The following is a 60,948-nucleotide window of genomic DNA, read 5'->3' as shown; positions in this document are numbered from 1 at the left end:
GTGTAATTTTCTCTGAAGTTGAAGAAGGAAAGAATCTTGATTTTTCAGATGATAATGAGGACTACAAAAAACTTCCTCTTTGAGGGCTGATATGCGCTAACATCTGGGGCGTGGAAGCTCGTGAACGGGCGCACAAATTTAACGTTTGTGCGCTCGTTCACACGGCATGGGCCTCAGTGCATATGCGCCGAGGTCACCATGCCGTCACCCGTTTACCCTCCCTCCGCCTCACAGGCTCATCTCTGCTCTCCTCCCCGCTTGTTCTTTGCAATAGGAGGAGGCGGAGCTAAGCGCAGACCTTCCATTCATGGCTATGGACAAGGCAGGAGCTTACCTCCACCCATGTCCCGCCTCTTGTCCGCAGCCAGCAATGGGAGGAGACCGGACAGGACGAAGCTTCGCCCCTGTCCCGCCCCCTCCCACTGCAAAGAAGGAGTGGGGAGGAGAGCAGAGGGAGGGAGTTTAGCAGCCACGCTGCTAAACTCCCTCGGGCCGCTGCCATGGGCTCCCATAGGAGCCCATGCAGTGGCCAACGTATTCCGCCCCAAAAGATAGTTCCAGGACTATCTTTTGGGCCCGACGTAAAAAACGCCCAGCACTATATTGGCCCGGCGCTTTTACGTCTCAGGAATACGGCCATGTGATCTGATGCTTGGAATCGATATACACTCGTGAGAAAGAGCCCCAAGGCTAATTTCACATGGGCCAGCGTGATATCGGGTCGTGAATCTCGCACCAATGTCGCACTTGGGAATGTGCAATTTTGCAGCAGATGCGAGGCGTTTTTGTGTCAAAAACGCCTTGCATTACTACAGGGAAACCTCACATCGCACTTGCATGCACCTCACATGCAGTTCAATGTTTTTGTCAACCCCATTAAAAATAATGGGCAAGGTGTTCCGAGGAAATGCCCAAAGATAGGACATGCCCCGATTTTTTTTTTCTCCCTGCAGCATGATGTTGTAAAAAAACGGTCATGTATATTGATGTATTCATATTTGTGCATCTCACAACACACACATTTTGCACGATTTTCTCGGACTTGTGAAAGCGGCCTAATCCAGATGATATTGCTGAGTTAATTAATTAGAGCCACTAATATGGATGAGCCAGAAAAGCCTAGGACTATTAAAGAGGAAATATTTGGTGGCCTAAGAGAAAAAGATAAACATTCCTTTCTAGTCCATGAAAATTTACATAAATTAATCAAAAAAGGAAAAGAATAAGCAAGAAATGGGTTCTTTCATTCCAAGGTGTGTTAAAAGATATTATCCTTTCTCAGAAGATGATTGTGCTGACTGGGAGGCCATTCCAAAGGTGGATGTCCCGATAGCTACGGTGAATGCGAACGACTACAAGAGTGAACGAATGAAGTGTAAAAGTTTTATCTTCCTACATAAACTGTTTGAACCGGCAAACTGCTCCTGCAAACAATATATTGCTACGTGTAGAAGGAGCGATATTACACCAGCTGCATTGCAGACAAAAATGCGACCGAGTCGTGGCTAAAATTCGTGTTTTCGTGTCCATTCACACAGCCGAGTGTGGTGTATATACGCAGGAAAATTGCTCATGTGTATGACCCCATTCAAGAGAATGGGGTTCATAATCTCCGCGGTGATCTAACAGGCTCACCGCAGAGAATCGCGGCAATTCGCGGCATGCTGCGATTTGCCACCCGCGAGCGAAGAATCACTATGATTCTCCGCTCGTAGACAGGGGGGCTGCCGGATTATCGCCGCGGGGAACGCAATGTAAAAGTGCCCGTGGACAGGCAGCCTAACTACGCATCAGTATGAAACCAATGATTTTCAATTGTTTCATTCCCATTTGCAATGTTTTCACTTACACGATGTTGCGTTGAAAGCAAATCGCCGCATGTCCTTTTTGTAATATCGCCCATTGTTTTCAACAGGGCTGGAGTAGTACTAGACTAGACTGGACAGGGGAGAGTCACTGGATCTTGTGTATCTGGAGTTTTATAACGTGTTTGATACTGTGCCGCATAAAAGGTTGGTATATAAAATGAGAATACTTGGTCTGGGTGAGAATGTGTGTAAGTAACTGGTCAGTGATAGAAAGCAGAGGGGGTTATTTATGGTACATACTCTGATAGGGCCACTTGTACTATAAGGCCTCATGTCCACGGGCAAAAGAAGAATTAAAATCCGCAGCTGATTTTAACTCTTCTCCCGCACGCGGATCCGCATCCCATAGGGATGCATTGACCACCCGCAGGTAGATAAATACCCGCGGATGGTCAATAAAAGTGATTTTAAAAAAAATGGAGCATGAAAAAATCTGGACCATGCTCCATTTTCGTGCGGGTCTTCTATTGGAGCCTATGGAAGCCGTCCGAATCCGCGGGAGACAAAAATCGGAATTTACTCACCCGCTCCGGTTCTTCCCTTCGCCGAGGCTCCATCTTCTCTCTGTCGCGGCCGGATCTTTTTTCTTCGGGCCGGTGCATGCGCGGGGCACGTCACCGACGTCATCCTGCGCATCCGCCGGGCCGAAGAAAGAAGATCCGGCTGCGACGCAGAGAAGATGACGCCGCGGCGAAGGGAAGATCCGGAGCGGGCGAGAGGTGAGTTTATTCTTATTTTTATGCCTCATGTCCGCGGGGCAGGAGGGACCCGCTACGGATTCTCCATGGAGAATCCGTAGCGGGCCTGATTTTCCCCGTGGATATGAGGCCTAAGGCCTCATGTCCACTAGCAAAATTGAATTGCAGAATCCGCATTCAATTTTGCCCATAGGGAATCATTGGCCATCCGCGGTCAATTAAATTGAATTTTGCACCCGCGAATGGCATTTTAATATATTTGTGTTTTTCACACGCGGGAAAAAAAAGCGGCATGCTCCATTTTACTGCGGATTCCGCTCGGATCGGCCACATTGCTATCAGATTGCTAGCAATGGGTGCGGATATCCGCATGAAGAAAAATACCATTTAAAGCATTTTTCTAGTGGACATGAGGCCTACGTCTAGCGGCACATGACGAGAACATTGTTCTTCCTCTTTACGAGTCACTGGTCAGACCACACATGGAATATTGTGGACAGTTTTGGGCACCGGTACTCAAGAAGGACATATATTTATTTATAATAATAAAAAAAAGAAAAAATCCTCAAACATATTAGATATCAAAGTTACGTATTATTGATCCTGCACAGTTAACATCATCAAAACAAAAACACAACATCAGAATTGTGCTTTTTTTGGTCACATTGTCTTCAAGAAAAAATGTGATAAAAAGTGATCAAAAAGTCATCTGAATTCTAAACTGGTAGCAATAGAAACCACAAGACGTTGCACAAAAAAAATAGCTGTTACACAACTCTGTTGACGGAAGTTATGGCTGTCAGAAGCTAGAATACTACTCATCCTGCAAAAAAACAAGCCCGCAAACATCTACATGGATGGAAAAATATGTTTTTGAGTTATGATTTCTTAAAAGCGGGAGGGAAAGCCAAAAACTGAAAAAAGGCTGCCTTATTAAGGGGTTAAGGTAATTTATGAAAAAGTAAAAATTTCTAGTGGCCAGAGCACTGGAAAAAAAATAAAATATATCAATGACCTTTTAAACGCTGAAAACTTTATTCTTTACAATAACTTCAAAAAAATAAAAAAAAAATAAAAGAATGCGACGAGGATGGGATTCGAACCCACGCGTGCAGAGCACAATGGATTAGCAGTCCATCGCCTTAACCACTCGGCCACCTCGTCATGTGCAGAGATGCACAGCGCAGCTCCCTACATACCCAACCTAGTAGTGTTCGGCCCTCCTCCATAGCAGGCATACTAGCGAGCGTGCAAAGGCTTTCCCGCATAGGCCCCTTGCAAACAGTGGCGCTATACAGAACACCATCCTGTCAGCACTGCGCAAATAGCGCTTTCCAACCCGCCCAAGATAAGACGGAACGTGTATGAGCAGACCTGTACAGGGGAGGGGCCGGCGCCTGCCAATCACTCGGGGTGGGCGTGTCTATTTGGAGACTCCAGTGGCGGTTAAATTTGAAAATGGCCGCCGCGGCTCCAGTTTGACCGTTTTGCAGAGCTGTGAGGGCGCCGCTGTCCGGTACCGGAGGAGGAGGGGCGGGCTTGTCGCCTTACATTATAGGAAGGTAGGGCCGCGGCAGTGAGGTAACATAATGGTGGCTCCGTGTATACCGTCCTCCTTGGACTCTGCACACACAGTGGCCGCCTAAATGCTGCTACTAGAAGTGTCTGCAGGGTGTTCTGCGACTTGTAGTGCTCGCCCACGGCCTGTACAGACTCTGCGGTCCTCAGCCAACAACATTGTAACACATTTGGAGAAGTGTATTTTTGCGCCATATTAGGGCGGCTTCACGCGAGCGTAATTCGCTGCGGCATTGCGTACTTGCTGACCGCTGCCGGTCGCCATCTTTGTGTGTATGCGCCAAGATAGACCCTGCTGCTGTCTGTATTGTACGCGGATGTCGTGTAATATCTGCGAACGGCAGATGGGTACAGCGGGTTACACACACACAAACCTACGCCCGCCGTCGCCACACGCTCGTGCTGAGGGGACCGTCATTTGGAGTGGATGTAACTCTAGAGGGTTAATCGCGTGACCGTATTTTTCATAGTTTTTTTTCACAAACGCAGCGTTTCTTGCAGATTTGCGTCCGTCTCTGCCGTTGTTACTCTTGGACGGGCGCGGATCCGTATTTGCGCAATACAAAATAATAATAAACTTGGAGGTAAATACAGATAAAAACGGACGCCCCACGGATGTGATGTCTTGTGAGACGTGTCTGTAATACGGCCAGCCTTGCACAAGCGGATGCGTATTTGCGCACACATGGGCGCAGTGTTTTTGCGGAAGGAACAATGCGGAAAATAGAGCATGGTACGTTTTTTTGTACAACCGACGTGAACAAACCTATTAAAACCGTTTCCGTTGGCTGCGTGTTGCGTGCACACATGCGCTCGTGCGAACCGTCCTTACAGACGTGGCGGCCTGACATCACTGGCTTTGTATCTGCTGGGGTCCTCACATTATACAAGTAGGAGGGCTCTGTAGGGCGTTCAGAGGACCTTTTTCTTGGCCGTGGGTTAGTCTGTCGCCATGTCCTGCTGCCCTCTCTGGGGGCACCATAAGGTAGTGCCCATCACTGATGTCTGCTCTAGATCTGTGCAGGAGTTTCGGAGGAGCTTGCATTTTAGTATTAGCAGCACCTGCATAGAGGACTACTTATAGTAGTCCTGGATATTCATGAGCTGCAGGCTGGCCACACCCACCCTACAGCCAATGATCAACAGCCCTCTGCTTATTAGAGTGCATAGCTGTCAATCATTGGCTGGAGGGCGGGGTGGGTGTGGCCAGCCTGCAGCACTTCTGTGTCTGGCTGCTAATAATCAAATACAGGTTTCTCCAAAACTCCTGCACAGATACACAGCAGATGTAATCCGTGTGACCGGCACTACCTTGTGGTGCTGCGGAACATGGTGACAGATCCCCTGAAGAGACGTTGTCACCTACTTCTAGCTCTACAAGCTAAACTTATAAGCTCAGTTCCTGCTCCTGGCTCTTCCATCCCCCCCCCCCCGCAGATGAGGACGACGTATATCGGCTCGGCGTGAAAACCGAGCCGATATACGCTCGTATGAATCCAGCCTAAGGCCTAATGTCCACGGGCGGATTTGATTTTCGGAATCCACGTGGGAGATCCACAATTCAGGCCGTCCATGGAGAAGTATGGGCTTCCACAAATGGAATAAAAGCATATGGATTTGATTTGTGGACCTTTTGGTCTGGGGAAAAAAAATTTGCAGCATGCTCCAATTTTAGGGTGACTACCCACTACAGTTTTTTTTTTCACTGCTAAATTCGCAGCGTTTTTTTTTTCTGCAGGGGTCTATGGGACTTGTAATTTTAAAATCGCGCAAAATCACAATTTACCGTGAAATCGCGATTTTGCGCGATCACGATTTTAACATTACAAGTCCCACAGACCCCTGCAGAAAGAAAAACGCTGCGAATTTCGCAGTGAAAAAAACCTGTAGTGGGTAGTCACCCTTATGCGGATCTTGCAAGGACTGCTTCCATTGAAGTCAATGCAAACCGTCCGATCTGCGGGAAAGCATGAGACTTAAAGAAATACCTGTACTGCACATGTCCAACAGTGAGTCATGAGGACCATGCGCAGTACAACAAACCTGAAGTGGAGGCATCTTCGCAGACGCCGCTGCTGGGGAAAACGGGTAAGCTAGGCACGGGCACGGGTGGATTCCTGGCAGGATTTCCTGCACAGAATCCGCATGTGCCGTGGACATGAGGCCTAAAGCCTGCACCTTGGCAGAGCATGTCACACAGGCACATTTCTCTGAAGTCCCTTCTAGGACACTGTTTGCCTCTTCTTCGGGGACTTCCAGCTCGGTTATAGGAGTGGGAGACCAGAATTCCCTAGCCAAACGGATCTGTTGTAGATGGAGCCAAATGGCACCCATTGATTGGCTTCCTTTTCGGTTTCAGTCTCCCTGTCTGGCACTTTGTCAGATGAGAAGACCTTGTATGCAGCACTTCATGCTGGATCCCCACCAGGGCTACTGCGCATGCGCGACGAACTGCCAGCCGGCACGTCCACAGTGCTTGCAGAAGACGTCAATATGCAAGGGTCACCAGCCGGGCATGGGGTCAAACTCCGCTGCGGGAATCCCGCATGCGGGGTCTGACCTGCCCGTTTGCAGGCGGCCTAACTCTAGATTCCTGGCCTGTTCTATACAGAGCACAGATCACAAATATGCAGTTGGAAATTGTAAATAATTATATATTTATTTTTTTTAAATCTATAAGTGTAGTTTTTTTTTTTTTCCCCCACAGGATACTGGCCAGCATACAACAACATGGACGACAAGTCTATCTCTCAGAGCAGGTGAGACCAGTGTCTGTATTGGGCCTCATTCACACGGCCTTATATATGCCCCGTTACACACGTGATACAGAGTGAATAGAACACATTGATTTCAATACTTCTATTCACACTTGGGTATTTTTCACACTATTGTCGGTCATGTGGAAAAAATCAGCGTGTCCTAACTGTCCATATTTGGACTGAAATAGGCTATTGAAGCAAATGGGAATGCACACATAATCAATGGGCTCTGCTTGTTGGTTTTGCATGCGCAAAAAATGTAGCCAGGGCTTACATATGCACGGAATACACTGTGTTTTGGTCTGTAAATACACAGCATATTCATGGACTGAAATGTGCATACATCCGTGTGAATGAGCCCTTACCTAGAATAAGAGCTTATATAGGACTTGGAGCTCTAATGGCTCCTCTCTGTGATCTTGTGTGGTGGGTTGCACTAAAAACACATTCATCCGTCACTCGGGTCCAAACCAATATTGTGGAAAACAAGCGTTACCGAACTCTGCATCTACATCTACTGTAGGTAGACAGACGGTGTGATGACTGCTCTTCTCTCATCTAGTTAGGCTATTTTCACATGGTGGTATTTTGGTTAATATTTTGTTTTAGTGTTTTAGTCAAATCCAGGAGTAGGGCAGATTTGATTTGCAGAATCCAGGGCCGCGATTGCCCCCGGATTCCGCAGCAAATACTGCCCATAGCCTCTTATAGAGAACTGCTGCTTCCTGCACACAAGCGGAAATTTTCACTCGCGGCAGAAAAATCGCAGCATGCTCCGTTCTCTGTGCGGTTTTCCACCTGAACGTCTTCCATTGAAGTCAGTGGAAGGCGTCCATCCCGTTGCCCTTCCACAGTGAGCACTGTAGAAGGGTTGCAGTATCTGCATCATTGCCTAGTGATGGTGCGGCATAATCTGTACTGCGTAAGCGCGACAGCCGGCGCTTCCGCAGTATAGATAAGGAAGAATCTGGACAGGTAAGCGGGGCCGCCGGCCGGGTACAGGGTCGGATGCCGCATGCCGGGTCCGACCTTGTCGTTTGCAGGAGGCCTAGATATTCCAATCAGGATGTGCTCTTTATTAAAACAATCCAAAACATTTTCTTCCTCAGTTGATTTTGTGGTTCTACATCAAACTTTAACACTAGTGTGTGTGTGTATGTATATATGTGTGTGTGTGTGTGTGTGTATATATATAGTTGTTTTTTTTTGCAAACCTATCATAGATCTGCTATTACATGTTCACATGCAATGTTTTACAGACTTGTAGGAACACACCCTGGCCTTACACAGTTAGTATTGACATCAATAGCTTGTTTTGTATTGAATGTATCAGAACCTCCTGATACAGATCTTACCAGCTGCTTTCTCATCTGGTTAATCAGTTGGGGTCCCCTTTCTATTAAATCAGAATTCCCTATTTCAATATTTGGGGTTTCTAACGGTGTTTTCCCACCGGCGCTGGGGATTCAGCCTTCTTGCTCTGTTTCTGGACATAACCGAACAGTGCCAGGCTTTTGAATGGAAGAAAGTGCTGCATGCAGCACTTGTTCCAGCATTTTCAGCCACATCTGTGAGGGAACCTCTGACTGGAGGTTCCGACGCAGATGTGACACCTCCCTAAAACAGACATTTTATTTACCTGACTTGTACTGTACCTCACAGATCAGGTGATGAAGGAATTCTCTTTTTGTCTTCTAGTGAGCTGACCGAACAAGTCCATCGGAGGAGACTTTCATCGGTATGTTTCTTCTATTAGTCACTTACCTCTAGAATGGCTGCATGTCTTTTAGGCTCTGTTCAGATTCGTTGTGGCATCTGGTAATAATGGAAGCCAGAGTGCTGTCCAAGGTTTGTCACCCGTGTAAATACATTGGATCGGTTTGGTATTGTTATATATTCAAGTATATGCAAGTGGCTCCTAATGTTTTAGGTATTTTGTACAAAAAGTATTTGAATGGTCAATACTAAGTTCAACCACTTATCTCCAAGTGTATTTCGATCTGCTAATTTTCCAGGTTTCTCAAGATCCCACCATTTTCTTTATATGGAATTTTAGAGAATACAGCAGGTTATCTTTGTAACATGGTTTTATGTGTCCGGTCACAAGGAGCACAATTAATTTTTTTGTGTTCTATTATGGTAAAAAAAAATCTATAAAAATATAATTTAAAAGAAACAAAACTTAGGCAAATGCTAATAACTATGTCTCTGAGATTTTGGGCTCAAGTCTGTTTAATGCTACTTCCGGAGTCCACTCCAAATACTCGAGCCCAGAATTGGTAACAGCTATTCAGATAACAATTGTCCAACAGCTACTAAACTTCATCTATTGGTGACTACAGCAGGCCTGCTGGCTATTTAGATCCTACTGATGTGCGCCCTCATGAACCCATGCCAACGAACTGATCAATGCCTTTTTATTTCTCTATCCATGCGCTCTAGCAGTCCTGCACGCTGTCCTACAGATGGCTCTTTGCTTTAAGTCCCCAGGACAAGCTGCATCAGGATATTTAGCCGATCACTGCATTCCTTTGGTCACGTGCAGACCCTCACTCCTTGGCTCTGCAGACTATTGCACTCCAACCTACAGGCCACCTCTGATATCCAGCACCAGCTTATCTCCTTTCACAGTCCCTGCTCTCTTCCCTTGTGGTGTAGTACAAACATATTTTGATAGGGCGCTTGTTGCACCAAGAGCATTTATTTATTTTATTTATTTTACCATTGGCTTTAGTGAAATGCTTTTGAATATAATTATACACCAAAGTACAAGTGTGTAATATTGCAGTATATCCTCTTCTGATTTGGATTTCTCTTCCATATCTTTGGGGGACACAGCGAAGACCGTTGGTATAGCTACTGCCACTAGGAGGCGAGACCAAGCAGAAAGTATTAACTCCTCCTATTAGCTATACCCATCCTGCAGGCACCACGCTGATCAGTTTTTAGCTTGGTGTCTGCAGGAGGCAGGCATGTTTAGTTTAGGCTCGTCCGGGCGTAATCTGATGGTGGGAATACAGGGAGGCAAGTCTCTCCCTGTCCTTCCACGAGGAGAGTGAACAGTACGATGACTTTGCCGTGCTGTTTCGCCCGACTCACATAAGTAAAGGTGGCACGATCAGGTCTTCGTACAATAGATTGTAGCCCGCCAGCAATATGGTTCCCCACTCTAAAGCAACTCCCATCCTTCTTGACGGCTAGTACGGTGGGAAACACTGCTGGAGACGGAAAGGAAGGGGGGGCTCAGCTTCTTCCTTTTTTGGCACCGCTGCCCTTGGAGAACCCGCTCTATGCAGCCGCGCTGGCTGCACCAGGATAGGTTCTATTTTTGGGGGGTGTTTCAGGCATGTATGGACAGGGGTCCCTGTTGCAGCCCTGTCCAGTGGCTTGCGCTGGTGCTGCGCCTGCCGATCGGACAGCTCAGCCATAAATTTAGGTCCCGGTTTTTCGGGTCCACCTGTGTTCTTTTTTTTTTTTTTGTTTGTTTGTTCTGTTGCAGTTGGAGCAATTGCTCTGTTGCTGCGGAACTTTGCCTGGGAACTCACAGGTTGGCCTGCTTGAATACAGGAGGACAACGCGACAGTAGCGTACATCAATCACCAAGGCGGAACCTGAATCGGGCAAACAATGGGCGAGGGGACAAGCATCCTCAGCTGTTTCAAGCTACAGCTACCAACAATCTCGGCAGTCTACATACCAGGAGTGGAAAACTGGATCGCAGATTTTCTCAGCCAGGAAACAGTCAACCTGGGAAATTTGGAGCTGCATCCCGCAGGGTTTCGGACGGTATGCCAGCGGTGGGGTCAGCCAGACGTGGACATGATGGTGTCCAGGCTCAACTGCAAGGTGCAGACCTTCGTGGCCAGATCTTGAGATTCTCTGGCCTTACAGTGGATGCGCTGGTGATCCTATAGACGGAATTCCGCTTCCCGTACATGTTTCCTCCGTTCCTGCTCATACAGAGAATACTCAAGATCAGGATGGGAGGGCTTTCTGGTAATTCTGATTGGCTGCGCAGAGCGTGGCATGCGAACCTCGTGGATCTGCTAGTCGACGCCCCATGGCGTCTTCCTGAGCAAGAAGATCTGCTCTGGCAGAGGTCACTCTTCCATCCGAATTTAGCATTGCTTCATTTGACAGCATTGCTGTTGAAGCCGTGGTTCTAAGGGCCCACGGGTTTATGGAGCCGGTCATTCAACCATGATAAAGGCCAGAAAACCCTAGTCTTCCAGGATTTACCATCAGGTCTCGAAACTGTTTTTCGTTTGGTGCGAACAACATAGTTTGCATCCAATGCGCTACTCCCTGACCCATGTCTTGTCCTTTCTGCGAGCGGGATTAGACATGGGGTTTAATTTGAGTTCTTTAAATGGTCCGGTATCGGTTCTGTCTATTCTCTTCCAGAGGCCGCTGGCCACCAAGTCAGCAATTCGCACTTCTTCTGCAGGGGGGCTCCCACTTGGCTTCCCTGTACTGTTTGCCAACCCCTCCTTGGGGGAATATCATCCTGGCTCTTCAGTCTCACACCTTTGAACCGCTGAGAGAGGTACAGTTACACCTTTTGTCCTGGAAGCTGGTCTTCCTGGTGGCGATCACATCTATAAGGCGGGTTTCGAAACTGGCGGCGCTGTCCAATCCCTGTTCCTTGCTTTCCATCAGGACATGGTGGTACTACGGCCGATCCCTTCTCTTCTGCCGAAGGTGGTGTCCTCGTTCCATTTAAATAAGCACATTACCCTTTCGTCATTCTGCCATTCGCCAGCCCATCCGAATGAACAGGCCTTGCACAGGGTAGACCTGGTGCAGGCATTAAGGACATACGTCTCAAGAACAAGCAATTTTCGGCAAGCTGATTCCGTCTGTGGTCCCTGAGGGACGGAGGTGGGGATCCATGGCATGCAAGGTGACAATCTCCAGATGGATCTTTTTGGCGGTGGTCGAAGCCTATTGTGCCAAGGGCAAGTTGCCCCCTTTCTGTGTAACTGTGCTCTTGACGTGGGCGGTGGGAGCTTCCTGGGTGATTCACCATGGGGCTTTGGTCCTTCAGGTGTGTAGGGCAGTGACTTGGTCCTCCCTGTATACTTTTTATTTATTTTTTTCTTCTCAAATTTTACAGGGTGCATACGTTTGCATCTGCGGACGCCTCCCTTGGTCAGAGGGTCTTGCAGGTGGCCGTTCACTGACTGCATGGGTTCCCCCCTCCTTTTGGGGGGGGTTCCTCCTCTGAAATGTCCCGTAGTTTTCGCTGTGTCCCCCAATGATGCGGATGAGAAAACAGGATTTTTGGTAGAACTTACCATAAAATTCCTTTTCTTGTCACATTCATTGGGGGACACAGCACCCACTCATATTGTGGTTACCATTTTTTTTTTCGTGTTGGAACTTTTGTTTTCTGTGGTCGCATATGGCGTTCATATACATACCATAGAGTTAAGGCTTGTTGGCATGTTTTTGATTTAATGTTATGTTTTATCCTACTGAACTGCTCCTGTTGCTTGCATACAAAACTGATCAGCGTGGTGCCTGCAGGAGGGGTATAGTAGGAGGAGTTAATACTCTCTGCTTAGTGTCGCCTCCTAGTGGCAGTAGATATACTCACGGTTTTTGCTGTGACCCCCAATGAACGTGACGAAAAAGTGATTTTATGGTAAGTTATACCAAAAATCCTGTTTTTTCTAATTTCAGATTTTAAAAGCTCCCCGTAGTCCTCTAAAAGATCTAGGAAGTGGAAATGAGCTCTGTCAGGTTAGTTTTTTGCCTAGTCAGTCAAGTAAGGTAAGACCAGAATCCTGATAATGGTTCTCTTGGTATTCTAACTTCCACACATTTTTAGCGGTTTTGTTAGACTTTTGTTCAAGCTAGAAAAAACGGTTGCTGGTTATCCTGAGCCAGTGCCACCTCTATCCATGGGCTGTGTGAGATATGATAGCTCATCACCATACAATTGAATAGAGTTTAACTGTAATATCAGGCATAGACCATAGCCAGACGTGGCACTGTTCCTGCAAACATAGTGACCAGTTTTTCTATACTTGGACAAACCCCTTAAGTGCCTTTACTGCACTTATATTTGTTTGGTAAAGCAGATTAGAGTGTGTGTAACAACAAACTGTCACCTCTTACTGATGTGCCTGTTTTGGGCCTTAAACAGGGGTGTCTCACAAAATAACTTCATGTATGAAGTACATGGTTATCTGATCGGGCAGTATTGGGATGGGTGTAGTGTTATCACTGGCCCCACAAGAACAGATCGATATGTGAGTGTGCCTGTATGAATGGAGTGGTGGTCACATGTGCACACTACCACTTCATTAATTTGCATGAGACTGCCAGAGAAAGCAGAGTATAAAAGCTTGACAATCTCCAGCAATCCCACATACATTTTGTTTCTCTACCTGCGTTTGGAAAGACATGACTTTTTTTTTAAAATTTTTCTTTTTCTTTTTTTTTGCGCAGATGTAGCTATATGTGGGTTTTTCTTCTGTACGAGTTGTAATTTTTAACTCACAATTTTGGGGTACATACTACTTTTGCTCTTTGTGAGGAATAGACAAACTGCAACTTCGCCACTTTTTTTCTTTTCTTCTTAACCTTTTAAATTATGTGATGTTCACTATGTAGCATAAATATCTTGCAACCTTTTATTCTGTGGGTCGGTGTGATTGTGGCAATACCAAAATTAAATTTTTCTATGTTCTACTACTTTTGTGCAAACTGAACAAACTAATTCTATTAATCACCCAGCCTTAACAGATGTTTTTTTGGTTTTTTTTTATGCCTATCCATGGGCGATGATCCGCTGGCGATAAATCGCCAACTGATCACGCTCTGTGACCCTTTCCAAAGGGTCGCTATGAAAAGCGAAGCCCCGGCGTCCACGAGCTGACAATCATATCGATTTTTTTTCTGCTCGCGAGATTTAAATCGCGGCATGCTGTGATCGCCGCTCACCTCGGAGACCTGTCAGCGCTCCCCCCTCCTCCACCGCGGCGGAATATCGCTAGCGATATTCCACATCGGCCGTGGACAGGGGGCCTTATTAACAGCAGTGTTTTGGAAAAAACTGGTGTAAAGTAAGCTAACCAATTGGTGACATGAAGAATAGAAATGTGTCTAATATACATGAAGATTAACTTAGAGCAGTCAATGCCTGTCCTTTTTTTTGTGTTTTGTGCTGCCTAAATTTTAAGATTGGTCTATTAATACTATCATGTTTTCATCTATAGGAACCCATTATTGAAAAACATCGGAAAAGCCTTCGCCGTGTGAGTTTTGCTGAGACAATAAGGTATTAAACAACACTGCATGTTTCTATAGTTTTCTTGTATGTTAACCTAACCTAAAATTCGGTTATATTTTTCTTTCTTTTCATTCCTTGTTGATCTTATCACAACAGCTTATTCATCACAAAAACACGCAAGTCTTATTGTGGATTTTGATGTGGTATTGCAGGCTGATTTAAGTGATTTCAATTCCACATCAGAATCCACAGGCAGACCTGCAGATTTTGATACAGAATAACTCCATCTTTTTGAAACAACCTAACAGAGACTGGACACCTTTTTACATTTTTTTTCACCGTGTAAGGCCGCCTGCAGACGGCCGGGTCGGATCCGGCTGCAAGAATCTTCACAGCGGGACCCGGCCTGAGCCCCTGCAGAGAGCAGCGCGGGCACTCACCTCTCCCGCGGCCCCAGCTCTATCATGTGCCGGCGCAGAGCGGAGCCGGTGGCCGGTGAGTGAAGTTTCTGTGCGGGGCTCGCAGAGCCCCGCACAGAAACAGAGCATGCCGCAGTTTGTTTGCGAGATTTCGCACGGCCAAACTGCGGCCGTCTGCATAGGATTGCGTTTGTTAACGCAATCATATGCAGGCTTCCAGGGGCGGAATTTCCGCCCGTCTGCAGGTGGCCTTAAAGGGGTTGTCCCGTGGCAGCAAGTGGGTCTATACACTTCTGTATGGCCATAATAATGCACTTTGTAATGTACATTGTGCATTAATTATGAGCCATACAGAAGTTATAAAAAGTTTTATACTTACCTGCTCCGTTGCTAGCGTCCTCGTCTCCATGGTGCCGACTAATTTTCAGCCTCCGATGGCCAAATTAGCCGCGCTTGTCCGGGTCTTCTCCTCCTGTCTTCAATGGGGCCGCTCGTGCAGAATGCCGGCTCCGTGTAGCTCCGCCCCGTCACGTGCCGATTCCAGCCAATCAGGAGGCTGGAATCGGCAATGGACCGCACAGAAGAGCTGCGGTCCACGGAGGAAGAGGATCCCGGCGGCCATCTTCAGCCGGTAAGTATAGAAGTCACCGGAGCGCGGGGATTAAGGTAAGCGCTGAGCGGTTTTTTTTTTTAAGTCCCTGCATCGGGGTTGTCTCGTGCCGAACGGGGGGGGGGGTTTGGAAAAAAAAAAACCCGTTTTGGCGCCGGACAACCCCTTTAAAGGGGTTGTCCCGCGAAAGCAAGTGGGTCTATACACTTCTGTATGGCCATATTAATGCACTTTGTAATGTACATTGTGCATTAATTATGAGCCATACAGAAGTTATCAAAAGTTATTCACTTACCTGTTCCGTTGCTGGCGTCCTCGTCTCCATGGTTGCCGTCTAATTTTCGCCGTCTAATGGCCAAATTAGACGCGCTTGCGCAGTCCGGGTCTTCTTCTCTTCTCAATGGGGCTCCGTGTAGCTCCGCCCCGTCACGTGCCGATTCCAGCCAATCAGGAGGCTGAAATCGGCAATGGACCGCACAGAAGAGCTGCGGTCCACGGAGGTAGAAGATCCCGGCGGCCATCTTCAACCGGTAAGTAAGAAGTCACCGGAGCGCGGGGATTCAGGTAAGCGCTGTGCGGTGTTCTTTTTTAACCCCTGCATCGGGGTTGTCTCGCGCCGAACGGGGGGGGGGGGGGGGGGGGGGTTGGAGAGAAAAAAAAACCGTTTCGGCGCAGGACAACCCCTTTAATGAATGGTCTAAATAAACTGTTCTTATAACACTAGACCTATTATTTATATACTACCTTTGATGGCACTGCACGTTCCTGTATGACACATACATGGTGTTGCATGCTGCTTCTGCATACAGATGTTTGCTAGGGAGCCTCATGAAGTCCCAGGAATATCCTTTTTAAAGGGACTATCTCTTTTGCATATATAGAGTACTGTATTTTTCAGACTATGAGATGCATGCCGGGTTCACACAACAAAAAATATTTTGTACTAACAGTTCCTCCTCCCAAAAAACTGTGGCAGATACTCTAAACTATCTAAATGACTTGACCTTCCCAACTCGTTCTGCAGAACAGGTCGAGCTCCTGGAAGCTCCAAACACTCTGGAAGAGATCCAGCAAACAATTCAAGACATGGCTCTTAACAAATCTCCTGGCCCGGACGGCTTCCCAATAGAGGCATATCGTAAATATAGCGAACTACTGGCCCCGCAACTACTAGAAACACTATGCCAGGCCCAAATAGATAAAGCACTCCCACCCTCATTTTATAAAGCCTCCATAGTAGTAATATTGAAACCTGGGAAAAACCCTATAGAATGCGACTCATATCGCCCCATTTCACTGCTGAACGCAGACTATAAGATTTTAACTAAAATCCTGGCCACCAGACTAAATCAGGTAATCTTATCCATAATACATCCCGACCAGACAGGTTTTATGCCAGGGAAATCCACAACAATAAATATTCGCAGAGTACAAACAGCCATTCAACTGGGAAAACAATACAACATGCCCTGGGCCCTGGTCTCGCTAGACATGACAAAAGCTTTCGACTCCTTGGAGTGGGTCTTTTTAGAGACCTGTCTGATCCGTTTCGGATTTGGCCCTCAATTTCGGCAATGGGTTAAAACAATATATAAATCCTCGAACGCAAACGTGATCGTAAATGGCATCCCATCAGCGGAGTTCCAACTGGCAAGGGGCACCCGACAAGGATGCCCTTTATCTCCAGCCCTATTCGCCATCGCTATTGAAGCACTGGCAATCCGTCTGAGAAACACCCCCAACGTAACCGGAATCAGATGGGCGGACCTTGAGAGTAAATTAGGATTATACGCAGATGACACAATTCTTTTCTTATCAGATCCATTAAACTCCTCCCAAGCTATGATCCACATAGACAGATTTTCTCAATTTTCAGGACTGCACGTTAATTGGTCCAAATCCACAATCCTATACACAGACCTCCACCCAAAAAATGATCCGTGTGTCACTAGATATGGACTAAAAGCGGTCTCAACATTTAAATACTTGGGGATGATTATGTCCTGCGACCATGGCAGAGCAATAGCGGATAATGTCAGCCCATTACTGGAGGATATAAAACATAAGCTCAAGAGGTGGTCCAAGCTGCCGCTCTCTGTGGCAGGGCGGATAAATCTTGTTAAAATGGTCATCCAACCAAAATGCTTATACATATTACAACACATGCCAGTAAGCGTGCCTAAGCGCTTTTTCCAGTCCCTAAACTCCCTCATAACTTCATTTATATGGAACTCTTCCCGCTCTAAACTAAGCTTATCAATACTACAAAGACCTAAAGAGCAAGCCGGAATGGCCCTCCCGGACCTCCGGCTCTATTACTTAGCAGGGCAACTGAGAAATATTCGAGCCTGGGTACTGGACAAGGAGTTGCCCATAGCAGACAAACAGCTTGCGAAACAAGTAAAAGGAAATAACTTTCTAAATTACCTAGAGTTTCCAGAATGCACAAACTCCTCCGATGTAATCCCGCTTCACAAACTAGCCCTTAGTGTGTGGAGGGAAGTTAAAACTCTTCAAAAATACCAAAACATAATACCTGATCTTCCCCTATGGAATAATCCTGGCTTCGCTGCACTACAATTGGTCCCAGACCCACAGTATTGGATGTCTCTGGGGATAAATACACTGGATGATATATATACGGACGAGATACTCCCTACATTCACTCAACTACGCGACAGGCTGCAATCCCCACATCTCCAATTATTCAGATTTTTCCAGCTGAGACATGCGCTGAATTCCCAATTTCCACCCACTTCAACCCGAATATCCAGATTTCCTACAATTGGCATCCTTAAATCACAAGGACCCAAAGGGCTAATCTCGGTTCTCTATACACATCTTCTCTCGGCCAAAATAGATCACAACCCACTTTCGGGATATGACAGGTGGAAACAAACCATTCCATCTCTCACACCTGAAGACTGGCAAGATATCTCCAAATCCCACCTATCGGTCTCCCCTGCCATAAATAACAAACTGATTCAGCTATACATAATACATCAGGCGTATCTCACCCCCAGCCGTCTTCATAAAATGGGCAACATATCCTCAAACTCCTGCCATAGATGCCGCCAGCCAGAGGCCAACTTTTGGCACTTGATGTGGGAATGCCCCCCTGTCAATGAATATTGGACCAAAACTATTGACCTCATAAATTCACTACTACCTCCCCCATTCACTGTTAACCTGGACCCCAAGATGGTGTTGTTTGGCTTACTGGAGGAGGAGGAGTGGCCATACTACACTCGTACATTTCTCGAGAAGGTACTATTTTTAGCACGCAAGGTGATAGCCATGAAATGGATGGCTACAGAACCCCCCTCAACTCTACACTGGATTCAAATAGTAAATACCGTAGTCTCCTATGAAAAAATTATTTTTCAGAACAGAGGCTGCCCGAGCAAATTTCAAAAACTGTGGGGTGCCTGGTTGGAATCCCACTCCACCTTGTCTACGGAATAAACCCTGAGCCCCAATTCCATTCCCCCTTCACTTCCCTCCCTCTCCTTCCTATACCAACAAGCGCTCCAAGACTTGTAATATTTCTCTCTCTTTCTCAGCACTAGACAGAACAGAACGATTCTATTTGTTTTTTGTTATGTTTTGGTTAAAAAAAAGTTAAAAAGTTGAAAGCTTACAGTAACAAATGTTCAAACAACCTATTCAAGGGGTACGGTAGCTATTACTGTATTCTATCATACACAGTTTAATAACCATGTATCTATTGATATGTACCTAACAAAGTTATTTTTTGATTCTGTACTCTGCAAATTTTTCAATAAACAAAACGAATTAAAAAAAAAAAAATATTTTGTACTAATTAAAACTTTCTTGGTGGTCCAAGAAAGTGCAGAGAACAAATGTTAAGTTTTAATGGTCTAGTGTATAGCCCTTCCTATCCTAGTATTCTTGGCTGGTAGGCAAAGACTTTCAATAGTGAACAGTCAACTGTTAGCAAATTTACCAAGTCCTTGTTTTTTGTTCCCCACTAATGGCTAGTAAAACCCTCCTCCTGCTGGCGTAGTCTTACTTTGCCCACTAGTCACATAATTGTGACATTAGAAAGGGCCTTCAACCTAGGACTTTTCAACTTCACTGCTGGCATAATGCATCACAGAGCTGCTTGATTGCAGTGCCACTGCCAATGTCAAGTGGATCTGCAGGACCTGAGGTCAGTTTTCCCTCATACAGGTCTATCTGGAACCTGAATGTGAAGCTTCAGTGTTTGCATTTGGATTCCTCTCCAGACCATTAGGTATAGGCACGTTCTTGAGAAAATAATTTTTTTTTTCTGACTAAAAATTACCACATCTAGTTAGATAAATGTATGTGTAGAATATTTATGTTTATGTATGGAATTTTCTGCAGTTTAGTGGGCAATAGTTATTAGTGATTAGTATACGGGTACAGCAGGGAGCACAAAGATCATGTGTTCCCTGTGAGCCTGTGCCATGATAGTAGAAATAATTATAAAATAAAATGAGAAAGCGTAATAAAGTAGAAAAACCACATTATTATAACCCCTCATTTCACTTCTTGCCTGGATGCGACAGTTGGTGGTTACCTCCAGGTGGGACACTAAAAAGCATTTTCACAGTGCAAAAAGATTTTGTAGTGATGTAAATAATAGTTTCTTGAATAAAATTATAAGTTCTTTATTTTGTCATCTTCAGAGTTTTCACTCCAGCGCTACAGTCAACTGGATCAGCTGATAAAGAGAATGAAGGTAAACCTGTGCACGCGGTCTTTTAGGCAGACCTAGCACCATTGTGCTTCAAAGGGGTTGTCCGAGATCATCCTATTTAGTTTTTTTTTTTTTTTTTTAAACTGCAGAGGGCTGAGTATATGCTTATTTGTTGTTTTTATGGCAGGGGGAGTTATGAATCATAGGAAAGAAAAAAAATCTTGGGCAGACCCTTTTAACTCTGTTTTAGTTCAATGTTTTTACGTACCAATCTATCTGGTAGACTTTTAATTTCCAATAGACAATATATTGTAGGTCAAAATTGTGCTTTTTTTTTATTTGAAAGACACACAGTATTTGGTATTGCTAGACTATTTAGTTTGAGATGGAAGTATAGCACTGCTAAAGATCAAGAAAGGACCCCAGGATTATTTATTTATTTTTTGCATTCCAATAACGGTCACATTGATGGTTTCGTAAGAATGTATAGAGACACTGACTGCCTGTTTACATGGCAGATGTTCTAAGATTCGACTAGTCAGTGTGGGGGCATGTAGCACAACAACTGCAAGAATTGGAAAATAAAAACAAAAGGCTAACAGTAAGAATTATCTGCACGTACCTTTTGCATGATTTACTTTATATACACACACATACACGTTACCCTGTTTGTGAATTATTGGAGAGTTTCGTTAAAATTTCTCAGTGCTCCCATTTTTTTAAATAATCATTTACTATATGACTTTTCCTGCCTCTCTAAATTCCAAAACAAAAAAAGATCATGTTGTAGGTGGGGCTGCTTGGTTTCTATACTTTGTTGTTTTCAGCAGTAAGCAGACAGCTCCGTTATCACTGCAGTGGCCAGACTCTCTATTACAGGCCATTCCCTTCAATAGGATTGTGGCCTGCAATACCAATTGAGGCCACTACAGAAATTAGTATAGTAACTGAGTGCATCGAGCAAGAGAACAGCTGATCAATTGAGGTCCCAAGCAGCAGACCCTAGTCTATCTACTATTGATGACTTATCCTGACGATTGGCCATGGATAATTTGCAGCTGGACAACATCTTTAAATGATTTGCTGTTGACTCTAGTACCAATAAACTGCTAATCGCAATGCGACAGGTCCTTGAAGGGCTATGGTGAAGATTCAAGATTATAGTTTCTGAAAATTCCAGGTCCTTGAGTAGCTTCCCTTAGATGGTGTTAAGAGAAAACAGCGTTGCTGGCTTTTCTTCGAACATTATTACATACCTTGTTACATTATAGTCCATTTTAAAGAAGGCTTACTGAGCTTTAATAGTTCTTGTTTTATGCCAAGTGCAACATATTTTCTTTGGAATATAGTGTAAATTTAATATGTTAGCAGTATAAGAAATTTCCAGTTATGTCATCATTTTTGTATTAGATTTCCCCAAGTATGCTGTGTTTCATATTCCTACTTTGTATACTTCTATAACAGGTTTTGGGACTAGTGAGTCAAGTACGAATGTGTAAGTATAGTTATATAAAAACTGGTTCACTGATTAGTTGTAACTCTACTGCTTTCTATAAAGAACATGGGTATCTTATATTCTATATGACTATAGAATTCAAAGGCTGCCTGTGCATGGTACAAAGATTGAAAGCTGTGAAGCAAATTGGATTTTATAGTACAAGGCAATTTGCAAGTTTTACAAAGTAATGAGACACACAGGAAAATGCACATTGAGGTATTCTCTTTTTGATTGCATTATCTACTAGATCACAAAAGTTAGAAGATTTAAAACGTGAATCAAATAAAGTTTGAGCTTAGATTAGCATTCAGGACAGCAGAGGGGCTTTGCAGAGTGAGCTGTCATACATCAGTTTTGCTGATTTGGCACAGACACAAGCTGGAGAAGACACATGAAGCAGAATTTTTAATAAAAACTTATTCCAAAAACGTGTTTATAGATATGTAGACCATGCAAAAAAAGACATTATGGTATATTGTTTTGATATGCCAGAAATGCTTGAAAGATGCAGGTCCCACCACTATTAGGGGGTCCCCTGATCTGCCTGTTGAGGCGACCTACAGAATGAATGGAAAAGCAGGCTGCGTACAGCTTTTTCCATCAAAATGCTAACGACCACCTGTCTGAGTGACTATGTGACACTGAGTTACATGTGGTGATGTCAGTCATGTGATCAGTCACCGGTGCTCTGAGCTCCACTCCTGATCACATGACTGACATTATCACAGGTCCTGTAAGCATACGGCTGCTGTCTGCTGGTTTAGTGACCAACTCCAATCCCTTTCGTTATATTTTAATAAGTGGGATAATTTTAACAAGCAGTGGGAAACGATTTATCCAACTTCTCTTTTTATTGTCAATTAAAACCAGCAGATACGCATTTCGGGGTATGCCACTTCATCAGTTAAGCTGGGTTAGACATAACTCTTGGGGCTGGGGAATAAACCCAAAAGTGCTGGTGTTGCCAGAAGCTGCTGTGAGCCTACCAGACGGTGGCTTTATCTAGTCTGCAGCATCTCCTAGTGAAATTAATTTTCACCCAAATCCACACTACATGCTGGGTTTTCTCCACCCCTTTTCTATCTCCTAAAACTGAATCTGTCACCATATTTGAGTCACTAAATGCAGCGCTGGCTTGTGTATGGTTTTTTTGTTTTTTCTTTTTGTTTTGTGCAGTACTTTTTATAAAATCAGGATGATCTCCAGCAGCTCAAACAAGTAGCCCTGTCAGTAATGTGCTTGCACTGGAGGCTATAATATTCATCTGATCTGAATTTTGTCCCAAACCTGGAGGACATAGGATTGTATTAAGGCAGCTACATGTTAAGATTTACAGAATGTTGTGGGTCTTATTTTTAACTATTTTCTATCCTCTTTATTTGCTAGCAATAAAGAAACCGCTAATAAATGTGGGATTGCAGGTACACAAGTCTTAAAGTTTTCTCTTTATTTTGCAGCGCATTATAAGATTAATTTACTGACTGTTTCTGTATTTATTGAAAAAAAATATACAGGAATGGACACACTGCTTCATGGAGCTATTCAAGCCCCCAGTTACAATGCAGATGAAGATGTAAGTGTGCTGTTATCCGTTCTAAACCACATGTATCACACTCAAGGCAAAGGGCCAAATGCAGCCTGCTGTATCATTTTATGTGGCCTGCGAGGTCTGGGTGCAGACCACCCCCACCTTCCTTTTTAATATATCCTTTAAAACAGTCCTACAATTACAAAAAGCCCTTTGAAGACAACCGTAATGCTGATGTGGCCCCAAATGAAATAAAAGGAGTTTGACGCATACGTTCTAAACAATGTGTTATTCTGTGACACAATAGTTACAAGCTAGGGCTGTAAAAAAAGGCAATAGAAATCCTATAACTTTGGCAAATATGCTGAATTAATAAGCGCTATTTAAGACTAGTGCTACATGGTGCTTGTAGATCGCAGTGTAGCCCGGTAATTTCCTTATCGAGTGGGTCACATCACACTGATAACATTGTGACGAATTGCCACAACCTGCGGATCTCTTAAAAATCCAGCAAAGTCTCAATGCAACCCACATTGACTTGTATTAGGAAATTGCAAGGCTACACTGATTTTTGTATGCACAACCTGTGTCTCGGGCATAATTGCGTTCTAGCCCTAGCTTTAGGCCTCAGACACTAGTGTTTTTTTTCCATCTGTGTGCTGTATGGGTTTTTTTTTTGTTGTGTTTTTTTTAAAAGACACATATACAGCGCATGGACTGATATTGAATGAGGCAGCACACACTACCAAGTTTTTTTGTTTGTGTTTTTTTTCATGCAGAAACTGACTGTGAAAAAAAAACTTGTGTGTCCATATCATGGACAAGAATTAGGACATGCAAATACATGGCCTTCCCTAATGTTCACATGCATCGGAAAGCACACCGTTGGGTGTCCGAAGAGAGTTGCGCCCTAATCTATTGGGCGCAACTTGTACACACAGCAAGTGTGTTTGTAGCCTAAATGTATGACTCGGTACGTCCTGTGATGCTTAAAAAGGGGGTACTTTATCACATTATTATGACCAGCATCACATTGCCATAATATGCCTGCACCAGTTAGATTAAACTAGATATACATTTTGATTTTAGTTGGTCCAGGTATTGTAGCTTTATGTAACGGCCCAAATGAGCTCTGCAACCTAGCTGCAATAAGAGTCTGCCATGGAGAGTTCTTGTTTCACACCACAAAACACTTTGCTACAGTATGACTGAAATAAGACTGTTAAAAAGCTAACTTCTGTTTACGTCATGTTATTTATGGCCTTTCCCTAACTGGAAATGGGTATTTTAAAGTCTTGGAAGTAGAGGCATGCATTGGTAGTTACATTTTCTTAGCTTTTTTTTGTAAACTTTCCTACACTATTAACCTATTTTAACATTATTTCACAGTGGAATAATGCTGACTGCACTGAAGACAGAACAATTTTCTTCTGTGCTGACAATGATATGGATATGACAGCAAGCAACACAATACCTATTCATGGACTGATTGAAAAGAAAATAGATACCAGTCAGTTTTTGGCCAGTTTAAAATTCCCAAACAATGAAATGACCCAAAATAAAGACTTTAAATTGTCAGTTGGTGTTGAAAAACATTCTGACTTTATACTTAAGAGAGATTCTTCCATGGAGAACAAAGTAAAGTTTAGTGATTTCTTGACAAGTTTGGCAAATGAGAAATCAAAAGCAACAAATTTTTTAGATGCTGAAAAAGAGAACATTTTTCCATTTGTTCCCACCCGTTTCCATGCCCTGGACAGTACAGAAAATGTTACACAAATGTTCAGGGAGCAAGATGACGGGCTAGACCTGACCAAATGCCACACAACCAACATTGATTCTTTTTTTCCAATGATTAATAGAGAAACAGCCAATCAGTTAACTTCTTCTCACAATGGTAACAGCCAACCTGAGCGGTTAGCTCTATCTGAGCTTTCTCACTTAAAGAATTTTGGTCTGAATAATAAGTTAAATAGATCTGCTTCGAATAACCAAACTGTGTTTATAGAAGATGACATGGATATAACTCGTAGCCATACTACTCGCATAAGGCAAGATGCTCTTGCCCAGGCTGTCCAACTGCATACATACCAAAATGAGACACAGTTCCCTTTTGATAAGAACATGATTTTTGATAAAGAAAATGAAATGGAAATGACCAGAAACAATTCAGTTTTAATCGACAAGAATCCAAGCGTGACATCTGTTCAAAGGAAGATTAGAGTATCTTGCGAGGATCATACAACTATTCTTCCTCAGGGAGAGGACATGGATATTACGAAAAGTCATACAGTTGCTATAGATGGTTTAACAGTGGAACAGGTGAGACCTCAAGCTATGCCTCATTCGGCAGTATGTAGTGGTGTAGCAAATGATCATGTTAGACGAAGTTCTGGGCTAGCTCTAAATCCTCAAATGGTACCAAGAAAATCTTTGGAGATGTCCAACACCAGGCCCATCGATAGTATTCAAAGTGGTTTTGAACACAACAGAACCTATGCTTCCAAACTAGAAGATCCTGAAGATCAAGTAAACCAAGCTGAACAAAACAAGACGGGGAGCACCTTTTCTAATCTTGAACCTAGCGAAAAAATGCTTGAAAACCATACAAAATCTGCTAATAATGAAAGACCAAAGTCCCACACCATTGCCGTTGATGGAAAACCTTTACAAGAGATGAGCAAGAAAGACAGTAAATCTAATTTTAATTGTTTAAAACTACCTTCTGTGTCTAATAATAAAACCAACTTGTTCTCAACCGACAGTGATGACATGGAGCTGACACAAAGCCACACAGTTTTTATTGACCAAAAAGCTTTGAATCGCGATAACAAAAATGACCTTTCTGTGAGATTTCAACAAAGGGACACTTCAGTATCTACAAGTGGACAGGTGGAAAAAACTGACAGGGATTTAAGAGTACAGGAAAATACATCACTAGTCAACAGGATACCTGGAAGTATTAGTTCTAAACATGAACCTATGATGAATGCTACTAATTATCTGACAGATGACATGGAGATAACGGTCTTTGGAAATGATGCCTTTGGAAAAAGCCCTCCATCAAGTGCATATGAAGGCAATAAAACTGCACTATTCACATGTAGCCAACAAGACATGGAGTTTACTCGGTCACAAACTGTTTTTATTGACCATGTTTTATGTGAAAGATTGCAATATGACACATGCAGTACCATCAGTAATGATCTTCATTTTAATTCCACTATCTCAAAATGCACTTCCACAAATATTAAGGAGCAAGTTGGCTACAGTGTTGCAAAGGAACAAGAAGCAGAAACTTTGTCAAAATCTTTGTTTGAATTACAGTCTGCCTGCGTGAATCCTGGTCATGCTATGCCATCTGAGTCCACAAGGGAAGTCTGTACAGCCTTGCAAAATAATAGTAATTTCCTCAGGCCTGATCAAGATGATATGGACATAACATTATCCAATACTGCTGCTATTAGGAATACATTTTTGTATGGTAATTCCAAACCTAACAAATCTGTTCCTTGCGTGCCATCCACACTAAATAGCTCTGCTACAGATAAAAGTGTATTTGAGGATGACATGGAACTTACAAAAAGCCATACAATGATCATTGATGAGCGAAATCTTGTAGGGTTACGTAACCCATCCACTTCCATAAAGAACATCACTCTTCCTACCTCTGCTCCAAAGATGGTAACAAACCCAATTGCAGTTTGGCATGAGATAGACCCCACACATAATGTCTCAAAGCAGCAACTTCATAATGAATCTGTCCCTCAAGAGGGTGACATGGAGATGACAAACATCAACACAGGTCTACTTATCGCGGCAAGAAAATCGCAATCCTGGAACAAAGTGAATCCATCATTTGAATCGCAGGATAAAACGGTGTATCTATGTGACCAAGATGATATGGATATGACCAGAGCGCATACTGTAGCTATTGAAAACAAGGTGATTGAGGTGAAGGACGCTAACTTAAAAAGCATGTCACAAGACAGCGCAACAGTTAGCTCTGCTAAGAGTCATCTTGGTGATGTGAAATACATGCCAAGGCCTTATTCAGCACATGATTTTGATGAGAAACACTACACTAGTAGGACACCTTTTGATCCAGAAATGGATATTACAGTATCAAATACAGTTACTATCAACACTGAAAAGCCTGGAAATGATTTGCAACTTCTCATTTCTAAATCTAAAGTTCTCCCTTCCGCAAAGAGCCACTATCTTGACCGTTTGGAAAGAGATGAAGGTAACAACACTGTATTTGACCAGGAAAGTAGAACTGATTTAAAGAAGAATTCTCCCGAATTGCAGGATAAGACTTTATTTTTGTATGAACAGAATGATATGGACATTACCAGGTCTCATACAACGGCAATTGAAAGCAAAATATTAAATGGCCTAAAGGATAAAAAGGTTGAACCAGAGTTTCAGAAACTAACTGAAAGAAATGCTGATCTAACAAATAATGGCATTAATATGGCAGGTAACATTACATCCGTGACTGGGGCATGCTCCGAGGATGAAGACATGGACATGACAAAGTCAAACACGGTCTTTATTGATCAGCTACATACTAAAGATGTTCACGTTTCAGATATTCATTCTAAGGGGAAAATTGTTTCTTCTCTCCAAAAGTCTTTAATTGCCAACAATGAAACTAGTCTACTAGTTTATAATATGGAGGAGACCAATAGAAACGTTCATCTCTCTGAGAGCCTTGTCAATGGGTCTTCTTTTGATAAACCTACATGTAATCAAAGTGATATTGAAATGACAAAATCTCATACAGTGGCAATTGAAAAACCGTTGGACTCTGCTCATATTACCTACCCTGTAAGCATCTGTTCTCAAGTATCTACAGCCATGACTTCATGTGACCAAGGCAATAATTACATGTGTGGTGAAAGGGATAGAGCTAGACCTCCAGCTGAAGCAAATGATGGCCCACGTGCTGAAAGTGTAGAGCCTTTAGTTTTTGAATGTATTTCATATAAAGAGTTGAGCATGCCTCCAGATCCAAAAGATACAACAACGACCTTTTCAGGGAACGTCAAAGGAAGTGATTTAACGAAGTTACAAGGAAACAGTGGCTTAGTTCAAACGAGTAAAGATTTTCTGGACGGTGATGAAACAATGTTTCCAAATGAGCAGAGTATGGATATTACTAAAGCACACACTGCTGCAGAGGCTTGTTCTTTAGACAATAATTCCCGTATGCCCAGCACTGGCATAGTTGTAATAGAAGGTGACACTGTAAATGTTTCTGGAGCATTAATAGATGTGCAGCAAAAATGTGATCTAAATGAGACCATGGAAAAACTAAAGTGTAGAAGGAAAAGTTATGCAAGGTCTGGAATCCTCCTGGCGGGTTTGGAAAACGAGGTCTCGCGCATCCACACAAATTCAATAGAGGCTTCTTTGTTAAAGACAAATACTGATTCTTGTGGCAGTGCTGAAAAGGACTTTATTTTAGATAAGGAATCGGATAATATTGATTTTGAAAGTAAACACACATACTTTGGAAACTGTATCTCACCTAATGCAGATCCAAATCAGAATCCCACTTTTCCTGAACAATCATGTGTTAGTTCAGCTTGTAAGGTAGTAGGTTTAGAGGAAGATAATGTTCCAGATGATAAAATCTGTTATGAAAAGGGATTAAAAAGCCAATTAGAAATAAAAGGCGAGAATCTAAAGACGACCAGTGAAGGCAGATCTGACATTTCCTTTAATTGTGATCCCTCATGTCTTGCCTCAGATCCTACTGCCAATATGAGACCTGAAAAACAGAAAACTTGTGTCCGTCCTCTAGAAACCTTAACTGTTGCACATCAAAAAGACTCAGAAGTGGCAGTAGAAAAAGAGATGAAAAAAGCCAAATTAAAGGGGAAGAGGGTGTCCTTTCATGTTCCAGAAATTGAGATGGTCTCGAAGGATCAAGTCATTCAACCTTTTGTGTCACACAGAGATAATTATGACGAAGTAGAACATCAAGACAGAATTGTCCACGCTGCTGATCAAATTGCTACTAAATCAGATTTTATGGACCAAGCCTCGGTTATAGGTATAAAGCAGGATACTGAAAACCTGGAAGACAACCCTCTGCACAAGGACTCTGATGTAACATCAGATATGGCAGTAGGTTTTCCTGAACGCATCTCCTCTAATGTTGCTTTTTCTACTTTATTCTGCAATAATTCAGCTGGTATAAATAAGCGCAGAAGCATTGCTGATATCCAGTTAAAGATAAAGCGTTTATCACAGCAGTCAAAAACGTCACACACTCACACTGCACCTCTTTTGGGTCTGATTGAACAGCTCCCCGCAACAGCCCAGATTTTGCATCCCTCAGGTTCAGAACGTGTCTTACTAAATGCAGAGCTGCCGAACACAGTCACCACTCAAGAAAAGGAACCTATTCATGAGAAAAATAAAATAACCAGGGGAAACTCTTTACCAAATAGGTTATCTGTCAAAATGATACAGCCCAAGTTGCCCAAAAAAAGGGCGTTGAGCACGAGTAACAATGTTGAAGAAGCTAGGTCTACCGTTTCTGAGGCTGAACACCAAAATGCTCAGTGCTCTAAGGCACTTCTCAAGACGTTCAAGGTTCTTGATGATGGACAATGTATAGATGAAGAGATGCTTCCTGCCTGTCCTGATGATCAGGATATCAATAGTGTATTTCACTACGAGGTGCCTGAAGGTGCTTGGGAGGAGTTGTGTCAAGAAGAAGCTGTACAGCAGAACTCTGACAGATCTACTATGCAATGTAAAGATTCTGTGAATGGTCAGAAGAGAGTTCGTGAGGCAGAGGGGGATTTTGAGAGTCAAAGAGAAAAGAGAGCCAGATGGAAAGATGACATTCTGGAAAAAGATGAAGCGCGGGTAGGTTCAACTATCTTTATAGCTATACTTTATTAATCTAGACTAGTAGTCTTGTGAACCATAGAGCTGTAACTATAACTGCATGGTACCTAAAGGGGTTGTCTGAGTGCAGGTGATTAAAAAAAAAAATCTGCTGCAGATGTGTTAAGACTGTAGAAGTCATACTCGCCCATTCGTTTCTGCAGTACCCACCCCACACACACGCACAATCTCACTCAACACCATCTCTTTTTATAAACCACCTGAGTGTTCATATGCCTTCCCTTGATATCACTGTTCAGGTACTGGAAGACATCATGCCAGGAGAATGGCATGTGACTGCTGCGGCCTCTGATTTGTCCACAGTCCTCAGGTGGTGGGAGTTCCCAAACGGCCCCCTGGGACCACAGCTTTTTAAAAGTGTCCACACCCGGACAAACTCTTGAAAATCAGAAGCTACTTTCACCATAAACGCTTGTCCTAGTTAAAGAGCTTGTCTACTTTGGACAATCTCTCTACTTGCTAGGAAGGTCAATGGATAGTAGGCTGATTGCGAAATTTAGCAGTAATATGTGGGGAGACTTGGCAGTGCTGGAGTATCTGTATGTGGTGCAAACTGAGCGGAAAATCCTCAACATATTTATGGCTGCAGCAAAGTACAGGAGATTTTATCTAATCTCAGTCCTGCACCATGGGGGAAAGGAAGTCCTCATGGAAATTGACCTGCGGTGCGGGTTTGAAATCTGCAGTATGTAAATTCATGCTGTGGGTCTCAATCCTTTTTAAGGGTGAATCCATGTTAAATCTATATGAAACACATGCCACAGATTCATTGTTGAGTTTGCCACAGAATCGTGATTAAATCTGCCTTGCGTTGGTCAAACCCTGCAGCACAAATGAAGTGCTAAAGGCCCCCGCACACATTGGATAAAATTCAACTGAGCATGCCATTTTTGGTGGCATAGGCCAACTACTTGAAGTGTATGGGGAGCCTCTTAACCTTCCGAGGAAAGATAGTGTTGAGGAAAAGAACGATTGGGCATGTTGAATTTCCACTCCCGAGCCTTTTGTTTCGGCTGGAGATAAGTGGTTGCCAGATCTACCTGGTGGCAGCACACTCTACATTAAAGACACCCGCAGGCTCAGCCGAGTGCGCTTGACTAGGGAGAAGTTAGGAGGAATGGGCATCGGCTGAACAATTGTTCGTCCTTTTGGGAAAGCTGAAATGGGCTTCAACCATAATCCTTGGTCTTAAATAATTGTGGCCTTAATCACTTATTTTATTTTTCTTTCTTGGCCTGTTTTTAATACACTGCTGACCCTTTCCTGTGATGTACTTTAAATAACTTTGTTTCAGAACTCTGTGGATTTTAAAGGTTCTGACAAATTGTACAGAAGTGATAGTTCAACTCATCATGCAAGTAAAACCATGGAGCAGACCTACTCCAGCAGCAGCAGCTCTCAAGATTCAAGGGCGGATGGGATGTCTGTTGATCTGAGCAGTAAGTTTTCGTTCTTGGCCTACATTATTTTCTCTTCTATATTAGCAATATATTTGTATTAATCAGTAGTTTAAAGGGGCTGTCCAGGAGTTTTAGCATCTATTTTTCTAATGAGGACCTATCGCGAAGGATAGGCCCTCAATAGATTGGTGGGTATCTGCCATCTTTGACGGGGTCTTGTTTCTATGGCATACACACTTTAGCAAAAATGACATGGCTTTAAAAAAGGGAAAAAAAGAACCTTGCTGGCAACTTTTGACCACCCACATAACTTTCTATTGAAGCTGCTGTGTGAAGGATTGCTGTTTGCGAGCTGACCTGTATTGGTACCGTTTTGGGTCACATAAAACCTTTTCGATTAGGGTGACAAAATAAAAGCAGTTCTGCTTTTGCATTTTATTTTTCGGACATGTTCACTGCAGAATCAGTGTAATTTTTTTATGCAATAACTGGGAAAATCTGTTTTTGGGATTTTTAAAACATTTTTTTTAAACTTACGATTTCCCCCTACCCCCAATAGCTGACTTCGGCTTGCAGGTGTTTCATCGCTCTTAGGCCGGCTTCCCACAGCCGTGATGGGCTCCGCCGCGAATTCCGCAGCGGAGCCCGTCACGGCGCCCCCCCCAGAGACCCCAATACTTACCTCTGGATCCGGCGTCTTCCGTCCCGCATGACGCTTCGGCGCGCATGCGCAATAGAGCGCGTGACTCGCCGGTCACGTCATAGGACACGCCCACAGCGTCATATGACGCGGTGGACGGGGAAGCGGTTTCACACTATCTTCCGCTGTGCTACAGCGGAAGATAGCGTGACGGACGGCTTCCATTGACTACAATGGAAGCCGTCCGCACGTACACCCGCGGCAAATAGAGCATGCCACGGGTGAGGTCGGGTGACTTCACTGTGCGGAATTCCGCGATGGAATTCCGCACCGTGAGCATTGCCCTATTAGGTTCAATAGAACCTAATAGCTGCGGGCAACGCGGCGGAAATCCGTCCGTGGGAAGGAGCCCTTACAGTATAATACGGTAATATAGTATTACACTGTATTCTGACAGGCTTTCTATTAAGACGTGCCACAGCCACGCCTTAATAGGCAATCGCTCATTGCAGGCTGCAATGACACCTGGACCACAATCTCATCGCTTGTGATTTTTGGTCAGTGTTTCCAAGAAAAAAAAAATGTAATGAGTGATCAAAAAGTCGTACTTTAAAAACCACACCGGTAGAAACCATGGGTCGTCCCTCAAGAAAAAAAGCCCTCCATCGATGGTTTTGTTAGAGATTTAAAAAAAAAACTAAATTTGCTCTCATTGTAATCATACGGACCTACAGAACGGTTATATTGTCATTTTACCGTGCTGTATGCCATAAAAACAAGACATCCCTTCCCATCATTACAAAGATGGTGCAGTTGTTTTGTTTTTTTGTTTTAAACTCCACTTAAAAATCTATAAAATATATATGAATGCATTGTACCGAGATCTTTCTAATCTTTTTATACCTAGGCCTGTAAACAATGGGAAAGGGGCATCAATTACAACTAGAATGAAGGTGGTTTCACTACCATAGGCAGGGGTTTACTAAACTTAGCGCGGTGAGACTATGAACTCTGTGCAACAGAATACTGTAATAGTTAATGTAGTTCAAAATGGTCCTGAATGCCTTATGAACATTACAGTATAATGTGACATGGTAGTATTACTAGATGTCTGGATGGGATGTTGATCCAGGGATTTCTTTTGATTGTCATATTTGTAGTCGGCAAGGAACTTTCCCATTAATATGGGCAACTGGCGGCTATATCTTAGAGGTTTTGGTCTTGGATCATCACAGGTTTGATTGGGACCTTTGTCAACATTCTAATTAGATATTAATGTTTGTGTGTTGCAGGTCAGCAGTACAGTCAGATGGACTCTCAGTTACCGTGGGATACTGGATGCGAGCAAAACCTCTGGAAAGTAAGTTTCTCTCCTTTCCTCAAGTTTCAACACCTGATCACTTGTAATACTTCCCCCAAGCTACGTGTTTTTTGGGGGTTTTTTTTGCGTTGCTGGAATGGGCCGGCTTGGCTGAGGTTTTGTCAGTGTATGGTTGCACAAGTATCTCAAATCATAAGAACTAATAGCATGGCTGTATGACCTGATCTACAAGGCTATATTTCCCCCATGGAGGTGAAATACCGTTTTCTGATTTACATCAGCGCATTCTCCAATGATCAGATAACTGTATGTGGAATCCTTATCACATGCTTCCAAAATGTGGTATATAGTTGCTAATGTGTGTCAATTGTTTAAAAAAATGTAATAAACATAGTTTATATTCAAAAAATAAGAAACATCATGGTGTGCTCCACTGCTTTATGTATAGCAGGCACAGTTGTCTTCTAGAAGCCTTAATGGGAAAGCTTGAGTTTTGACACATACACCGCATGTAAATATGTGGGCTAAAATGCACATGACTGTCTGAATTATGCCGCCTGTTCAGGTCCGCACACATTGTTATTTAATAAGTTTTAATTATACTTATAGGCAGTCTGTAATTAAAATTTATGATGCTCTGCATGTTGGATGTATGGGCTGTACAATGCAGATACACTATGTCCGTGTTATAGATCCTATTGCATCAGAATGCTCTTAGTATTACAGATACATATTACTTGTGGGCTGTTTTCTAGGGACAAAATTGAATTCTATAACCCAGCCTATTTGAAATATGGATGCAATATGTATTGATACAGTACAGAAAAATTAGGAATACCTCTGACTTCAGTAAGATTTCCATCTGCAAATTAGATCCATTGTATGTAGCACATACTACGTTTTCAAAATATGTGTATTTTTATACTCTTGTTTATAGACCCAGTGGGATGACAATAGGGGTAGATTATGGACAAAAGCGAAGTGCACCAGATTCTGATGAAAATGCCTTGTATGAAAGCATCCCATTTTTAATGTATATGTGAATAAAGTCTTGGAGGATGGGTATTCATGTGAAATTAAAAAGGACAATAAGGAAATTATGAATCTTTGTTAAAGTGTGTATTAAAAAAATAAGAACTTTTAAACAACTTTTGCATTATATTTCCTTAGAAATTTCAAGATGGCACCATTACAGTACAGGAATTTTTTGTACTACTAAGAATCCGCGTTCTTATCCAGAAGCCAAGATACAGTGAACTTCCATCCAAGGTGGGGTTTCTTTAAAGTTCCAGTTCTTGTTGATCTACATACCGTATACTCTAAGAATTGAAGTATTCCCATCTCGGCTACATTTTGTCAGAGATGGGAAATCCGCAGCCACTCCCGACCATCGCTCTTGGGTGTTACGGCGTCAGCATTGTGGTGTTTTTGTAACACCCGTTGAATTGAATAGGAATTACAGAAACCGCATAGCACAGAATGCTACACGGTTTAAATGACAGCCATTTACTTCAAAGGGGGTTATGGAAAATGGGTAAGGATGCTATCCCTGCTGTTTCTGTAACACCCAGCTATGAAATGCTGAGATGGGAATACCCCTTTTAGAGCAATGACAATTAAATTCTGTTTCTCTGCGTAAAAGATGGGGAACTTTTTCCTGGATTCCAAAACCCTGTTATGAGAGCATACTTGGGCCCACCTGGATTTAAGGGGGACTTTTTCATTGGGATTTCCACTACAAAGTCCCTCTCTTCTATACACATTGATTGTAAAACTGACTTCCACTCTGACCTTGATATTTGACCCCTGGAGTGCTGGGCCTTATTTTCTTTGTGGTTTTGCACATTAATGACCGAGGCATATTCTCCTTCAGATGTTCCGCTGACTCTGTTCGGATGTCCTGATTGACGAGAGGCCCAATTTGGCAGCTTGGTGGCTTTGTAGTTTGTAGCCAACTCCTGTTTTGGGTGTGGCAGCCTGCTTTTACGGGTAAACTGGTCTTACCAGAGGAGTCTCGTCCTTTTTGGATAATTTTGTATTTATATACGTTTATCTCAGAGTGCGGTCCTTTTAATTCTGATATCTGTTGTGGAATTCCCCTTATAAGAGTCTGGTTCATCTAGGTGCCGTAACCCAGTAAGAAGGGGGGGGGGTTCCTTTTGCAAAGGGGAATTTGTGTGAAATACAGGTCACAGACATGAACTGATATGCTAGAAGAACTATTCAGACATTACATGTCGCAACTGAATAATCATGGAATCTTCTCTTTTTACAGCGTGGCATGAAAGAAGACCTAACTGCAATAGAAATCCTACAAAATCAGTATATACACCAGCCTAAACTACAGATGTATGAGGAGGAGTGTCACACTTTGTACCAAACAATAGAGGAGTAAGTGCTGTTACAGGTTAAGTATCGCCAATTCCAGAAGGCCATAGCTAACAGGTTTATTTTGTATTTACCAGACTAAAGGGGTCTACAGAGCTGCAGCACAAGCCTTTAGTGCAAATTAACAGCTTCCTCTGGGAAGCACTCAGAATGTGTTCAGAAAATGAGGTAAAACGAAGTGTTTCATAGAGGCAGATTGAACTTTTTTTTTTTCTATAAGTTTGTGTACGTGACAAAACATTCTCTCTTTCCACTTTCCCTTCATTTAATCTAGTTGATGTACTTCGGAGTGACCCTGAAAAATATGAAGTCCTTGTATTCCAAGAAAAGTAAACTTATAGCTCATGAAGAGAAGGTTTCTACATACAGTAAACTGCTTCATACAGCTCAGGTATTACTTCCTATCAACCTCTTTGTCTCTGTTAACATTTGTGCATGTGCGTTTCGTAGCTGATGGGAAATGTGAATTTAGCAAACCAAGCATTGTTTTTGCATTTAGTTGTAATGGAACTTTGCTTTCTATGAAACAGACACAATGGGAGAATCTGCAAGCAAGGCTACATGAGACTGATGAGCTTCTCACAGAGCTTGATAATTGTATTTCCACTCTAGAACTTGGTATGTTTGTGTTTTGCGTATATCATAGTAGTTTTTCCATGTATGGTTATTAACTTTGTTATTGAATATCATATATTCAATCCATAGTAAAAGTAAATACTGTGGATAATATTGTAGCATTTATTCTTGTACTGGTCCTGATTTACAGATATATATTGGGTATAGGAGATCTATGTAGTCCAGTTTTTGCACTGTCATCTATGCTACAATACCCCTAAACGCTGCGGATCACCACTGATTTGCCAATTAGTGCCTCGACTTGTCACTTTAAACATTGACTAGTCCAGGAGCCACCCTGCAATCAGCAGAGATCCACAACATGTATGAGCACCCATAGATTTGGATCACCTAGACAGCATTTAGAGCAAGTACAAGTAAACTAATGTATCTGAGGGGTTTATTCTCACTTTGCAGTCATATCTAAACTGGTTGAGGCAAAGACTGTGGAATCAATCATAGTTCACATTGTAGTTAAATGTGGTTGCTATACTGCCCCTTTTCACCTGAGTAGTAATACTACATCAGGTACCCGAGACCACTTGAATACATTGTAGTATTGGGAGATATATAGATAGATTTTTTTTTTTTCAATTGGCAGTAGTATCAGTTTCCCACAACCGGACTTGAATTACGGATTCTATAATCGCAGTCTGCGCGGACAATATGCAGTAATACACTGGCATTGAAAGGCATGGACTTTCGCCCAGATGTGCTGGTAGAAATTATGGATTCCACGAGCAGAAGAAGCTTCATTGAACTCTATGCATGGTGCATATGCGGATTTGCTCACAACTTGCTAGGAGACAAGATTCAGAATCCATAATTTAGAGAGTGGGAGAGAATCTGACCCATTTTTGTGAGCCTTTACTAACAATTACAGTGGCTAAAGGGGAAATGATAATTGAGGAATCCAGACTGGTTATGAGGAGACAGTGCATAGTTTTGTTGCTGTTAGGAAGGTTAGGGCTTATTCGCATCGGCAAATAATCTGGCCGTGCTGTCCATGTATATCATGGACAACGCATAGCCCAATAATGGTCCATTAGGCTATTCAAATGTATAATCATGGTCCGCTTGAAAAAAATCAATGCTTGTCCTATTCTATTAAATTTTCGCTGAGAAGACTAAAGGTCACTAGATTTCTCTCACTCCCCCCCCCCCCCCCTCCATTCACATAACGCAGCGGCTGTTCACTACTGAACGGCCACTGTTTAAACTGAACGATCAGCTCATCTTTTAAATGAGCGATGAAGCTCATCGTTCAGTTTAAACAGCGGCCGTTCAGTAGTTAGCGGCCGTTGGTATCTCAATGGAGAAGGGCGGGGAAGGGGGGGTTGAGGAGAGAAATCTGTGCTGGCCGCTCCATTAGCATAGGCCTGCACAGGAACGCAGAGACACAGGGACGAGTGTAAGACATGCAATATGTATGATCTGTGCAGATGAGACAACAGGTGTCATGTGCTGTCCGATGCATGTTGTGCCCAAGATTCTTAGGTGCAACACACATACATCCATGTGAATAAGCCTCTGGAGAAATTAATTTGTCAGAAACTGCAATTAACATTTTGATTTTTCTTTCCTGTAAGAAACTACCAGACTGAATGAAGAATGTGGAAGTGAAAGCCTGGCCGGTAAAGGTTGTGTGCGAATACAGGCAGGTGAGTGCATAACATGCTTTAGTACATTGTGAGTAACATGATGCAAGTGTTGGTCCTTATGTCCATTTACAATGAGGCTACACACAGACATGTTTTCCGTTAGTTTTTTGGAGTAATTGTGCTTTTTTTTGCTTCGACGAATAGTCTAATTAAAATAAATTGTTTGGATTTTTTTTGTCCTGTTCTTGGAAGAAAGTAGTACATGTCAATGTGCTGTGTACTACACATCAAACAGCACACAGATGGTGTCTGATACATACACACAGACTGCTTATGTTCGGGTTTCTCTGGCTCAACTGTTTATCAGTCTGTGTATTTAGCCTAAGGATACTGTCCCGTGCTGCATTTGGTCTAAATCCTGCTGATTAAAGGGCAGTATTACTAGCATAATCTTTCGCATTTATGTGGTTTATGCAATTCTGGAATGTATTCTAAGGCTGGGTTCTCACTGGGCGGATTCCCAACGGAAATCCCGCGGTTTGGCCGCAGCGAAAAACCGCGAAACTTCTGCCGGGAGAACCGCTGCTTCAAAACCCGCGGCGGTTTTGAAGCAGCCCGGACGCTTGCTCTTCTGCTGTGGCCGGCGCTTCCATAGAGAAGAGTGCGGCCGCAGCGGAAGAAGAAAAAGAATGAGCATGCTGCGGCCGGCTAATCCACCAGGACTAATTCTGAGAAATCTCGTCCACATGGCTGGCTAATCCCGGGATTAGCGGCCGCATGCGGATTTGCCGCGGCGAAATTCTGCACTGAATTTCCGCGGCAAATCCGCCCCGTGTGAACCCAGCCTAATAAAGCAAAATGGTGTTTATTCTGAAAGTATAACTTCTCGGTCTGAATACACTACTTACTGTGGTTTTTTTTTTCTCTGATGTAATAAACAGAAATTGACTGCTTAAAGTCACAGGAGCAGCTTTCTATCAGGTAAGTTTCTTCAATGCACACTAACTATAGTATAGTTGTAGTCTTAATATATAGTTATGAGGTGCTTATGTACATGAAATGCCAAGATATGGTATTGCAAAAAAACTTGTGTTCTCAGCCATCAAATATCAAAAATGCACTAAAATTTTTTCTACAATTTTGGCCACTAGTGTAGAAAATACTCTTGCCTGTGGTGGCTGCATTTCCCTCTTTCCCCTGTGACCTCCTTCTTACAAACATAAGGCAGAATCAGCTTGGACTACACTTCTTTCTACATTCCTCTACCCAAAACACTAAATACTTATCTAACCATTTGATCACTACTAGTATAAAAATGGTATATAATTGTAACAAACCTTTTTCCCTGAATAGAAGACAATGTCTCTCATTAATTTTTACCCCAAAAGAGGCACAGGGTCTTATTTTCAGAGGGTGTTTTATACTTGCCGTCCAGGTCCCTCCCGCTGTGTCCAGCGCTCATGCAGGCTTCCATGCAGTCCTCAACGCAGACGGAGCATCCCTTGCTGGTAACTGGGCTTGAATACACCACCTCCAGCAATCGATTGGCTGAGGCGGCACTCGTGAACCAATCAAAGCCGGTGCTCAATTAACCAATCACAGCCATTCACTGAATGCCTGTGATTGGTTCATCGAGCGCCGGCTCTGATTGGATGAGGAGACGCTTGTAAAATCAGAGCAACTGCTTGCTGGAGGCGGGGTATTCAAGCCCTGTTACTAGCAAGAGATGCTTTGTCCGTGTTGAGGACTGTACTGAAGCCTGCAGAAGCACCAGAGACCAGCGGGAGGAACCTGGACGGCGTCTGCTAGGTGAATATTTTTTTTTTTTCCCTCATGTAGTGTTAGGGCTTATTTTTGGCATAGGGCTTTTATTTCAAGACCCCCCCCCCCCCCTCTCCCAAAAATCAGGGTAGGGCTTCTTGGGATAGGTCTTATTTTTAGGGAAACACTGTAAATATAAGGTCAAGGCTACTGAATAGCAGAACTGCATGTTTAAGCTCTCAAATATTTCACCAATGTTTTCTATGTAAAAAGAAAAATGTATATACTTTTACACTACAGAACATAAGATACGTAATCCATCATTGTGAATGTTTTGCACTCCACATTGGCCTTTGTAGGGAAAGCCTGGAACTAGAAGAAAGGAAACAGGTCTTGGGACAACTTGACTGCCTGCAAGAAGAAGAACGTGTTAATCGCAAACATTTACAAGAACTCAGGTAGCAAAGTCAAAGTAAACTTGTGTTAAAGATAACCAGCCTCATGCATAAAAAGTGAAGAAACAAATTGTTCCTTATACCAACCAGACAAAACTCTCCCTCAAATTGGGTATCAAAATTTTTGGTCAAAACTGATAGATCTTGCTACTGATCTGGCAAATGGTCAACGGCTGATTCTGTTATGGGACGTTATTGCCAGCCAGATAGTGTCATGGCTTTTCAGATTAAGGACTAGCTATATAATCCTTATAAGACACCACTGTCCCTGAATAATACACTTAGATGCTCTATGCTCCCCCTGATTCTTGGAAAATATGTTCACTTGCAGCAGATTTGCTGCAGAAATTTCTACAACTGAACATTTTTTTTTATTATTATACATATTTTATTTAGGTGCATGCCACTGAAAAGACGTCATGAGGAATGGAATAAAGATATATTCTATATGTATTTTGTGTATATTTTGCACCTTAATTATCTGCAGAGTGGAGAGAGTTTTCAAATCTGTTTTCATTCCAGTTACACAGAATGGGAACTAGTTGAATGGACGGACCAAGCAGCAACTTTTATTTTCTTGTATAATTCTCTTGAACTTTCTGTCACATTTGGAGATTCTATTGGTAGGTGATTTCATACTTTAACAGAGTGATGCTTCGTGAGATTGCTCCATTGCAATTACTGTGCTCGACTAGCATTTTCCATACTTTATGTACAGTGAAGCATGTTTATATGTGTAATATAGTTTGCAATTGTGCTCTTTTTATGCTTTATGGGGGGCCTCGCACGAACTGATTCCAGTTGTGGAATCCATGATCAGGGTCCGCGCGGAGGATCTGTGGCAAAATGCAGGCATTGAAAGGCATGAATGTTCGATTTTTTTTTTTCCTTCATACTCGCGGAAATGAATTGCGAAATCCGCGAGCATAAGAAAAACCACAGCTCGCTGTATTTTGCCGTAGACTGCCTCCATTGAAGTTGGAATAGGCCACCCGGCACGCAGCCCATATGTAATTAACATATAGCGTATGGGCTGCGGGTACCCAGGTCATCGCTTAGCGATGCCGCAGGAAATACAAACATTTGTGGGAAAGAAAACTGTACTCCGCATGACCACCACAGTCATCCTTAATACAGAAAACGTAGGTACACAGGGTGACCAGTCTTAATGTTTTTATTGCAGATTGAACCCTTTTAAGACCCAGGGTGTTTTGGTCCTAAAGGATCAAACCCTTTTTTTTAGGGATTTTACCCATGTGGTGCTTTTACTGCCCTATGTTTACTTTGTTTGTTTTTCCTTTAGCTAGTAAAATGTATCCTTGGTGTTTTTTTGTTTGTCCCCCCCCCTCCCCCTGTGATATATAATTTTCCCACTGCCTTTTTTTTTCTGAATTTTACAGTTTTCTCCCGTAGCTAGTGAGTCCATAGGGGCTGCATCTGTAGAGGAAACCGCTTCTCCCTCCTCCGGGTCCTTGGCTGTGTTTGACAGTCGAGGACCCAACCTGCTCCTGCTTGATTGCAGAAGCTTTAATACGTGCTGTACTCTTGCTATCGGCCGAAATTAAAGCCCAGGGCGAAGTATTGTAAATTTACCGTACCTGGTCCTTTAAAGGGGTTTTCCAGCTCTAGGGTGAAAAAAAAAATTATGATCAGTCCCCAGGAATAGGTGTTCTGTAGCTAATTGGCAGGAGTTCTCCACTCGCGACCCCCACCACTTTGAGGATACGTCATCAATTTTTTTTCTTCAAGAGCTGGAAAAACCCTAAAAGTCCCATTGTGCTGGGGTAACTGGGGTGCTTAAAGTGCAATTTGCTTCCTATCTCAGTCCTTGCTGCCAATTATGTGTTATGAACTGTAAAAACTATGCCATCCAAATGGTCTCTAGGTGGCTAATAATCCAGTCAGCATTAAGACCATATAGACATTCTCAAACCAAGAATAACTACCCTATTTATGAAAGCTGTATGCTCCTTATATCTTCTATGCAGCAGTCGGCTACCATGGAACACCAAGTATATTTAGTGCAGAAATGGCCTATGTTGTGCTATATAATCTGTGAAATGGCTTTTCTCTGATATAGAATATATTATCTCTTGTTTGTTCAGATGGTGAATGCTTCAATAAGAAACCTTGCAGAAAAATTTCAAGTGTGACCGTAGAGTCTCAGCTGGACGGTGAGTCCAATCATTCTTGAATTTTAAAAGTATCAGCAGGAAATTCAAGTTTAAATGCTGGTTTGTGAAGCAAAGTCATGAAACCCAAGTCATCACTTCAGGTTAAACGCTGCTGCTTCTGAAAAGTGCAGAGCAGCTTGACAAAATTCTACATATAATTCCTCTTAAAAACTAGAACTGAGTAAAAGAAAATTAGCAGCTGTATGGTGGTTATAAGGCTTTCCAACTATTTTCTGACAAATTAAGGCCTCACTCACACTTCGCAATTGGACCAGTACTTTTCTTCTTCTTAGCCAAAACCAGAAGTAGATCCTGAACAGAGGGCAATACGCTGGTCACTTTAAAAGGATGTTCTAGGCTTTTTTAAACTGACTTACCTTTGAATAAGTAATCAGTAGTTGGAAAGGAGTCCGCTGATTGGGATTCCCGTCCATCAGTTGATCGGTCACCCCACTGTCCAGTATATTGGGCCTGATGTCGCTGTCAATGGACAGGTAAAGAAGTGGGAGGGCCAGCTTCTCTCATTGAAATCATTGGGAGTGCCATGCTTCTATTCTAATCTCCTGCTCCTCGTTGGACAGGACAAGATGTCCAGTCCTGTCAGTAACAGAAGCAGAAATTGCAATCGCAGTGTTGCACTCCCATTGATTTCAATGGGAGTGAAGCCAGCACTCGCTCTCCCTGAGCTAATCTCTGATGGCCGCGTCTGGCCCGCTGTACTGACAATCAGCTGATGGATAAGGATCCTGAATGGAGGACCTCCATCCATAAATTACTGATGACCTACCCAGAGGATAGGTCACCAGTTGAAAGAAGTCCAGAATACCCCTTTTTAACATACAGTATTGGTTCCAGGACAATCACTGTATGTTAAAAATATTGACAATGTATAGACTAAAAATCTATGGAAAACTGGTTATTAGTTCTGAAGCCACAAAGGTAATACAAAGGCAGATGAAAGAAAATTGAGCAGGATAACTAAAGCAAGTCCTTACATATAAAAGTCAGAGCTGCAGGAAGCTGTAAATAACTTCTATATAGAGGACAGGAGCTTCTTCAGGGTCCTGTACAGTACACAGTGTAGCAGAAAATATCATGGAGCCCCCTCACCAGGGGTCCAAAGATCAGCTCTGGCACAGGTGTAAAGATAAGTGTGGAACATGTAGTACCGTACTGCGGAGAAGCATTACCAGACAGTAAACTAGTGCATGCATGTCAGTGATGCGGGTGTTTTAACAGTGAAACGCCCATGCTAATTGGCTGGATTGGCAGCTAAAGTGCGTGCGCTGCAGATGCGGGCTGACTGTTGCATTGTATGTTAAATCTGATTTCAAGTTACAATGGTCTATCCTCCATTACTGTATGTTGAAAATACTGTATCCTGAGGCCATTGTAACTTGAGGAAATGCTGTGTAATAGAAACGTGTATATTATCTATATAGTGCCAACAAATCCCTCAGCACGTTACAAATCAGAGGGTACGTCTACAAATCAAACCTTACAGAGTTAAACTAATAAACAACTGAAACAAGAGGAATAAGAGTCCTGCTCACAAGAGCTTCCAATCTGAGGAAATAGGAGTGACACAAGGTACAAAATTAAAGTAGGCTATATATTCTATACGCTTTCTTAAAGCTGATCAGGAGTGCATTCAGGAAAGAAATACTAATGGAGTACTGAATGCTAAATGAGGCCTTAAGGTCCATTTACAAGGGACGAATGTCGGCCAAACGATGCCCGACACTGGTCCCTGTGTTTCTTCGCTCCCGTGCTCTCCTGCAGTAGGGGGGCAGGGCAATGCAGGAGATTTCTTTCCTCTCGCTCCTCCGCCTCTTTCCATTGAGATACACAGCGGCCGTTCACTACTGAACTCTGCTATTTAAACTGAGCGATGAGCTCATCGTTTATGCGGCATTAAAGACCAGTAATGAGCTCATTGCTTAGTTTAAACAGCTGCCGTTTAGTAGTAAACGGCCACTGTGTTATCTCAGTGGAGCGGGCAGGGGAGCGAGAGGAGAGAAATCTCCTGCACTGCCCCGCCTTACTGCTGGCCGCTCCATGAACGAGACAGCTCTGCTAGCTCCCGTGCAGGAGCGTGGAAACGCAGGGACGAGTGTTGGGCATTGTCTGCCTGGCATTCATCCCGTGTAAATGGACCTTTACTCTTGTTGTCTTTGCATTCCTAACTTAAAATGGACCTCTGTCCATATGCTGTTGTCCCTGATCGTCGTCCCTCTTGTTTTCCTAGATGTTTACATATAAAGTTATGTAGCAAATCATTATTTTGCTTTTGCGCTTCCTTTGCAGACGAAGTTGCTCATCCTTCATCTGTTCTAGTCCATAGACTGATTTTACAGTATGTTGAAAAGGCAGCTTTCAATGAGTCCTATAAAAACCAGAATAACCTACCTCAGGTAATCTGTAATTGCCAACTACTGCATTTATAACATGTGCATGGTATTAGATAGGTGCATAATTTCATAGCTGCTATCTTGGATCATCCCACTTAATTTCCTGTCATTTGCTGATAACTTTACTGTTGATGCTCAAAATTAATATTTAGACTGTTGCATTATTTTAAATATGCACTTTTGTTTTACAGCTTCTTTCTAATTTGTCCCTTGTGGTGAGCCGATGTAAGTTACTTGGAGAAGAGCTGGAGTACCTAATAAAATGGGGGGCAAAGTATAACATTGTGAAGACCCAAGTACAGAGTCTACAGTAAGTAATTTTTCTGCAAACATTCAATTATTTCATTTTTGTGTGATACTGATTCAATGTTAACATAAAGCAAAACGCTTGTATTTTCACACTTTAAAAAATAGTCAGACAACCCGTTCAATGAGCAGCTAGTCATGCGATAAAATTAAAAAAAACAAAACATATTCTCCTCTCTTCTTCCTCCAGGAAACTAAAGGGCTTTTGCAGTACTGCATCTGTACAGACAGCGGAAGTCAGGTGACCACTGCAGCCTGGGATGAATATTTTTTTCCCCCCCAATGGGCTAAATTTGCTTCTGCCTCCATTGGGTTTTTTGCCTTCCTCCTGTATGAACAATGCTGGTGGAAATAGGCTGAACTAGATGGACATTGTCTCCCTTCAGCCTAACATACTATGTTATTATGTAAACTGAGGCGGCATAGTTCTTCTGGCACCAGTGCTCACATCCTAGATGCCAGTTCATAATGGTGAGGCTGCAACTTCTGGCTTAGTGGCTAGAGATGAGCGAACGTACTCGGATAAGCACTACTCGTCCGAGTAATGTGCTTTATCCGAGTACCTCCCCGCTCGTCCTGAAAGATTCGGGACGCGCTGCGGAGCGGGGAGAGCGGGGAGGAACGGAGGGGAGATCTTTCTCTCCTCTCCCGCCCGCTCTGCCCCACTCCCCGCTGCGACTCACCTGTCAGCAGCGGAGCGCCCCGAATCTTTCAGGACGAGCGGCGAGATACTCGGATAAAGCACATTACTCGGACGAGTAGTGCTTATCCGAGTACGTTCGCTCATCTCTATTAGTGGCACCTGAATTTTGCGATCAGTACAGAATTGGAGCACCATGGGAGCAGTTTAGCTGTTTCTTGGGGAGAGAAGTGAGGAGAGTATGGCTTCTTTTGTACTTCTATCACATGACCAGCTGTTTTTTGTTTTTTTTGTTTTGTTTTTTTAAGAGGGTTGTCGAGCGTAAAAATTTATTTAACTTTGCAAACACTTAGCTTTACTTATTATGAAGTGTTTTATGGGCAATCATATGTTCTCTGTGAATTGGTTACAGTCAGGTAAGCTAGCCAATCACCTTTTTGATTTTACTTTAATCACATTTTCTACATTTACAGCCCGACCTCCTTATAAATTCTGAGTAACTACAATGCACTGCTGGAAACAGCCACTTGACTGTTATAGGGTTTGAGCGAAGATAGTTAATAGCTTATTGGATAGAATTTATATTTTTACATTTCATGAGAAATGTATAACTTCACTACAGAGCACGCTCCAGTCGTTTTCTTGAAGGATACAGTCTTCCCCTCAAGCAGTAATCAAATATAAACTACTTTCTCAGAACATATTGCAGCAAAAACATTTCATTGAGTTGTTGTATACCGTTCTGATACCATCCGAGGAATGTCCCCATGCTCAAGCTCTATGTTTCCATCCTTAGCTGGTATAGAAATCTATAACGAGGCAAAGGCTACCTACGTAATGAAGTGGTGGTGTGTGTTGGCATAATACTAGAAATTGATGGAGCTGGAGATACAAAATTACTCAGCTAATTTGTGTGTATTTTTGGCACAATATTTTGTATTAGGATTGTATTGCATGGGGTAGAGGAGTGTTTCACATAACTTAACACTCTTCTGATGCGCGCAATAATTGTATGGCACACTCCGTGTGTAAATGCATGAAGTGACCTTGGGAGCTGAAACTACCGCATACAGGGAAGTTGTTGGCTGTCTTTTGACAGCTGACACTTGCCTGCAAGAGCCACGATTTAGAGGGGACTTTGTTCATGATTTAACTATTTAAATGCTGCTGTCAATTTTGACAGCTGTGGGCCTGATCATGATTGTTGTCTGTGGCACATCTTTAATACAGAATAATGCAATACTATAGTATTGCAGTGTGTTATATAAGCAATCAAATGATCAGAAACTCAAGTTCCCTATGGAGACTAAAAAAAGGGAACGTTTTTTGTTGTTTTTTTTTTTTAAAGGGAGTTTGTCAACAATGCTGTCCAAACTGCAGGCATCATATCCACGGAGTAGACTGATATAAATAAAATACAAGTTCTACTGAATCTTTCCCTGTAAAAACTATATATTTCTGAGCTAAACAGTCCAATGGGTGGTCCGATCAGTGATTGGCAGCTATCTGTATGACTGTACATAGAGGAGTAGCTGCCAATCACTGATGGGACCACCCATAATGCAAGTTATACTGAATCTGCTAAGCTCCTCCTGCTCTGTAATATGCTGTCTGCAGTTTAGGCACAAAATTTAAGGTGACAGATTCCCTTAAAAAAAAAAAAAAGTTTAAACCCCTCTTTTCCCAGTCATATTAAAAATTGGCATAGTTGTGTCTGTAAAAGTCTAGTTTATTAAAATATCACACTTGATCCCACTTGGTAAACGCTGTCACCCAATTTCAAAATAATCGATTAAAAGGTTGTATGTACCCCAATATCAGCCAAAATCAAAACTGCAGATCACCTTGTGAAAAAAAGGCCTCAAACAGCTGCATAGATAGAAAAAGATAGCAACAGAAAATATATATATTTTTTAAGATTTTTATTTTTTAGCACTGCATTAAAAAAAAACACATGCATTTGGTATTACCGTAATCATACTGACCCACAGAATAACGAGAAGAGGCCTATTTTTGCTGCACCATGAGCACTGTAAAAATATCTTCCCAAAATGCAGTCTTTCCCATTTGGAAAGATACTAAGTTTTCCAATATACAGGAATATGCCAATATTTAACATACTGTTAAATGGTACCATTTGAAAAATACAAATAATTCTGCAAAAAACAAGCACTCATGTAGCCGTGTCCCCAAATAAAAATGGGGAAATGTGTAAATAAAAAAAATAACAAAAATGTAAAAGATAATCAATTTGCATCTGAAGGTTTTCAATTTTCTCTCCTAGGATTAAACTACTGTTTTCAAGTTTGGCGGCACTTGTCAAGTTTGAGCTGATAATTCATCTTTCGGACACCTACCCAACTGTCCCTCTGGCCTTTACATTGAATAATCTTATTGGAAGCATTACGTAAGTACAGATGAGATTCATTCCGTGCTGGTGTTAGCTTTAAATAAATTCTCCTCCACAGCATGTCAGCTGACAGTCCAGAGAAGTAAACTGTCATGTGGATTTGTTCTCAGGACTGTAGTGAGTGCGATACTGCTCTAGTATTTGGGCTTGTGTACTTTGATGCTAACATGTTCTTTGCTTTTACATTTCAGAAAAAGCAGAGTTACTGCGATTATGTCAACGGTACCCACTGGGCTCTGGTATTTGAAGAGAACCGTAAAATCCATACACACAAATCTGCTTCTTTAAATCTGTCACACTTTTAATCCACATATATGTAACATGTTATAGGTTTATCGTTCGTTGTTTAATAATTGCAAAAAATGCCGCTGCTTTGAGCAATGCCGTACCAGCTGTCGTTTGTTCCTTTTTTATTCTTGTAGCAGTGAAGAGCAATAGAAAGGCTTCTAATCAGTTAAAAATTCCTCCCTGGTTATAAAAATTGCATCCCACACCTTTACCTTTGTTTGTCATTGACTGCATATTTTATGCTGGCATGAAAAAATAATTTTGTCAGCAGCACGTGTAATTAGGATACGCTGCCAGCACTTGTAAACTGTATGTTTGGAGATGAATGATTATTGGTCTTCATACTCATGATTGCTGCATGTAGATTAATTGTCTATATTATTGATTGCCACTCATTACGGGCAAGAAATCTGCTGTGACTAATAGAGAGCAGTCCCAGGCAAGGACATATCTACTGAGGGGGATCCTGAAGTTTCCCTTAGTAGATCTTCATCTTTTGAGTGTTTCTTTGTCGTCATGGAAACTGCACTGTACAGATGTTAATATTATTTATGCCTCCTGTTTTCCAGAGACCTTTTACATTAAATATTTTCTCTGCTTCTTTCTAAATAAACGTATGTACATTCTGAGTAAAGTGTTTAATTAGAGCGGTCAAACTGAATACAATTAAGAGCTGACACTGTAATGCATGACATCAATAATTTCGGTCATCATCGTGGTAGGACACTAATGGCCCTTTTTATATGAGTAGACGGTTGGGTAAACAACTGCATGAGCGCAAACGTCTCTGCTAAGGTAGTCTGCGCTCCTGCAGAGCATTTACACTGACAGATTTCACCGCTGGATCACGGGCTTCTTGCTTAACCCTTCATCTTCTATGTGAAGCGAGGAGCGTTTACACAGGACGAGAAGCCAGCGATGAGTTTTAGGCTGACTGAAAAGTCAGCTTAAAAACCTGTGAACTAAAAGTGAGCAATTTGTGCATTTACACTGCAAGATTATTGCTCAAATTCGTTCATTTGAACGAATTTTGAGCAATAATAGTTGCGTGTAAAAGGGCCATAAGGAAGTAATTAAATTAACTCCTATAGTGAATGTGTCCCGATTTTAATATTATACAAGCAGGAGATGGTACAATGCCTACAGGGTGCCAATGTCTGACCTTTTTTGATAGGCCTTGCAACAGGACTAGTAACAAAAGCCCAAACCGGAGTCTTCTCCAGAAAGAAAAGAAAATCTTTTATACATACAGTTTTAGGGGGTTTGCCCCTCATCTGTGTACAATAGGCTACTGGTTGGCTGGGTGAGAGGTCTATGACGTGGGTTAGGAGGGGTATAGTTTCTCCTTGTAAAGAGCACATAGTAGGTGTGAGGAGACTTATGAGGCCATGCATGTCTGTACATGATTATCTATTCCTTCTGGAGAAGACTGGCTTACAGGAATGCTGCCTTCTAAGGGCCCTTTTACATGGGCTAATTAATAATAATCTTTATATAGCGCCAACATATTCTGCAGCACTTACAATACAGGGGAAGTAAAACAAGACCACGGTTACATGAAGTAATCAATTGATGGAAACAGTTGGGGTGTGGGTCCTGCTCCAACGAGCTTACATACTACAGATAATGGGGGCATACAGAAGGTAAAGGGGCTGGAGATGTGCACAATATGGAGAGGTGGAGCGTGAGGGATGCTTTACATAGACAATGGTCAGGCCATATAGTGGCGGAATCGGGATGACTGCAGGTACCGGTTGTTCACGGCTAGCGAGGATTGCAGTCTGGATATGGTATGCCTTCCTAAAGAGGTGCATTTTAAGAGCACGCCTGAAGTTTAGTGCGTCGGTGATTTGCACGAATATTTTTTTGGTAACGCGTTCCAGAGGACAGGTGCTGCTCTTGAGAAGTCTTGGAGGCAGGAATGAGAGGTTCAAAGTAAAGGGGCACTCAATCTGATTTTATTAGCAGAGTGGAGGGCGCGAGCTGGGTGATGAATTGAGATGAGGGAAGCAATGTAAGGCAGGGCGGTGCTGTGGAGCGCTTTGTGGATGAGGGTAATGAGTTTAAATCGTATTGTGTATTTGACGGGCAGCCAGTGCAGTGACTGACACAGGGCAGAGGCATCTGAGTAGCAGCCAGACAGGAAGATGAGCCTGGCTGCCGCATTCAGAGGATGGATTGGGAGGGGTAGAGTCTGGGGCAGGGGAGGCCTATCAGCAGCGAGTTGCAATAATCTAGCCGAGAGTGGATGAGGGCAACAGTGAGCGTTTTTAGCGTGTCCGCGGTGAGAAAGGGGCATATTTTAGCAATTGTTCTTGAGGTGCAGCTTACAGGTTTGGGCGAGAGATTGTATGCAGGGGGTGAAGGAGAGATCTGAGTCAAATATGACCCCAAGGCAGCAGGTGTGCTGCCTAGGAGTTATGGTGGTGTCACACACTGAGATGGAGATATCAGGATGAGGTCTGTTAGTAGAGGGCGTAAACAGGAGAAGGTCAATTTTTGAGAGGTTTAGTTTTAGGTAGAGAGGACCTAGTGTTAGTGAGAGCAGACAGTCGGTGGTGTTCTGGAGGAATGTGCTATGATGTCCTGGGAGGAGGTGTATAGCTGGGTATCATCAGCATAGAGATGGTACTGGAAACCAAATCTCATGATGGTCTGTCCAATGGGGGCTGTGTAGATGGAGAAGAGAAGGGGGCCGAGGACTAAGCTCTGGGGGAAGACACCCAACGGCAATGGGAAGAGGAGGGGAGGTAGAGCCAGCAAAGCAGACACTGAAGGAGCGGTCGGATAGGTAGGAAGAGAACAAGGAGAAGGCAGTGTCCTTTAGTCCAATAGAGCGAAGCATACTGAGCAGATGTTTGTGTTGAATGCTGCGGAGAGGCCAAGGAGGATCAGTAGGGAGAAGTCTCCCCTCGATTTGGCAGTCAGGAGGTTGTTTGACACTTTAGTCAGAGTGATTTCTGTCGAGTGTAGAGGGTGGAAGTTGGACTGTAGAGGGTCAAGAAGAGCGTTTTCTGAGAGATGGCTTATTAGGCAAGAGTAAACCAGTTGTTCTAGTAGTTTGGAGATGGTGAGGTTTGAGATGGGTCCGATAGTTGGCAGCATCGGTCAAGTCAGGAGTTGGTTTCTTTAGCAGAGGGGATATGATAGTGTGTTTAAGGAGGGGAAAGTGCCAGAGGTCAGAGAAAGATTGAATATAGTGGTGAGGTGGGAGATGACCACTGGGTAAAGGGATTGCAGGAGGTGTGAGGGTCGCTAGAGCAGGTGGTGGGATGAGCAGAGGCGAGCAGTCTGGAGACTTCTTCCTCTGTGGCTGGTCTAAGTACAGAGGGTGAACAGGAGCTAGATGCAGTACTGACAAGACTAGGGTCAGGGTTAGTCTGGGATTGGGAGGTTATTTCCTGCTGGATGTTGTCAATTTTCTCTTTGAAGTAAGCAGACAGCTCTTTAGCACTGAGATCTGTCACGGGGGCTGCAGGTTTGGGCTGAGAAGAGAATGGAAAGTGTCAGTCTTTTAGGGTTATGGGATAGTGGGAGACAAGTGAGGTGAAGTAGACTTGTTTGGTGTGGTGGAGGGCAAGATTGTATATTCTGAGCATGAATTTAAAGTGGAGAAAGTCAGCAGGCTTTTGAGACTTTCTCCACAGCCGTTCAGCACACCTAGAGCCGGATGAATCGCCTTTTTAAGCATGAGCCAGGGTTGCCGCGGTCTATATCTAATGGCTGGGGTTAAGGGGGGGCACCGCTTCATCCAGGGCATGTTTGAGAGTGGTGTAATGTGCTGCAGCCAGGTTGGGGCAAGAGAAGAGAGAGATGGGGGACAGAAGACTGTAGAGACTCAGCAAAACTTTTGGTTCGAATGGCGTGGAGGTTCCTGTGCGTACAGGAGGTGGGAGGGTCTGGGGAGATACTAGAAAGCGTGACATAGAAAGAGAGGAGGTTATGGTCCGAGAGGGGAGTTAGTGAAGTTGGGAGCAGAGATGGAAGATGACCAGATCCAGAGTATTGCCATCCATGTGAGTAGGAGAGGCTGTGAGTTGTGAGAGACCAAGGGAGGAGGTGAGCGATGGAAGCTGAGAGGCAGATGAGGAGATGGGGTCGTTAGTGGGAATGTTGAAGTCTCCTCCTAGGATGAGGGTTGGGATTTCGTAGGAGAAGTGGGGGAGCCAGGTGGCAAAGTGGTCCAGAAACAGGTGAGGAGCACCTGGGGGGGGGGGGGGGGGGGGGGTCGCTAGACAACTGCTACTCGCATGGATGGTAAAGCCGTAAGGCATGTACCTCAAATGATTGGAAAGTGAGTGAGGGTACTGGGGGGATGACCTGGAAGGTGCATTGTGGGAAGAGAGCACCTACTCCTCTCCCTCGCTTGTCTTCTGGTCTTGGACTATGGGAGAACTGCAGGCCATTGTAAGACATTGCAGCAGGGGAGGCTGTGTCAGATTGCTGTATCCATGTTTTTGTTAGCGCTAGCAGGTTTAGGGATTTAGCAGTGAAAAAGTCATTGATGGGGGGGGGGGGGGGGAGTTGCATGCTGACTGGCAATTCCATAGCGCACATTGAAAGGAAACGGGAGGATATGCACGGACTAGTGATTGCACTAGAAGGGTGTGTCAGTGGGGCAGGTGGGGAGAAATAATTAGGGGCACTAGAGGGTGGGCCAGGATTGGGAGAGATGTCCCCTACTAGTAGCAGCAGTATAGCGGGTGAGCAGGTGGTTAGGGGATTTATGAAGGCGATAGTTATGTTTCACTGTGGCTTCAGGGGGATTGAGACGTTTAAGGAACGTAAAGAGCTCATGGGTGAAGAAAGGAGAGGCGCTGATGTGGTTAGAATGCCCCAGAGGTGGGCGCTGGATGTAGATTTGATAGAAAACAGTGAAGATAAGAATAGAGACCAGAGTAGTAGTGATGGTCAAGGAGTGCAGTGTTTTGGGACAATTGATGCAACATACCTGTCTCTTGTCCTGTTGCACTGCCATGTTTAAACTGCATAGAAGTCACACTTGCTCACGGGCACACTTTATCACATGGAACTGCCACATGCCAAATTTCAGCAGGAATTTGAAGGATTATCACAGTGTAAAGGCATGCCTGACTGCATGCAGAAAAGTGAATGACAGATCAGTCTGTGTAAACATACTGCTGTTCATCTGAACTGCCTGCTTACTGTGAATGCTGGCGGATGGACCAAAATGATCTCCGGCCCGTTCCTCATCCATTCGCTCAGCAATGCACATTTTTGTGTATAAGCAGAGGAACGATTATGGCTGGGACAACCTGTAAGGCATCTGCGCCCAACAGGTCGTTCCGTGTAAAAGGGCCCTAATAGGCGATGCCATAAAAGTCTTGTATGATCTCTTATTTGCATATTATAAGGCCATGCATGCTTTTCTGGGCAATTTTAGTGTCCTCACACTTACTAGGTGTTCTGCACAAGGATAAACTACCCCTCTGGGCGAAAAAGGTAGACCATTGCTTTTATACTAATAGTAACTGTACAACACTCGAGTGAAGAGTATTAGCACATTGTTTTTTTTGCTTTTTTCACCAGTCGTCTCCACGACAGCACCAATTGAGATTGCCTCCTCCTGATAGGACAGGAACACACAGAGGTTAAAAGCTTCCCCACTTTCCTCAGTGTCTTCCTGTCCTGCCAGGAGGCAGGATCTCTGAGAGGGGCTGGTGGAGAAGCCAGCCAGGATTACTTACAGGCGGATCGGAGGGCAGTGGGTCAGCCTGTCCTCCCTTCCAAGCCAGATGACTCCCGGGACGCCACATGGGGTGGTAACCCCCGGGCCAGGTTCCTCCCGCGGCGGCCCATGGGGGGTACAAAGCGGGAGCCTCAGTCCCCCTCGTCCTCCCTGCAGAAGTTACAGCGCGGCGCTCCAGGAAGCCCTTTGACGGCGGGGGACGGGGCACCGCGTCACGTGTCTAGCGTGATGATATCGCGTCTGCATCAGGAGGGGGCGGGGCTTAGCGCAGGAGCGCGAAAATTTTAAAAAACATAGGAACCTGAGAGAAGCCAGAACAGCCAGCACTACAGGTCGCAGGGTGTCTGCAGCACCGGTACAGAAATGAGTGCTCCAGCCCCAGAGACAGCTGAAACCTCAGCCTCAGCGGCCGTAAGTAGCCAGTGCGGCAAAAAATACAATGCAAATATCCAGTATGTTGTGTATGGAAAAATTGCATATTTACCCGCAAAAATGCTTTGTTTGTCAGGGGGAAAGAAAAGACATTCCCCCCCCCCCCCCCCCCCCGAACAAAACCCAGAAAATGCGTGGAATGCGGCACGAGACTGCCAGCTACGTACCAGAGGCCCCTATGCAAGGCATGCGTAGCTAGGGTAGTCAGAGATGAATCGGGGGGATTCATGGAGGACGTTAGGAAGCTGGTGAAGGAGGAAGTTAGATCAGCCCTAACGTCACAGCTGGCACCGCCAGCGAAACGCCAGAAAAAGGCGTATGTTCCCGACGAGCCTTCCGACTCCGAGAATTCTATCGGGTCGGAGCAAGAGGAACAGGCGGCCCGAGGAGTCCTCAGATGATGAGGGCCCCAAAAGATACTTATTCCATCAGGACAATTTAACGGAATTGATTAAGTCAGTCAGGGATACACTAAAAATGGAAGAGCCCAGAGAGCCACGTACTTTACAAGACGAGATATTCGGGGGACTAGGGGAGAGGCGTGAGCATACCTTCCCTGTCCACAAGAATATCACCAAAATAATCCAGAAAGAGTGGAGGAAACCAGACGCAGGCTCCTTCTCCGCTAGAGGGGTAAAAAGAAGGTACCCATTCGAGGAGGAAGTCTGCGCAAGCTGGGAGGAAGTACCTAGGGTAGACGTCCCGCTGGCCAAAGTAGCCAGGAGGACGACCCTGCCCTTTGAGGACGCCGCACAGTTAAAAGATCCCATGGATCGCAAGGCGGAAGGCCTTCTAAAGAAATCATGGGAGGCAGCGGCAAACATACTTAGGCCAGGGATCGCAGCCACTTGTGTGGCGCGGACTCTAGGGGTATGGCTCGAACAGCTGGAGCTACACCTAACCAATAAGACGCCGAGGGACCAGATTCTAAATTCCCTTCCGATCCTGCGTATGGCAACAAATTTCCTAGCGGACGCCGCGGCCGAGGCTGTCAAACTCTTGGCGAAAGCTACAGCCCGATCTAACTCAGCCAGAAGAGTGTTATGGCTGAAATCGTGGTCAGGCGACCTAGGCTCAAAAAATAAGCTATGTCCTCTCCCATTCTACGGCCAGTTTTTGTTCGGACCGGACTTAGACAAGATTCTAGAGAAGGCGGCCGACAAAAAGAAGGGATTCCCGGAAGAAAAGCCACAGAGAGGGAAGACCTTCTTCCGGACCCCAGTGCAACAGCCCGAGGCCTACCGAGGCAAGGGCAAGACAGGCCGCTGGAGTTACCCCAAGGGGGGCAGAGGAAGGAACATCCTTTTTAACCCCCACCAGGGGGAGCCAAAGCAGAGACCCTGACGCCATCCCCATAGGGGCAAGGCTGGGGAGCTTTGTGGATCAATGGGCCGCGATTTGCGAAGGCCCATGGATCTTACAGCAGGGATACCGGATAGAGCTGGTGTCCCTCCCCAGAAGAAAATTCATTATCACGAGAGGCTCCAAACAACAGTTACACCTACTAAGGCAAAGTGTTCGGGACCTGCAACAACTAAACGCAATATCCCCCGTACCGCAAGACGAGGAAACCCAGGGCCACTATTCCAGGCTCTTCCTAGTAAGAAAACCCTGCGGGAAGCAGCGGATGATAGTAAACCTGAAGCCTCTGAACACCTGCATCAGATACAGAAAATTCAAGATGGAGTCCATCGCCTCAACGATAAAGTTGATACCCAAAGGAGCCTACATGGCATCCATCGATTTAAGGGATGCTTACTTCCACGTACCGATCCACGAGGGGTCCCGGAAATACCTAAGGTTCGCAGTGGATATGGGCAAGGGAATAGAGCACCATCAATTCAGATGCCTGCCCTTCGGGATCTCCTCAGCACCCAGAATCTTCACCAAAATTATGGCAGAGGTAACCGCCTACCTGAGGAAGAAGTCGGTCCTAATAGTACCCTACCTGGACAATATTTTAATAATAGAGTCCAGAGAACTCCTAACGGAACACCTGGGGATAGTGCTAGAACTTCTCCAATCCTTAGGATGGATCATAAACTGGGAAAAATTCAGCAAAAATACATCCCAAGCATGGTGAAAACATCCCTGCATTGGTGGACATCCCCAGAGAACCTGCGGAGAGGGGTTCATTGGCTAAAAAACCCAGCCACTCACATCACAACGGACGCAAGCGCCTGGGGATGGGGAGCGCATGTGGGGAACCAGTTCTTTCAGGGCCCCTGGCCTCAAAGGACGAAAGAACAGTCCTCAAATTACAGGGAACTACAGGCCGTATGGCAGGTCCTACAGCAGTTAGGGAACTCGCTACGGAACCGGCATATAAAGATACTGTCAGACAATATCACCGCAGTCGCCCATATACGACACCAAGGGGGCACAAGATCTCCTGCCCTGCAAAACATCACACAGAAAATCTTTCACTGGGCAGAGGGCCGGATCCTTTCGATCACGGCAACCCACTTGAAGACTTTCTGAGCAGGAGGCAAATAGACCCAGGAGAATGGTCTCTCCCTGGAGGCGTTCAGAATCCTGACCAACCGGTGGGGGACCCCACAATTGGACCTGTTCGCAACCAGGGAAAATGCCAAAGTAAGCAACTTCTTCTCCCTCCGGCCGGGAGATCGGCCGACAGCAGTAGACGCCCTAGGCCAAGACTGGGAAGAGGGGCTGGCATAGCCTCTTCCCCTATACCGTTGATCCCCAGAGTCTTACAACATTTCAGAACCCAGGTATGCACACTAATCCTGGTGACCCCCTTCTGGCCCAAGAGAAGCTGGTTCGGTCTTCTAGCAACATTGAGCGTCCAGGACCCAGTCATCTTCCCTACTTGGACAGATCTTCTATCGCAGGGGCCACTGAACCATCCGAGCCTAGACAAGCTCCACTTAACAGCATGGCTCTTGAGGAATCCTCACTAAAAGAGAAGGGATTCTCAGAGAGAGTAGTAGAAACGTTAATGTCCAGCAGAAAAAAGACGACCCACCTTATCTACCAGAAAGTTTGGAGAAGGTTTTCCTCATGGAGACAGGGAAGGGATCGCGGGGATTCTATCCCGGACATCCCTCTAATCTTAGAGTTCTTGCAGGAGGGCCTAGAGATGGGCCTCTCTCCAAGCACCCTGAAGGTCCAGGTCGCAGCCCTTAGCGCCATATGTGACACAAAGTTCTCAGACAACAGATGGGTCAACAGGTTCCTAGCAGCAGCAACTAGATTACGGCCTAGGCCCATAAATCTTTTTCCAGACTGGAACCTTAATTGGGCTCTAAGGGCCATGACAACGGTACCATTCGAGCCGATCGAAGCACTACCCATAAAAATGCTTACTATCAAGACCATTTTCTTAGTAGCAATCACCTCCGCAAGACGGGTTAGCGAGCTGCACGCCTTGTCCATTCGCCACCCGTTCCTGAAAATCTCTGACACCAAATTAGTATTTAAAACGGACCCGGCGTTTATGCCAAAAGTAGTATCACATTTTCATAGGTCCCAAGACATAATAATTCCCTCATTTTTTAGTAAACCTAAAAACGAGGAAGAAAAAACCCTAAGCTGCCTGGACGTTAGGAGAGCAGTCCTAGGCTATATAGATGTGACAAGCCACTGGAGACGGGACGACAACCTGTTCGTCCAGTTCAGTGGCCCAAATAAAGGGAGCAAAGCAGCGAAAAACTCCATAGCCAGGTGGATCCGCCTGGCCATTATAGAGTCCTATAATGCCCTCGGGAAGGAAATCCCCTTAGCTCTTAAAGCCCATTCTACAAGGGCAGTAGCATCCTCATGGGCCGAACATAGCTCAGCCTCGGTCGAGTAGATATGCAAAGCCGCAGTCTGGAAGAAACCCACATGTTCATTAAACACTATAGGGTAAAAGTGCAGCAGGACGAGGACATGGCCTTTGGCCACAAAGTCCTCTCGGCAGCAATCCCACCCTAATAAACTTTAGTTGGTACGTCTCAATTGGTGCTGTCGTGGAGACGACTGGGGGAAAAAATGGATTATACCTACCCGATAATCGGGTTTCCAGTAGTGTCCACGACAGCACCCGTACCTTCCCCCCCTAAATTGATGGAAAAGAAACTATAGAATATATAATAAATAAATACATAATATAATTTTATAATAAAAAAACAAACAAAAAAAAAAAAACAACTAAAAACCCCGGTTAAGGGAAGAAATTTAAGTTGAGCTCCTACCCCGGCAATTCGTTAGAATCCACTGAGGAAAGTGGGGAAGGGGGGGAGCTTTTAACCTCTCAGTGTGTTCCTGTCCTATCAGGAGGAGGCAATCTCAATTGGTGCTGTCGTGGAGACTACTGGAAACCCGATTATCGGGTAGGTATAATCAATTTTTTTTTTTTTACAAGGTCTATTGTCGGGAGATCCAACTTCATGTACGTATTAGATCAGACGGCGGAAACATGGCATATTTTGGTGTGTACTAGCTTCTCTCTCGCTAACAGTGTGTAAGCCTGGAAGAAGCCACATATCCCGCTAGTTTAATCTGTTATCACCCAAGGTCAGTTTGCCTTTAGCTCAATACTCTATGAGTATAAAAGTATCTAATAATTATCTAATGACTGTTCTTAAAGGGGTTTTCTGGGTTGTACAATTTTTGTAAATCCAGCCCCATGCAGTAAAACAAGTATATACTCTCCTCTCCCCGCTGCTTCAGTTCTGGTCTGTGATGTCACGTTTATGGGCTTTCCCAGCTAAACTCCGTTGGCTGCTGCACCTGTGACATCCCGTACACCGAGCAGCCCTGCAGTCTGCATATAAGCACAGAGTATCCAGGAGCGGCGTGGTACGCAGTCTTGTTTACTGCATGGGGCTGGAATTACAGAAATTGTAGAACTCTGGAACCCCCTTTAACAGGAGCCAATTTATGTGTACCAAGTGTCTAGGCTCTTTTACTATCTGGTCAATCACGATGATATACTTGATTGGCTGAAATGACTCCTACCAGAAAACTACAAGTCCCAAAAAGTCAAGGCTGTAGATATGCTTTTAATAAAGGCTTCAAAGCCTTATACACAGAGCGTAGACCTAAACAAGGAACCTGTGCAGTTCCTTTAGACCAAAGGCACATCTATATTCTTTGGGCTGTGCTCTCTCCATTTATCCTATGGATAGCACACGGAAAGCGACATGAAATCTGCAGCAGGTCCATGGCACTGCATATGCCTCTTCTAATGACTGGTTGCATTCTGCACCAAGATGCAATCCATGTCAAATTCTGCTACAAAATATCTGCTGTGGGCGTTCTGCCCCATGTGAACATATCCTAACAGGAGAGAACTACAAGTCCCTGAATGTCACAGTTGTAGAAATGAGCATTATACTATACCAAGAGTCACTGCAGCCAGCGGAGTGTAAAAGAAGGAACCGAAAGTTCTAGAACTGCCACCTTATTGTATGTGGCTGCCACCCGTGCAGCAAACTAACGGGCATTCTGCTCACCCAGCCTATTGGTCTGGTGGTGGCACGGCAGTGTTTGTGGCCGATGACCTCTTCCCCCTGGTGTCTGTGTGTGCCTGAGGTGAGAGATCAGTGGTCACAGACTGCAGTGGTTGCCAATAGACGGGAGCCTGTAGGGATCCTGCCTGCCTGGAGGCTGATAGGGGGGGGGGGGGGGGGTGTCACTAGTACTACTGATCATACTATGGGGGTCGCTATAGAGGACACTATCCCTACTGGAGCCACTATATGGGGGGTGTTCACTATTACTACTGGGGCCACTATAGGGGGTCACAATTACTACTGATATCGCACTTGAACATGCAAGTTACCTGCAGGTTCAAGGCGTTTTCTGTCAAAACCGCCTGCTATCACTTCTGTGCAGTAGTGATACTTTGGCGCACGGCTTACAGGCGCATTAGATCGGCAAATGTTTCCCATTATTTTCGATGGAAACCTTGCATGCACGTCTCACGCCGTCCGATGTGTTTTACTGTCCCATTGAAAACAGGCGATGTGTTTTGAGAAATATGCATAGACCTTGCCGCTGGTTTTTCTCGCAGCGCTCATGTATATGACTCTAATTTTTAAAAAAAGAGGGTCCGTATTCGTGCAAGACTTTTGCCGTGTAAAAGCCTCTTAAGGCCGGCGTCACACGGGAAACAAAATTGTGCGAGATTTGTGTGGTGTAAGACCCACAAATATGAACCCCATTCTTTTGAATGCGGTCATACCCATGAGCGACGTTTTCGTGCATGGTACTGCGGTGTGGGAAACAGATCGCGGCATGTCCTATCTTGTGTGTGCTCTTCTTCCAGTGAGGCTGGCGGCAGCATCACATCACATGCTAGGTGCACACCATGTGAGATCTCCCATTGAAAACAATGGGAGAACCTCTGCGTTCCCTGCCCTGCAGCATCTACGGGGCTTTCACATGGTGGGGAGCATGATTCACTGCCCCATATCTCTCTCATCCACACTGGCGTATGCATACAACGCTGTATCTCGCAGTGTTGTACTCATCGCAGCCCATTTACTCTGCCAGCAGAGTTCGGCCTCATGTCCACGGAGAAAATCAGGCCCGCTACGGATTCTCCATGGAGAATCCACAGCGGGTCTCTC

At 44.0% G+C, this 60,948-nt stretch overlaps 1 protein-coding gene and 1 non-coding gene across 3 annotated transcripts; one reads left to right on the top strand and one right to left on the bottom strand.

The window, feature by feature from the left end:
- Window positions 1–3,648: 3,648 nt before the first annotated feature.
- Window positions 3,649–3,730, bottom strand: TRNAS-GCU (transfer RNA serine (anticodon GCU)). The gene has a single exon. It is a non-coding gene; the product is annotated as a tRNA-Ser (tRNA).
- Window positions 3,731–4,022: 292 nt separating this feature from the next.
- On the top strand, window positions 4,023–48,848 carry KNL1 (kinetochore scaffold 1). Of its 2 annotated transcripts, none has more exons than XM_066608659.1 (26): window positions 4,023–4,128; window positions 6,852–6,903; window positions 8,602–8,641; window positions 12,589–12,648; window positions 14,130–14,191; window positions 19,849–19,901; window positions 21,324–21,354; window positions 22,744–22,778; window positions 22,872–22,930; window positions 24,275–29,773; window positions 31,110–31,254; window positions 33,148–33,215; window positions 34,347–34,445; window positions 35,452–35,567; window positions 35,642–35,732; window positions 35,839–35,955; window positions 36,095–36,182; window positions 37,769–37,840; window positions 38,722–38,761; window positions 39,901–39,999; window positions 40,519–40,619; window positions 42,102–42,170; window positions 44,478–44,584; window positions 44,773–44,891; window positions 47,812–47,934; window positions 48,129–48,848. In XM_066608659.1, the coding sequence occupies exons 2-26, from the start codon at window positions 6,875–6,877 to the stop codon at window positions 48,223–48,225; spliced, it is 7,419 nt and encodes a 2,472-aa protein (XP_066464756.1). In that variant the 5' UTR covers window positions 4,023–4,128; window positions 6,852–6,874; the 3' UTR covers window positions 48,226–48,848. The 2 variants fall into 2 exon arrangements, with proteins under 2 accessions (XP_066464756.1, XP_066464757.1); XM_066608660.1 differs by having other exon boundaries at window positions 4,023–4,147.
- The last annotated feature ends 12,100 nt before the right edge of the window (window positions 48,849–60,948 follow it).

Source organism: Eleutherodactylus coqui, chromosome 6 (genome assembly GCF_035609145.1).
Source record: "Eleutherodactylus coqui strain aEleCoq1 chromosome 6, aEleCoq1.hap1, whole genome shotgun sequence".
Classification (NCBI taxonomy): Eukaryota; Metazoa; Chordata; class Amphibia; order Anura; family Eleutherodactylidae; genus Eleutherodactylus; species Eleutherodactylus coqui.
Note: the sequence above shows the minus strand (reverse complement) of the source record. Positions and strands in the feature narration are given on the sequence as shown.

What these genes read in the sequence shown, in the direction of transcription:
- KNL1 (XM_066608659.1), top strand. Translation starts at nt 6,875, where the DNA reads ATGGACGACAAGTCTATCTCTCAGAGCAG. An exon ending in AACTGCTTCATACAGCTCAG is followed by an intron (nt 35,956 to 36,094) that starts GTATTACTTCCT and finishes TCTATGAAACAG; the next exon opens with ACACAATGGGAGAATCTGCA. An exon ending in CAGGAGCAGCTTTCTATCAG is followed by an intron (nt 38,762 to 39,900) that starts GTAAGTTTCTTC and finishes TGGCCTTTGTAG; the next exon opens with GGAAAGCCTGGAACTAGAAG.